The 72,089-nt window shown below is 33.9% G+C and overlaps 2 protein-coding genes across 2 annotated transcripts; one reads left to right on the top strand and one right to left on the bottom strand.

Annotated features, from left to right (window-relative positions):
• Positions 1-12,817: 12,817 nt before the first annotated feature.
• On the bottom strand, positions 12,818-62,985 carry LOC123535165 (potassium voltage-gated channel protein Shaw-like). Its single transcript, XM_045317721.2, has 2 exons — positions 61,949-62,985; positions 12,818-16,593 (listed from the first exon to the last, which is right to left on the bottom strand). Exons 1-2 carry the CDS (start codon positions 62,531-62,533, stop codon positions 15,238-15,240), a joined length of 1,941 nt encoding a protein of 646 aa, XP_045173656.2. The 5' UTR covers positions 62,534-62,985; the 3' UTR covers positions 12,818-15,237.
• A 6,875-nt stretch (positions 62,986-69,860) lies between these two features.
• Positions 69,861-71,336, top strand: LOC123535483 (uncharacterized). The gene has a single exon (XM_045318190.2). It carries the CDS (start codon positions 69,903-69,905, stop codon positions 71,082-71,084), a length of 1,182 nt encoding a protein of 393 aa, XP_045174125.1. The 5' UTR covers positions 69,861-69,902; the 3' UTR covers positions 71,085-71,336.
• Positions 71,337-72,089: the final 753 nt, after the last annotated feature.

Raw genomic sequence — 72,089 nt, 5'->3', positions numbered from 1 at the left:
TACCAGGTTATAATCAATGTAAAAAGGCGTAGAGAATCGAAGGGACAAAACAAACGAGTAAACGAACAAGCATTGAAGCGTCACCATTGAACAAACATTGGCAATGAGCTTAAACCGGTTTATTGGAGCGAACTTTGGCCTCACTCATAAACTGGCACGATGCTCCAATATTACAAGATGATATAAATAAAATTACTTTCCATTAGGTGGGTGTTTTTCATAATCATACATAACAGTTACGACATGGACACATTGTAAATAAGCTCAATTGAAAATATAATGATATACCTCTTAACCACGGAATTATAAGCATGTGTATAGAGACAACATTATTATATCAGTAGCTCGTCGAACATAATAACAGACGTAGTGCTAAATTGCCTTTTGTAAAACATTTGGGAAAGACAAACTGTGTGTGCCTTCGTATATTGCGTTATTTGAATTTTTTTAAAAACTGTTATTCCTGGTCAATATTTTAAAACATTTCAGATGAAAAGTTTACTAATCCGGCGGTATGTACTTCAGAAGGAATGTAAGTGAAGTAATAATGGCCTAAGTGGAATTCGTATTCCATCAATGGTCAATTATTAAACTTTGAAAACTTGCTATTCGCCTTATTTAATGGAACAACCGTAGTGTAGTCAGTTTTGACTCTATTTAAATCTCGTTTCCCAGAAAAAGTTTGTTCCAAGTAATTAATAGACATTTACGGATTAAGTCTACGTGGACTGTGAACACCTAGGACGATCGATTTTTCAAGGGGACCGTCTCAACATGATAATTTTAATTTGTGTTTGGTAGGAAAACATTTCTATAATGATGGTAAGGTCTGGCTTAATATGTCACTGCACAGGATAATATTTGGATTTGTCTGTCCGTCCGTCTGTTCGCCAGAGAAATGTTTTGTTATACATATCGCAAGAAGTATTTGATCTAGCGTCATAACACTTTCCTGAAATGTTCTTCAATATTATAAGTTGCGCGTAGATCTGCGACAAAGTTGAAAAGATGTGCTAGTCTGATCGTAATGTATCCGTATTCCATCGTCGTCGTCGTCCAACATGAAAAAATCTAAACTGGGTCAGTTGGGATCAAAATGTAGGTCAGCAGGTAAAACATTGTGAAAACTGTAGAAAACGTAATATCTTGCGTCTGACTCTCCATTCCTTTGTTGTTATTATACGCCCGAAGGGACGTATTTTGGGATACCACAGGTGTTCATCTGGCTGTCTATCCGTCTGTCTGTTTGTCTGTCTGTCCGTCTGTCCGTTAACAATTTCGTGTCGACTCCGCTCCTTGAAGGATTTTAAACAAACTTGAAACAAATGTTATCCACATCAAGAGGACGTGCAGAGTGCCTGTATCAGGTGGTTTGCTTTAAGGTCAAGGTCACACTTAGGGGTCAAGGTCATATGACTTTGTTTCGTGTCCGCTCTGTAACTCTTGATCTGTATGAGGGATTGCACAAATGTCCACCACATCGAGTCGCCGTGACGTGCAGAGCGCACGTTTTAGAAGGCTAGATACAAGGTCAAGGTCACATTAAGGGGTCAAAAGTCATATAACTTTGTTTCGAGTGCGATGTGTAACTGTTGAACTGCTTGAAGGATTTTAAAGAAACTTGGCACAAATGTTCACCACATTGAGGCGACGTGCAGAGCGCATGGCTCGCTTCAAGGTCAAGGTCACACTTAGGGGTCAATGGTCACATGACTTTGTTTTGTGTTTATGTTGCTTTGCATTGCGGTGCTCTTGGTTTTATTTGGCATACCCACTTTTTGTTCACTAACACTATTTTTTTATTGAATTACTTCCCTTTTTTTTGTTACTATAAATAGGTTATTTTGTAACATTTTTATTATTGGCCGTAGGGAAAAAACCGATACCACTTTTCTGTGGTACAACATTGATGGTACCTGCAAAGTTAAGGTGTATTTTGACATATCTGTACCTGGTAATGATTTTAGTGGACTTAGAGCTTTTCGGGGAATTTCTTCCCTTTGTCGTCCTTTTCGTTTGGGCTTCAACAGTAAAGTTCTTTAAATTTTACTCCCATCCCCTGATATAATCCTTCGGGCGTATATTGCCCCGCTTGGCGGAGCACTTGTTATTTCTGTATTATCCGCGTTAAAGACTTTGTATTCGTATAACTTTATTTTTTTAATTTGTCAGTAGTAGATGGACGAAGAGATGGACAGCTTTTTTACTAGATAAATGAACCGAAGATAGGAAAATAACCAAAATAAAAAATCTTCCGATTTATACTGTATTATGGCATAAAAATGAATTAAATGAAATTCATTTCTTGTTGACAGTTTTCAGTTTATACACTCAATCCGTTATGTTTTCTTCTACACACAAGGGATGCACAGACATGTACGTAGAAACTAGGCCTTCAGACTGTTGAAAAGGTATTTCTATGATATGACCTATCGACCGACTTTTATATCCCAGATAACTGTATTTTAATTTTTTATACATTTAAAAAGAGAAATGTTCTGTCTTTGGATTAAATTTCATAAAGAAAATGTGACATCTAGAGTAAGTATAAAGTTTTCAAAAAAGGTAGATAATTAAAAAATGGGACGACCTAGATTATGATTCCTTGTCCCTACACTCCTTCTCACTGACTTCTATCAGTTTGTAAAGTATGAAATCTATCTTGCATAGTATTCGAGTTATGCCCCAAAGAAGGTTTAAAAATGGAGATTATTAAAAATGGGACCAACTACAGTTATGGTTCCTTGTCACTGCACTTCCTTTCAATGAGGTCTAACATTGTATAAAGTTACGACTTGGTATCTTCAATACTTATTTAGTTTATCATCCGGTCAAGAAGTGTCAAAAGGGAGATAATTCAAAGGTGTGACCACATAGAGTTATAATTTCTTGCCAAATCAGAGTTATGGGGATTGATTTTCCTTGTGTAGACTTCGATAGTAAATAACTATTTTAAGTTTCAAGTCAATAGCTTTGATAATAACAGAGATATTTGACTTTATCACAAACTTTAATCAAAAATTCTAAGTTAAAAGGGGCATAATTCTATCAAAATTCAATCAGAGTTACGGAGATTATTTCTCTTGGTGTAGACTTCGATAGTAAATAAATATTATAAGTTTCAAGTCAATAGCTTTGATAGTAACAGAGATATTTGACTTTATCAAAAACTATAACCTAAAAATGCTAAATTAAAAAGGGGCATAATTCTGTAAAAATTCAATCAGAGTTACGGGGATTGTTCTTCCTTGTGTAGACTTTGATAGTAAATAAGTATTTTAAGTTTCAAGTCAATAGCTTTGACAGTAACAGAGATATTTGACTTTATCAAAAATTTTAACCCAACGGAGACACCGACGCCGACGCCGACGCCGGAGAGAGTGCAATAGCTCTACTTTTTCTTCGAAAAGTCGAGCTAAAATCAGGCACATCCAAATTTATATCACCTACCGCATAGTGATGATATAATAACTCAAACCCTATTACCTTTATAAACACTTTTTCATATCGCGCATAATATAATTAAGCTATGTTGAGACGGTCCCCTTGAAAAATCTATCGCCTTAGGTGTCCACAGTCCACGTAGACTTAATCCGTAAATGTCTAATATGTTTTAATAGATAGAAATTGATAGACATAGGTGAACAGCAGCTTAGCTGGAGGTAATTAATAATCAACGCTCTGGCGGTGCGTGCATTTATTGATCTCTTTACTTATAACAATTTAAATGTCAAAGGTACTATAATTGAATAGGATAAAGTAGAACCAGGTTAAACATGTCTTACTGCTTTACAAGAACAAGGCTTTGTACTCTGGTCCGTAGTATAAGGTTATATCATGTTGATGTTTTCCAAAGTAATTAAAATAACATTAATTGAACCTATTGACATTTTGTCATTATGTTCTACGAAGGTCCATGAAAAGTCTAGCCTAGATCTGATAATGAAAAGTTCATAATGAAATATGCAACGTTTTTTCAGGTCTGGTTACTACACTGTAATCGTGTAACTTCATGGCATTGTTAAATGTTAGCAGCGTGTAAACTACTTTTGTATCATTTTTCCCCAAACAGAGCGTCTTTGATATTCTTTTTCTCAGCACCAGACAGATATATCTAGTTTGCACTGAGGTATTAAATTCGGAGGATTTTAATAAAATTCTACGGCAGTACTTCATAAACAGAACAGTTGTACCCCGTGCCAACAATGTTTACATTCTTGATATTTGTTCATAAAGAGCAAACTGGTGCATTAGATGGAAATGATAGAACATTATAGGAAAATAACATCTATATCCAAGCACGTATTTGTATACCCTGATTTTTACAGTTAAGAATGGACCGTTTGCGTATCTAGCAGATACGTATTAAATGGTGAATATGTAACATGAAAGATATTTTTATTCTCGTTTAAACGATTGTAAAAGCATTAATTTTATTTTTAGAATCTAACAGCTCAAGTACCGGGTATTTTGTTGTCTGTATTTGAATGTGATCAAGTTAATACGTACATAAAGTACAGAGTATTTTTCCTTTCTCTCGTCAAGACAATGCAAAGTTTACATGTGTAAATTATATTAGATACCAATAATTAGATAACTTCATATTGATTACAGTAATTGACTAATAATAAGGTAACTCTACTTGAAAGCAATCAGTGTTTATATAATTCCCCAAACCCTCTCCTTTAACATTCAGTCATCGTCAGCAGTAAAACAATACAAAGTTTTAAATGACCATGGTCTGTGCAGTAGAAAGTTTTGTCAATATACAAACTGCTAGGGATAAAGAACTATCAGTAAATGGAGATGCACTTGAGTGTTTACATGTCTGCTTCATTAAAGAATGCAATTCACCACGCTTATATGGACTGGCAGTACTTGTTACTTGAATGTGGACAAAATGACATTTCTGACCATCTCAAATAATGTCAAAAAAGCACATTGCCATGGAAACATGTTTTGCCGTCTGATCGGTATGTTCCTTTTTCATGTTGTTCCAGTAAAGCTTTATAAAGCGCCTGTCAAACGTGTGCACAGCGTGTTAATTATAAAGAAAATATCAGAATACCACACTTTTAAGCGAGACAGGCTCTTACTATTCTTGTGAGAAACGCTAGACTTTACAAAACAACGTTTACTAAAACTCAAATTGGCATTGGCATCAACTAGCTTTGGTCAATCTCAAGTTCTATCAATCCTAATTCACGCAATGTAAATACCAATTTACCAGGAAAAACATGAGAATTCAACTCTGTACGTATATGCATCTCTTTATACAAGATAAAAAAATCACGCCAGCTATACTCTTCAACTTTAAATGTGTATCTGTAGGACTATGGTGCCCCCACTTCCTGTCACTATACGGTTATGTGTTACTTGTTGATAATGCAAGACTAATATCTTAGGGGTAGGGTGTGAGGCTTCAGTGTGGGTCTGATACTACTAAAGATAAAAGATAAGGGTAGATTTCCGGGAAGCACAGAGCACTCAAACACAACCATAGAGCCATGCATCGCAAAGTAGGCCAACAACAAAAAGGAAACGGAAAAATATAGTAGAAACCTGACTAAAAACCACAAGACAAAAGTAGCTGAGAGTATCATATAAATGTTTGTGGGTAGGAGGAGTTGGGATGGAGGTAGGAGGAGCGGGGAATAAGGGAATTCTTAGTAAAAACACCAGGTGCAAAACTTCACATGCTTAACAACTTTCATATATAATTTCGTAGCTCCTGGTCACATACTTTTCAAAATACATGCGACACAGATAGGCCTTTAATGTACTGTGAAATCATTAATATTCGTGGGGGACTAATTTTCGTGGATTTCGTGGTTGAGTCAATCCACGAAATTTAACCCCAACGAACAAGTAAAATCCCCATTCATTTTCAGTTCAAAAGTTGAAATCCAAGAATTTATATCCCTACGAAATTGCCATTTTAACAAAATCCAAGAAATTTCATGCCCACGAAATTAAATGACTTCACCGTATATTTTTAAAAAATTAAGGGTCATAACCATGGTCTTGCAGAATAAAATCACCAATTGAAGGTATTGAAAAAAATCCTATATGGTCTCATTACTCCAGGAAAAATATTTTTAGATACATGCGACAGAAACTTTTAAGCCATTTATGTATACATTTCATTAAATGAAAGGATATTATTGTGGTCTTGTCGAGTGAATCTCCATTGTGCATAACTTCACACGATGAACCACAATCCTGTAAAGTTTCATGACTCTAGGTAAAATGCTTTTGAAATACATGCGATTGCGACACAAACATTTAACCCATGAAGGCATATTTTTACTGTTATTGCCATAACTCTTGCAAAACGGAATAAAACACCAAACAAAACCCTAGTTGTCAACTTCACATGCTGAATAATGTTCCTGTAAGTTTTCATATCTCTTGCGACACAAACGTTTAGGCCCTGCATGCAGTTTTGTGAAGGTCAAATGTCTATGACCCCTGCCTTAGTGAATAAAGTCCTAAAAACTCCAGGTGCACAACTTCTCATACTGAATAAATATCCTATAAAGTGTCAAGACCCTAAGTCAAATACTTTTTTAGTTATGCACGATAAAAATTGGACGAACAAATGGACATCCGAATGGACGTTCCTACAAATGGGTATTTATGTGGTTACTCTTTTGTTCTCTCTATTGTTCTTTTAGCCATGTAAAAGAAAAATAGCCACATAAAAGCCTTACTGAATGAATGACATCAAAGGAAAAGTACAGTTACCTATTGTTCCCATAGCCACCTAAGTATGCAAATGTGGGATCGGACAGATGTACAGACAGGCATAAATCTAAGTGCCCCCTACCCTGCCTCTACTAAAATGTTGGGGCCATTCTGAAGCCATTATTTTCATGAATATAAAGAACTGTAATTGAAAGATGTAGCAGAAGGGTGACTTCAAAACTCAGATGACAAGTACATTTTAATTATATGCAATATTTAAATGGAAACGGGGTAGAGAGGGATGTCTGTAGGGTATGTTTGGGGAAGGGGGAAAGCAAGGATGAATATTTAATGGGGAAAGTCGCGTTCAAGAAACCCAGCCTCCCTAGACCACAGCATAGTGAACATGAACGCACACAATTCAAACACACACACACTCACGCACGCACACAAACACACACGCTCGCGCACGCACACACGCAAGGGCATGAACACACACGCGCGCTCGCGTGTGCCCACACGAACACACACACGCACAAAAACACACACGCGCGCGCACGCACACAAGCACACACACGGAGGCCAAAACAAACAAAGAAACAAAGGCATTAAGTGGGCCAAAGCTGAGGAATGGCCGGTGACAAAATTATCAGTTCAGAGCTTAAACCAGTATACGCTGGGTATCTACTAATCTAACTCACAGTAAAAAGGAGAAAAGGCGCAAAACTGAGGAAGGTAACACTGCCAACATACAAGAAATAAACAAGACATATACAAATTGAACACAGGAGCAGCGCTGTGGAACGGTCAGTAACATATGCAAAGGAAATGACCTTATTCTCAACACGTTAAACCATAAAGTGTAAATAAAACTCCAAGTTGAGATAGACTCAAACATAATTTAAGTGACAAAATACCAGATTTTATAAAATGTGTTAATAGGGTCAGTCTGGCATATTAGTAAACCAATGTACCCAGCAGTTTGTCTGAAATCAGAACTTTTAAGGGCACGACTAAGCAAGTTTCTATACAAAATTGTACTTTTTATATGAATTATGTGAAAGTATCACAGAGCCTTCACTTTTTATTAGTCATCATACCATCAAATAGAAATGCGTAGCGACTAATTGTAGAGGGGTCAATCAATAAAATTTAATCATTCTTTTTTATTAGATCAGTTAGACTGAAATGCCGATAACTCAGCCTGATTTAATTGATATCTGTAAAATAACCAATTATATTTTTCCAAAGGAATGACTAAAGTGAAGTATAATGATTGATGCTATTTAATTTACTGACTAAATTTTTTAAAACATTATGTTTTTTGGTGTAATTTTTTAATTTGTATATATACTTATACATTTTGGAAAGTTATCTTTAATCTCTAAACCGGAAAATACAAAAAGGGTAAAAGGTACCTAAAGAGAATATAATATTATACCCATCATAGTTTATTCGTGATCAGTACTTTACTAGGCTTTATTATTTACATCAATAAATCGTGAGAGCTAGTTAATTTACTTAGTGTGAGAAAAACAGAGACGAAAATAACCTTTAAATAATCGTTTAACCCGATGTCACTGGCGGACCTTTTATTATATTTTAAATATTCCAGCATTGGACGCCTGTTAATCTGTTGTTTTTACCACTCGAGCCACACTTTAAAGCTAATATGAAAGCCTCAAAGCAAACTTTTAAAAAATATTGCAAAGAAACTATTCACTACTCAAAAGAAATTAAAATTTCGCGGGAATCTATTCTATATAAAAGAGTAAGTTTACCTTTAGTGCCATCATATCTTTAACAGCGAATATCATAGTTTGCAAATTGTCCTGGAAGCCGGTGTGTCAACAACGGTGACGTTTTGATTTTCATTCAGTACCAGAGATGTAAGTTACAGACATTTTTATGTTGCAGCCATTGGAAGGTTTTAATATAGAATAAAGAAGAGCAATAGTATGCTTTAGGTTATGCTTTGTTCATGTACTTTGAAGTTTTATATTGTACCGGTAGGAACAGTCGAAAAGCTCCGTTATGCCCCGTTTGAAGAAAATATGGACTTTTTGACACTTTGCAAAAAATCGTTCCAGAAAAGAATTCCAAACTAGAAAGGACATTGTAATTTCGCTGCGAAAAACGTTCGCCGTTTAAAAAAAACGTACATGTGTCCTATTGGCACCAAATATAGCTCAATTCAAAGTGTGAAAAAACAAATTTGGAGCTTACTATTAATAAAACGCCTAAAAGAAGCTCGAACTAAATGAACTGGTAACAATCAAGAAATAGTTACATTTTGATTGCGCAGTCTGTGAGATGGATGATAATTGTGGAGCATGTGTGGTATATTGACTATTTTATCAATAGTTCAAAGGCTCACGAACAAAGTGCGACATGCGATTGAAAATACATGTACTTGTTTTTACGGCATAATAATTTTGATTCACAAAATTATGTGCTAATATTAAAAAACTACAGGTTCTTAACATGGCAACAGAACTTGACAGACAAGAAGATAGTTGACTCTAAAGCGCCCGCCTGTGTAAAAGTCTTCAAATGTGCTTGTATAACGTAATGGTAAAAGTACAGAGTTAGATGTGTATGCAATGATACATAATCTAATACAGCATCTGGAAAACATGTAGGAAATAATGATGTGAATTCATAGGGGCAATGTTTAATGACAAATCAAATTAATTTGAACAATTTTGGTAGAAAGTCACGCAAGGATCATTTGTGTAAAATTATTTAGAACATCGGGGCAGCAGTTTCATACAAGAAGCTCTTTTTAAGTTTCCACTAAATACGTATAGGGTAAGAGGTGACTATGCCATGTCTTTTTTTTTTTTTTTTTTTTTTTTTTTTTTTTTGACGAATCAGAATAATTTGAATAATCTGTGTAGAAGTTTACATAAAGACAATTTGCGTGGAATTATTTCAAACTCAGGAGGGACATGAGGGTTTTGACAGGTATATAGGTCTTTTTCGACTTTCTTTGCGACAAAAGTCGATTATTCGAGTGCAATTTGCAGGTAGTTTTCTGAAGTCAGGCAATTGAATCACTAATCGCAATATTAGTATCACTTTTCCTTTATTCTTGAAATCATGAAACAAAGACCATAAAGATTTCCCGTAACTTCTTATTATCAGGAAGTTTGTTTTTTTTTTCAATAGAACAGAACATGCTCATGATCAATAAAAATATAGAACTTATATGGAAAGTCATCAGTAATCATCGTTGGAAATGTCACGAATATCCGAATAGCAAAGCCGCATGCGCATCTATCTGTCTGAATGAATGTAAGTCTTCATATTTTTAAATAATTATATTCATAACAAACAACAAGTCTTTGTATGACATTCCAGCTTGGGTCATCGTATCTGCTTGTGCTTGCTTTTGAAGCAGCATTGTGGTATATAAATGTGTTTCTCGTTTAAACATTTATCCTAACTCAGTCCTCTATTTCTTACACTTTTCACTCTTTTCCAGTCACCACTGCAACCAGATTATGCCCCCGGGATCTTCCTTCACCATCAAAAAGTGGAAATGTTTTTTATTGTGACGCTGTGACTCTAAACGTAAACCAAACACCAGTTTCTGTAGCTCTACGTAGACGTCAACGAGCGGATAATGTAAGAAACAAGTAGTTCTACCACATGTTTAAAACCTGTCTCATTCTATCTGTGGCTGGACGATGACTGTCAAAAAACTTGGAAACTTGTAGACCATTGTATCTTTGCTATATATATAATAAACAACAAATACAGAAATGTGTATTTTTCTAATTTATCTATTTTGTTGTTTTTATACCTCTGGTGAGCAAAGTGGTTATTATACAATTCAGTTAACACATGATCTGTATGTACTTAACAATTACCCTTCAAAGATGGTGCGGACACGCAGGTACTTCAAAAAGTTAAAGCCATAGATAGTCCCATAAATTTTCAAAGTTAGAAAACATAACAAAAAGTATTTGCAATATGTCTGTAAATCTTCCGAAGGGAAGTATAGTACAAATCTGTGTTGAAATTTTACTCTTTATTTCGAATTTTCGGACACTTGTCCTTTTTCAAGAATATGGAAATATTTTTCTGACTAAGTAATATCCATGTAACATTTATATCACAGGAAATGAATAATGTTGACGTCCTGTCACTAAGACAACGTCACGTCACATCCTGTGTAAGACGTGACGTCGTTTCCCGCAAAAAGGGCAAGGTGTCAACATCATACATAACCAGAGAGCAAAACACAATACTAAGTGCAGCAAGATATACAAAATAATAATAATAATAAATAAATAAATAATAATAATAAAAAAAAAATATATATATATATAATAAATAAAAACAGCAAGATAACTGTCCAATTCATTTTAAACCCCTAAAAGTTAAAATATACAGGATGTCTATACGCAGTCAGTTTGAAAACACTAGAAATGCATGCATTGTCATTTAAGTGAAAGGACCCTCCATAGTTTTTAGAATTACACAAGTTAAGTTAAAGAATCCAAGGGTCACTACTGATGACTATTAACGACTTTACTGAATGCATTTTAAATATTAAGTTTTACGTTACATCCCTGGGGTGTCTTCGTGCCTAGCCTCTTTATCCATTCCTCTTCTACCATCTGTCTGTAAATGCGTCCTTCGTTAAACACCTTTTGAAGTACTGCAACCTTTACATCTTCTGCTGTATGACCCTCGAAATGCCTCATAATTGGTTTATCTGCTTGTTGACGGACATCTCTAAGATGTTCTTCTGTGCGTTCTTTCAGGGATCTTTCTGTCTCTCCTACATAAACTGTCATGTCACACCGTGAGCAGACCAGAGCATATATTAAGTTTCTGTCAGTACATTTTGGAACTGAGGCTGTATTGTAGCTGCTGTTTTTGTCAGTGGACCAGACTTCTCCATGTGGAGAGACAAACATATTCTACATTTACATAGGTTAACTGACTGCTTTAAAGCCTTGTTTGTTTTCCCGTGCACTAGGATGTCACATATATTTTTGTCTCTTCTGTAGGCAATAATGGGTGGAGATTGGAACACTTCCATCATCTTCTCAGATCTATATAAAATGTTCATATGTTTCCTAACAATTGAGTGGATATTAGGGAGCTGCTTGGTATATGTTAATACTAGTGGTACACGTTTGTCTTTTCCTTTTTTAGTCTGCTTTTGTAATAGGTCTTCTCTGTCTAAAGTATCTACTTTTGTCAGTTGCCGTTCTACTTCTTTACCACTATATCCTCTTCTGCGAAGTTGTTGTTTAAGTTCAGTTCTGTGTTTCTGGTAATCTTGCTCTTTTTCACAGATTCTCTTAAGCCTAAGACCTAAGCCATACGCCAACCCTGATTTTGTATTTGGTGGGTGATTGGAGCTTTTGTGCAAATATAATTGTTTATCAGTGGGCTTCTTATACAGGCTGGTGTAAACTTTTCCATTCTCAAGTATTACCCATGTATCTAGAAATTCTATTTTAGCTGGGCTATATCTCAGTTCAACTTGAATATCTTTGTGTATAATATTTGCATGCCTCGCAAAATTTCTCAGACTTTCCTCTCCGCCAGTCCATAAACCAAATCCATCGTCTATAAATCTCTTGTAGAAAAGGGGTTGCTGGTGAAAGTTCATAAGTTTCTCATCCCAGATTCTCATGTATGAACATGCAAAATTTTTTCCTAACTTGGATCCAATAGCAATACCTTTTTTCTGTATATAGTGTTTACCACCAAGGTTGAAATTATTGTTGTTGAGGACGACTTCTATCATTTTTACCACATCTTCAGTTGGGACAAGCATGTTTGATCTTTTGTTGAGACCTATCCTACATGCATCAATACCTTCTTTCTTGGGAACAGATGGATATAATTTACAGACATCAAAGCAGAATAGCAATGTACCTTAACGTGTTTAACGAAGGACGCATTTACAGACAGATGGTAGAAGAGGAATGGATAAAGAGGCTAGGCACGAAGACACCCCAGGGATGTAACGTAAAACTTAATATTTAAAATGCATTCAGTAAAGTCGTTAATAGTCATCAGTAGTGACCCTTGGATTCTTTAACTTAACTTGTGTAATTCTAAAAACTATGGAGGGTCCTTTCACTTAAATGACAATGCATGCATTTCTAGTGTTTTCAAACTGACTGCGTATAGACATCCTGTATATTTTAACTTTTAGGGGTTTAAAATGAATTGGACAGTTATCTTGCTGTTTTTATTTATTATATATATATATTTTTTTTTTATTATTATTTATTTATTTATTATTATTATTATTTTGTATATCTTGCTGCACTTAGTATTGTGTTTTGCTCTCTGGTTATGTATGATGTTGACACCTTGCCCTTTTTGCGGGAAACGACGTCACGTCTTACACAGGATGTGACGTGACGTTGTCTTAGTGACAGGACGTCAACATTATTCATTTCCTGTGATATAAATGTTACATGGATATTACTTAGTCAGAAAAATATTTCCATATTCTTGAAAAAGGACAAGTGTCCGAAAATTCAAAATAAAGAGTAAAATTTCAACACAGAAAAAGTATTTGATTATTTTGCCCTACAAGGTATACAAAAGATACAAACTTGTAATTTCTGTAGGTTCTGCTAATATTAATTTAGAACTTTGACATAATACGACAACAGCTCCTGTCTTAAGCAGTTATTAATGAGGTGCTTGATGATGGGTTTTAATATTCAGGGGAGATAATTTAGTAAATATTTCATAACTGGTGTTATTTTGGTCTTTCGTGCTCGTACAAAGTGTTCTCTGTGCATTATTGTAAATATTGTTACAGTTCGAAATCTGTTGCTGTGGCTTTAATTAAAAAATAATTTATAGCAAAAGAGTGCTTTAACACTATTTATGCACGATGGGTGTTATGCGTCGGGCGTAATAATTTCACGAGGGCGCAGTGAAATTATTTGAACGACGTATTACCACCCGAGTGTACAAATAGTGTTAAAGCACACTTGTGCTATAAAGTATTTCGATACTAATATGCCCTTAATCTCAAACACTGGATAAAATATAGAAGTGTTCTTTCTTTGCCGCAACAAAAACTTTGACGTCACCGCACGTTAACATGACGTCATTCTGGCGTAAGAGTGTTTTTACAGAGACGAGCATATTAGAACTGAATTTAACCAATTTTCCCGTACAAGTCACGCGCGACATTATGACATCACACTATTAATTTTAGAAATATATGGATTTGCAAAGACTTTTATTTTGTAGAGAAGTGACAGTAACCGGAGCACTGACAGACGGGTGTGTGGTGTGTATTTGCAGAAAGGGTTTGATCCCATCAGATCAGTAATTGATAAAAATGTCCCTTGATGTGTTCATTTAAAATGTGTTGATGAGCTGTTTTATCTACATGTATTTTTTAAGGTTTCAGACCACTATACTATGAATTTGATATGTTTTACTGTTTTATGAAATATATGTATTAATTGAATGAATAGATTTGAATGCATATGATATAGGAGGTTTGATAAAATGCCATATTTGTTCTAATTAATTACTATATTTGTTCAAATAAGATATTTGGTAATTGTATTAGGATATGTTTAATATGTTTATTTTCAGAGCTGAAGGTTTTGGTATCTGTCAGATTAGAAGTTAAAGAATTGTATTTGTTGAAAGAATGATGCTGACAATGTTTATTTGTATTTAACTGGTAATAACAGTATATAAAGATCGAAAAAAAAATCTTGGATGTGTTGATGACCTGTAGTTGTAATAGACATAGAACCAAGATTACATTTGGCCAAAATCAAAATTTGAAGGCAGATATATGAAAATTTATTTCTGATGTCACTTAATGTAACACTTACTGAATGACTTGCTGGTCACTACTTGTAGTTAAACCTATTGTTCTCAGTCCTTCGGACCTCAGGCAACAGATCTGACTACTGCCTGGCAAGCCATTCATAAAATGTATAATTTCAGATATTGTAAAATTGTTCTGTGCTATATCAGACAATATATGATTCATTCTGTGTTATACCCATTTCATTTATTACAGTAGTCCCCGTTTACAAACTAATTTTATTAACGATTAAAACCTTTCTGTTTCTGTTGTGCCATAAATTCTTTAACGATCCCGCTTTTTGAGGCCAGTGGTTCTAATGAATGGATATGGAGGACAAAATCTTGGTTATACCTTTTCATTCCATGTTACTTATGGCAAATAAATGACCGCAATTGTCAATACCAGCTCTGTATTAGATTCAATACAGCGGGACAGTCTTTCTTTGGCTTTGTCAACTTACACTGTTTTCATATGCACCAAGACAACCGTGTCATATAAATTAGAATGCTCTAATAGCTGTGAAATAAAATATTCATGAACTGAGAGTTTGCCACGCTTCAATCCGGAAATAACGCATGCTCATATCGCCGTCAAATGATCAGGAAATATCATGTAGCCATTAACACTGACATGCTCAAATGTATTCTAAACATTCAGTTTTTTCTTGTCACTGGTAACTTTTTATTTTGGCATGTGAGAATATATATATTTTTTTCGTTTCGTTATACTCTAAATGAAGGTTTCTTTGGCGCTTTGGAATTCGGAGTCAACATTTCTAAGTCTTTACTTTCGTCCTTTTTTAACCTATTGCCATTTCTTAAAAATTTTGGACCATTTATGGTACCACCAAAAAACTTTGATCGCACTTGAGTCTTTTGTGGAATTTTCAGTGTTTCCTTCCGATCGTTATTTAATGCAGTAGCATTACCATTTGGTATTACACTCTCAGTCTCTATCACAGATATTCCTTCATCAGAAGCACTTGAATTTCCAATCACAGTCTCGCTAACATCTTCCAGCACAATGTCTCGTACCGTACTGGGACAATGTTTATCTTCTTCTGAATCTGTCTTATTTGAAGGTTTTTCAGAATCGGATTTAGTACCGCCCCCTAATTTCAGAAGAGGAATTTTAGGCGGCGCCTTTGTATCCGTTGGCGTCACGGCACGTGCATTTCGTTTCTTGATTCCATTTAACATACCGTTCAATGCACCGCTTTTTAATTTGCTTTTCAATCCAGCCTTTAATCTTTGCCATTTTTCAGTCTGCTCAAATTTCTTCCGGCGCAGTTTCAATTTTTCTCTAGACTGCGCATGCGTGTAATAAACCGTAAAATTATTGACGATGACAGGTACAGATAAGGCAATAACTAGAACACCACTTATTGCACAAAATCCTCCAATGACGTATCCAAGCCCTGATTTTGGAACAACGTCACCATACCCTACGGTTGTCATGGTGATTAGAGCCCACCAGAATGCTAAAGGTATGTGCTCTAACTCTAGATCATCCGCGTTTGAAAATATTTCCATGTAATATTCAAGACATGCGAATATCACTACTCCTATTATAAGAACTATCAAAAGTAAAAATAATTCCTTTTTGCTGGCTCTTATTGTATATATGAGAATCTTTAGAGCTAGAAAATGTTTCATTAATACAAAAATTCGAAATATCCGTAAAACTCTAGTAGCGAAAAGCACCCGGATGAAATCGAAAACTCTGACTGGATCCGGATGAGCCACAACTATAAATATTCCAATATAATATGGAACCAAACATAACAATTCCGTTATCACTAAAGGACTTTTGAAAAATTTCCTTTTGTCAGGTGAGGCAAAAAGTTTAATAACGAATTCAATAAAGAAAAATATGTTGCAAGCGTTATCAATTATAAGAAGACAATCATTTGGCGAAACATTTGTGAAGATTTCCAGTTCTTTCCGAAGATCGTCGCTCGTGACATTCCGTGTGGAATCGGAAGCATGTACGAAAACAGAACCAAAGTATGGTAGAGTCTCTATTACGAATACGGTTATCGATACCAGGACCACAATCAATGAAATCACGGCATAAATCTGAAAGTAGAAACAAAACATATTGAGTTTGTGAATATGATATCGTTCCATTAGATAATTATTGTAATCATATAATTGTAAAGGAAAGGAAATAATGATATTGTTTTTTCAGTCGTGTTCGTGCAATAATATATAAACTGCAACTGCTGAAATGGAAGATTGAGATTGTTTATGCTACGCATCAACGTTTTCGACAACACATTTATTTCCGATTCAAGACCTTGAATAGTAATATTCTCTATTTAAACCCCACTAATTTAATTGCTTTTTTCGCTTCACGAGCAGTTAAATTTTGAATACAATAAAGCACTGGTGTTCGGGGTTTTATGAAGTAGCTTGACAATAGTAATAATAACTGCAATAAAATTTTGTGTTATGTATATTCATATTATGTTATTCATAAATTACAGTTACTTTACAAATACTTAAGTACTTTTCCAGCTAGACCCTTTTATATTTCAAATATCTCCTAGGTAATATACGTCAGATCATGAAGACATTTTGAAACTTTGTTACAATAAGCCGTCTGTACAAATGCTTTACATTCTCATGATATTTATTGAAACTATTGAGTGATCGATTGCACATGCGCAATGAGTTATTTTATGTGTGGTTTCACAGTAAGCAGACTGTTATCCTATACTGCCTTGATTTCTAACCCCGACCCACTACACATACTCTTTATATTAAAAAATATACAATTTCGTTTCAAAAGTGGGTGTGCAGTTAGAACGATCAAAGCCGGAATGATATACACAAGGCTCTGCTGTTACTTAATATCAACACATCTAACCATGAACCTGGCATGTGTCATTCTATTTTCTTGTTCAATAATTTTCAGGAACGTAAAATGAGAACCTTTTATTTTGCACAAATATTTGCCACCACACCGCCACTTTTTCTTTGCAAGACACATCATACCCTTATATAGGATAACAGTCTGCTTACTGATAAGATACTGTGGTAACATGAACTGGATGATTTAAATTGTGTAAATTAATTTGAGTATGAACAATTTTATCCCAAATACAAACATACAGTTGTTTGTAATAACTTATGGACATGTCACAACAACTCGCATCTACTTACTTACTAACAAAACAGCTTTCTTACTGTATCTTAATATTCTAATATTTTATTAATTTTATCTGATGCCTGATCTTTTGTTTAATACTTACTAAATAGTTTATTCACAATGATATTTATGCTCATTTATTTCATACATCTTTAAAATGTCTTAATTTTTAAACGTAATTTTTTATGTTTGTAAAACGCCATTGAATATGTTTTACGTAAAAATAGGCGTTTAATCAAATAAAACAGTTTCAAAGTTTCAAATAATAGACCAATACTGACCAAAGCAACTATTACTTAAACAGATCAGATGAAATATTGTCCATACCCACTTTGAAACGTCAAGTGAAATACAATGTACAGTTTTTACCACTATTTTGTAATTTACCTGCATTGGTTTGGTCTAAATAGCCGTTATAACTTTTTTCCAGATCGGACAGGTGCAAGTTTGTTTACTGACTCAGGCCCTGTTAACATGATTGTAAAAAAATGTCGATTCTACAGAAACGCGAAAGTGCCGAACTCATAAATGCGTATAAGGACGTTACATGTGCCTGAAGTATATGCAGTACAGTAAAAATTGTACAATAAAATGTTCTAGAACAAAGTTGTGTAACTTTAACAATGATCATGATATAATATTTTGCAATTATGAGATATAATTTTGATACCTTGATACGGCATTATACACCAAGGAATACCTCATGTTATGATTTTCAAGAGAAATAAAATTAATGTAAGCAAGAGATCACAGAGTGATCTTGGCGCCCGCCAATGAGCCATTTTTGAATGTTCCAAATTTCAAGACTAGCCCAAGGTCAAAATCAAGGTCAAATTTCATTTCAGTACACAACACTGTGCATGTGGTCCATGCATGTGATCCAAATTTGAAAGCTGTAGCTTGAGAAATGTGAAAGTAGGTCACTAGGTCAATCTCAAGATCAAAGTTCATTTCGGTACACAAAATTAAGCATGTGATCCAAATTTTAAGGCTGTAGCTTGAGAAATGTGAAAGTAGGTCACTAGGTCAAAATCAAGGTAAAATTTCATTTCGGAACACAAAACTATGCATGTGGTCCAAATTTGAAGCCTGTACCTTCAGAAATGTGAAAGTAGGTCACTAGGTCAATGTCAAGGTCAAAGTTTTTTCCGGTGCACAAAACTATGCATGTGGTCCAAATTTGAAGGCTGTAGCTACAGAAATGTGAAAGTATGTCACTAGGTCAAAATCAAGGTCAACTCATGTCAAGGTTCATCTTACCCCTCAAAACTATACAGGTGGTCCAAATTTGAATGTTGTAGGTTATTGACAAGAAGATTTTAAAAGCTTTTCCCTATATAAGTCTATATGAACCATGTAACCCCCGGGGCGGGGCCATATTTGACCCTAGGGGGATAATTTGAACAAACTTGGTAGAGAACCACTAGATGATGCTAGATTACAAATATCAAAGCATTAGGGTTTTGACAAGAAGATTTTCAAAGTTTTTCCCTATATAAGTCTATGTAAACCATGTGACCCCCAGGGGGGATAATTTGAACAATCTTAGTAGAAGACCACTAGATGATGTCACATACAAAATATCAAAGCCCTAAGCCCTGTGGTTTTTGACAAGAGGTTTTTCAAAGTTTTTCTCTATATAAGTCTATATGAACAATGTGACCCCCGGGACGGGGCCATATTTGACCCCAGGGAAATAGTTTGAATCATCTTGGTAGAGGACCACTAGATAATGCTTCATACCAAATATCAAAGCCCTAGGCTCTGTGGTTTTGCACAAGACGATTTTCAAAGTTTTTCCCTATATAAATCTATGTAAATTATAAAAAAAAAACAAAGGGCCATAACTCACTCAAAAATTGTTGAACCAGTCTGATTTTAAGGGGGACACAACTAGGGTACCAATACATTATTCTGACAAAGTTTGGTCAGAATCCCCCTCCACCCCAGTAGTTTCTGAGGAGATGCGATAATGAGAAATTGTTAACGGATGGACGGACGGACCACGGACGCAGAGTGATTTGAATAGCCCACCATCTGATGATGGTGGGCTAAAAAGTCATACATTTACATGCCTGGCTATGACCTAGAGAGTATACAGTATTTTTTTCAGATGTTTAAAACAAGTGCGTGACAGTAACATCGCAATAGGTGTTTTAGATGTTACGTTTATTCATTAGAGATTTTTAATTGATAATGAAAAACGTTAATTGAATATAAACTATCATAACACTGATATTTATAGGTAATTAGCTTTGTATCGGGAAATATGCACGAGTTCTTCAGTGGAAATATTGCGCGACTTCAGGAGCGCAATATTCTTCCGCTGAAGAACGAGTGCATATTTCCCGATGCAAAGATAATAACCTTTTTATTACATACGCATCTACATGTATAAATATTATGTAAATATCATAATTATGTTCAATAGCCTGAATAGGATTGACAATACTGAACTAGATAGAAAAAAATAGTGCAACAACACACACTGAATTACGTCACGCACCCGATATGAAAATCAGGCGTCAGTGTATGGAAAAATATTGACGTTTCCGGTACCAGTGTAACTTAACAGGAAATAGAAACGAGTATGTAATAAGGTGGTAATATTATATTTAGCAATAAGGGCCAGATAAATGAAGTTCTTAAGATATTATCATATCGGATATTTTATTCTGAAAGTCAGTTTATGGCCTAAGTTTAGCGTACACTGTGAGCACAATATGATCTAATTATGGTTTATTTGATATTTAAAGTAAGGACTTTGTTATGGCTTTCAAAAACGAAACTCCACTAAGCAGGTTTTTGTAGTGTTGGTCTCTGAAACGGTGGTTTATATTCGGCGATATTTTAATGACGTTTGTATAGAAGTAGCTCTTGTGACATTAGCAGAGGTTTAGCTTTCATTTTTCAAGCTTTTACGTGATTGTCAGTTGTCATTTGATTTGGTCTTAGATTACGAGACTAAGTCGAGTATTATAAGTTACTGTTACTAATAAATGTTAGAAGTTACAGCGACCACCAGAATATTCGAACTTTGAGATTGAAGTCATAAGTCACGGCTTGTTCCTTTGGCAACATGTTTTGCCATTGCATTACAATAAATATAAAGACATTTACTGTTAGCACAGATGGTCAGAGGACTCAGACTATGAATACTGTTATAACGTTGCCACGCTGCTTGTGTCCTTTCATGTGGGGTTGTAATATTTGATTTGAATGGAAGAGTTTTACACAGTTTTAGTTGGTGAAGTCTATATAGATGTAAATGAGTAATCAAAATGTCCTTTGACATGGATCCAATATTATACACCTTGGCCTCCCGGTCAATAGTTAAAACTATTGCCTAAGGTCCGAATGACGGACAGCGATATTGTTTTGACTTCTGACCGACAAGTAGTTTTATTATACGGCATCATAAATTAATATTCTTAAAACTAATTTTTTAATGTCTTATTAGTCCAGTAAACATGTGTTCTATATTGGTGAGGTACTGGCAGTGTATATGACAAAGGCTTGAGAAATGTACTTTATTATTTCTCGGCCGGAGTAAGGTAATGAATACTTAACGACGTTTGTAAGAAAAAGAATGAACAGAGCCACGATCGATAACCAGTGTGTGGTATGTCCAGTCTATATAACTGGCGGCGTTTCAAATGAAAATATTAAATTAATTATTCATGTAATTAAATTGTAATGACGTCAAAGGCTTAATGTGTTCAAGAATTCAATTAAGAACAGGGGTCGTGTAGATGTTCTGTTGATCTTGGTTGAATATATATCGTACAAGTTATTGTTAATTACCGGTGTATATGATCAAACTAAGGTGTCAGAAACATCGTCATTTATGATGTCATGATTTTCTACAACTGTCAATCTATCTAGGTGACTACTTTTTAGATAAACAACAACATCTGACAAACCATGGCATTTTTGCGCTAATGTAATTCTTGAACCCCTTGAAGGGTTTCAAAGAAACTTGACACAAATGTTCTCCAAATCGAGACGACGTGCAGATCGCATATTTTCGATGGATCGCTTCAAGGTCAATGTCACACTTAAGGGTCAAATGTCATATGACTTTGTTTCATGTCCGCTCAGTAACTCTTGAACTGCTTGAAGGATTTTAAAGAAACTTGGCACACATTTTCACCATATCAAGACAACATGCAGAGCGCATGTTTCGGATGGCTCGCTTTAACGTCAAGGTCACACTTAGGGGTCAAAGGTCATATGTTTGGACGTATATTGCTCCGCATTGCGGTGCTCTTTTTTAAATTGTAGATACTTTTAGTTTTGAAAATATATGTCCATACACAGCAAAAACAGTCTCGTCTATGTTCAATTATCGACACTTTTTTTCATATTTCTCCCATTGACGTATTATGTATAAGAGAATGAAATTTCGTAGTTGGGATACATCTAGATAGAAACCTAAAGCACGATTCAGCCTTAAATAAAAATGTATTTAATAATCAATTATTGCATACTGAAACGTTATACATCTGTAAGTTCATTCAACTCAGATCAGTATGGTCCATAGTGTATGCTTAGAGTCAGCTCTAAAAGCACTCTCTTGCCGCGTGCTTTCTTACTATCGCTTATGACAAATGTTGATTAAATTTCGAAACCTGTGATGAACAAATGTAGCGGATCTTTTCACTGAACGAAACTTTATCTAAATTTCCATTTGATGGTATTAGCAATGATAAAATGATTATTTAGCCAATGGCTTGAAAAGATCTTTATTCAAATTGGATGTCTTTGGTGGTCGTATGAAAGATAAGCAAAATACATTAAGCCTAGACTTTGCACAAATTTATGTGGCATGAGAAAAACACTGTTTCTGCGTTGGTCCTGCTAATGTCAACAGTTGTTTGATTTACAACATTTTAATCTAAAATGTAGACATGATTACTTAATTAATTACCGTTTATTTGTAGCATACAGATTTTGTTTGGTAATATTAATGAAAAAATATTTTCCCGGCATAGTTGAAACTGAAACTTAAACTGATTAATTTGATTTAACGCCTATTTCTGTACAATGACATATTCAATGGCGTTGTACATTTAATTTAACAAACCTTGAAATATTAATGATGAAATGTAAAACCTCACATAAATCAAACACTAACGCCTACTGTTATCGCATATAAAACAGTTATCAAACAAATTAAAACAATGTCATGAAGTCTCTAAAATACAGTCAGTGTCTTAAGATATTTTTTTTTGTATTAAGTGATTTACTTTTGCGTAATGCTTAACGGGAGTTGATTCCACAGTTTTGAACCAATAGTACAGAAACTTCTTACACTTTTTGTATGGAACAATATAACGACATTCAGAATTTTCTGACGATATCAAACATTGTCTACTAGGAACAGTCTCTGTAAGTAGTTCTGTTAAATACATAGGTGCTCTACCAATGTGACTTTACATGAAAGAAAGAATCTTAAACTCAGTCCTTGCTTTCACCGGCTACCAATGTAATAAAATCTGTAAAAAGATCCCTTGGAAGCATACAATGCAACAAAAAATGAATAACAGCTGAATCTGTTCATGAGAGGTAATAAAATGTGCAACACCACTCACGCCCCCTAGCACCGGCTTAAGCGGAACTCTATTACACATCTATTGAATGGACTCCATGATCCCAAAGGACCAGAAAATGTAACAACTCTGAATCTAAGTACGGGGGAGACTTTTTACAGCCGTCACATGGCACTTAAAGATTGCTGTTGTGATAGTTAATCAAATCTGTAAAATGATCCCATTGGAAGCATAGAATGCAACCAAAAAAGAATAATAACTGACTCGGCCATCCAATGCTTGTGTGGAACTGTCAAATTTCCTCCTGTTAAGCACAAGTTTTGCACACAAGTTTGAATACGTTGCATCTTATGCATTTCATTGTTGGTTACACCATACAGTATGACATTGCAATACTCCAGATGTGAAATTACTAGAGACAAACTAAAATTTCAGTGGCTGCTTTGGTTATATATTTTTATATGTTCTTAATCCGTAGGTAATTCAACATGGCTGTACGACATTTGCGATTTACATGATCTTTAAAGTTCGGGTTTTCATCAAGAAATGCACCAAGATAATTAGTTGTGCTTTCAGTTTGATTTCACCACCAGCAATGTTAATCGAATTTGTAAAACATTTGCTCAATTGAGGTCTGCTACCAAATATAATAAATTCAGTTTTCGAATCGTTCATTTTTAATTTGTTTCTATTCATCAAGCCATTGATTGTAACTGCGCATCGTTTGAGGTCCCCGTAGACTGATATGGCTTTGGGAATGACATCAAAAAGAGTTCCGGTATAGGTGAAATACAGCCAATGACAAAGGCAACTGCTTTGTAGCACAATTGCATTCAAGCTGGCGGTCTGGTGAATATGTATTGTTGACATTAACCTTACAAGCACGAGGCCTTAAGTAGTCTATCCATTGAATAGCTGTTTCACAGACACCATCTAGCAGAATGCCGTGGCCGACAGTGTCAAATGCCGCACTTAAGTCAATAAGGGTCGTGAAGCAGCGCTGATTCACAGGAGTGATGACTGATTCCTATTAGGCAAAAGTCTGTTTTGATTTACATGTTTCATGTTTTTTAATCTGTAAAGAACAGCTTTCCCAATAAGTTCTGACAGCTGAATTAACTTCTGACCTAAATTCTTTTCAGAAATCGTGACACGGAACGGGCGTGTCTTGAAAAGGTAATTAAAGTGTTGATTAAAGGGAAATTCTGAACAAGCACGAAACTATTTCAGAATCAACTCAGGACGTAGTTATCACTGACATGATACCAGTTGTTCATGCTTAGTTTAAATATTAGTAAATTTATCATGTTTACTGTCACAATAGAGCTGCTTCGTAACTGAACTTAATTTCACAATTACTGTGGCGTTACTGTCTTTAATTCTTGTAACTATTATAATTCTAAATTTCGTGCATTTTTTAACAGTATAGTAAAAACTTTCATTGATTTTTTTTAAATAACTTTAAAACGTTGCAGTAACAAATAAATACGCCTGAAAGCGTTAAGTGAAACAACTGAATTCATTGGCACTTGTGTGATATTGAAATAAAAAATTGTAAAGTCCCTAAAATACCATAGCTAGTCCCTAAAATACCATAGCTGTGTACAAAATTACCAAATAATGTACAGTAATACAGGATTTCATTCCATATGAGTCCACAAAACGTTAGTGTTCACAGTGAAAAAAGCATAGTTTGAGCAAAACAATAATTATAAAAGTTTATGAACTTCGACATTTAAATCGTTAGTGTAATAAAAAGTATCTTTAAATGTCATGATAACTGATTTAGCTAACATATTGTAACTACTAGAGAGTTTGATATTACTAAATGAACTAAGAACAAAGTATGCCAAAGTAATTTTAACAAAAGAAAGAAATAACCTTGAATTTCTAAATGAAGCAATGAATTGCCACTTAAAAGGACGCGACAAGATCATTTTATGCATTTACCATTTAAATTCTTTTCACTTACATTAATTGTGTCGCTAAAATTGTTTAAAATATTTTCATTGACAACAATTGAAATGTCCTTCGACTAATAATTGCATGCATAAAGTACATACGGTATTCAATGCTCAATTACAACTTAACCTTAGCTTAAAAATACTTCATGGCATCATAACAATAATTCTATTTTTATACTATAGAAAAATATAAAACAGCATGTAGAACATCTAATTGAATATTCCATTGAAAATTCATTAGCGCTTTCTTTCACGCATGTCGATGATAAAAGTAACACGGCTCAGTTGGTAGGATCATATGAATGTCAGTGTACACATTTCATACCATACAAATCAGTACGCTTTCTCTGTGAATTTCCGTTCTGAAGTTACGGAGAATTGATCTTTGAAGAAGCTAAGTTTCAATGTGTGTCGCATACATCCGGCAAGAAGATCGTCCACTGGGACGTTACAATGAAATTAAGATTGAATGTTGCAGTGACAATAACAATAAAAGATAAAAGGTAATGGTAGATTTCCTGGAAGCACAGAACACCCAAAGCACAGCCATAGAGCCATGCATCGCGAAGCAGGGCCACAACAAAAGAAGCTGTAACGGAAAAATATTGTAGACGGGTTGCTCCAAAAATCCAACAACAGGTACATTATAAATATATGCAAACTACAGAAAATGGGGGTTGGGTGGTAAGGGGTAGATAAAAGGGTCGGATGTTGAGGGAAGGTGGAGCAAGGATGAATATTAAAAAGAGAAAGCAATGGTCCTTAAACAAAGTATTCCTACAACATAGCAGACACGCACCTGCAAAAGACAAACACACACATACAACTAACATACACAGATAAAAAAATGACAAGCAAGAAAAAACATCACTGTGGGGCACCGCCCATGACAAACATGATTAAGTACCCAGATCAGATTGCTTAGAAAGACGAAATATCCACATTAGATATTATACAAAGACACTCTCACTAGATAAGACGATAAATTATTCAGATTAGAAAGGTTAAGAAATAGATAAATTAACCAGGTAAAACCGCTTTCAAAAACAAAAAGAAATATCCAGCTTATACAAAGTAAAAATACGTGACAACTAACTAAAGTCATTCATCAAAACAAAATGTCCAGATAAAATATCATATAGCTTGTCACATTTTCTGAATTAACCCGCTAACTGACAGTATAACTATCCACGTTAGGAACACTAAAGTGGAACTATGCCTATCAGACAGTTTTAAGTCAAAGTATTCCTACAAGACAGTTAAGAAATCTGTCAAAAGATCCTTTAAAAGCATAGAACGCAACCAAGCAACATAACAGCAGAAATAAAAGTCAAAGTATCCATATTAGACAGTTTAAAGTCAAAATACCCCCCTTTAAACAGTTAAACGTCAAAACATCCCTTTTCGACAGTTAAACGTCAAATATCCGTATGAGAAGATAAGAGTCAAATGGACCCTATTAGACAGGCAAGCGTCTATATAGGTCACACAACACTAAACAATAGTCCCTTTATATTCTATATAAAACTAACATTTTTAAAGAGCTACCAAACATAGCTAGACCCATTTCAGAGAACAAATCCTTAACTCATTTTAAAGAGTTATGATAAAACTTATATAAAATGAAGAGAAAAATAAGAGATTTCTCCTGTCACATTTGCTTACTATAAAATCACATCAAGATCACACTGCTTCAACCTGGAAGTACTACTCGTACTAGAATTGAGTTTCACTTCACCAAATACAACCTCCTCTCCCATTTTTCTTACAAGAATGTCAAAAATACATCCACTATGAAAATTAAACAGAAACTAGCTTTATCTAGACCTCTGTTGCCATGCCAAGTGAAAAATTAGTGTTCAAAAATCTATCCGCCATTACGCGATAGACCAGCTGGCTCCCACGCTGGTTCCTTTACCATAGTTAGGCCTATATCCTTATTAGAAATTAAAAGTCGACTTACTCCCTTTAGACAGTTAAAAGTCTCTAAATATTCAAACAAGTCAAAATGTTCAAAGTCGAAATGATGTTAATAGAAAGCAAAATACTGAAGTTTTCAAAGCATGTTAGACAAGTTTAGTCTTAATTAGACGTAAACGTTTATTTCACAATTAACGTGGCCTTTAATATTCTATTTTAAGCTCAACAGTTTTTAAAAAGGACAGCAGCGATCATGTTGTCTTCTGTGTAAATACTGAATTACATAGTAACAAATCAGCGCTGTTATCTTCAATATTTGAGCCGTACCATGAGAAAACCAACATTGTGCATTTGCGAACAGCATGAATCCTGACCAGACTGCGCAGATGCGCAGGCTGGTCTGGATCCATGCTAGTCCCAAACCCACTATGTTGGTTTTCTCAAGGTGCGGCTCATTTATAATGCATTATGCATGTTCCGAGTGAAATGTAACCAAACTGAAACATGAAACTGCAAACATGCTAAATCTGTATGTATAAAAGAACAATTGAATAAAACATGCTTAATCTGTCTGAAAACGCTTACAGTACATTAAAATGCGACGATAGCGCCCAACTGATTTCCTGGCGACACATGGTTTCTAATGTCTAAACCAACGAAAATAGTCGACGCTTATTCTGAACCAGTAAAGCCACTGGAGGAAAACAGTAAGTTGCTAAGAGAAGCTTTTATTTATATCAATTTTGAAACAGACTGTATTTTATTTCAACTGTGTCTGACTGAATGAGACTTATATGCCCTTTAATGTGCTCGAAAAAAAAGATTTTCAAAACTAACAGGGAAAAAAATTTCCTAATGTGATTGCCATCATTTCTACTTTACTCGTGTTTTCATTTTTGTGCAATGCACTCATTTGATAACACTTACTAACCATACTACAGTACATACGCTATCTTTGTCTTTTCTACCAAATTCATCGGCGAATTTATACATTTTGTGATTAAATTATTTGAATTATCAGTTGAATTTTTGTTGTTTTAGAGATAAAGCACGGTCACTTATCAAAAATAAGTTCCCTGACATAATGTTTGGAAATACACTAGCGTAATTACAATTTGATGTTGACGTCATTTTAGTAAAGGAGACGTTGGTCCATCTGACTTTGTCTGCAATAGGTAAAGAAAGATAAAGACAGACTTTATAGTACAGTAAAATGGTGTAAAAATACTTCAGAAAATGGGAAAAGCATGAAACTTGGTACATAACTACTTTAGGGCAAAATACTAAAAATGAGCATGAGACCCACTCCGGAAAATCCAATATGGCCGAAAAATCCAAGATGGCCGCCATATATGTATATATTTTCAAAAATACATTATTATATCATATATAAAATTTCTGTTGACACTTACAGTCATCAATATAATAAGCTAAAACCACCTGCCTGAATAAATCCAAACATATTATATTAACAAGAATACCGCTCTTCCAACAAAAATGAAAAAAGTTGTCTCCCTTGGATAAAATGTGCTATTAAGCAGAAGAAAAGTCATAATGCATTTATATGAATCAAAATTAAGTATATAATGGTAACTGGCATATCAAGAATTTTTTTAAAAATGGCAACAGTCTGTGCAGAACTTTACACAATTGTAAATTAATTAATTATAAATACATTCGAACTTCGGAAAACTGGAACCCACCCAGGCCCGGGACTAAATTTATTCGAATTATCGGTAGTATGTATTATTGAGTGATCGAAAAAAATATTATAAAGGAATTTGTTTGGACCTGACGATAGTTTAAATTTGGGAAGAATGGTGTTCGAATTATCAGAGTTTGAGCAAACGAGTTTTAGTCTGTAATGTGTTTTAATGAATAAATGACATGTGTTCACTTTGTCATTAGTTTTCGTGACTCAGAATTTGTAAGTGTTGCTTTATTCATTTCAATTTATTTACACTAAGAGAACTAATGACACTTATAAAACTATATAATTCATTAATTATGTTAGTGTGATAGACCATGTAAACATTCCTGGCCTGTCAGATCATCATGATTTTTTTGGGGAAAAAGTCATTGCCGGTTGATCAGGGTAATCAAATTTACTTTTGCATGTTCCGGGTAATATTCTTTTTTTTGTCAAATTGTAGCACATTGTGCCATAACAATGGTTTTATAGTTTAATGTCATAAGCATATAATGTACAGTCACTAATGCCCTGATCACTCTCAGGCAAAGACCATGAAGATTATATGCTTCTTGAAATTTTGACGCTGTGGGGACGGGGATCAAACTCGAAAAATGTGCAGTTCTAAAGTTCATACTGCGCGCTTTTAATATCCTTGCCAGGTTCTCAGGGCCCGTCTAACACGTTCACCTAATTTTCTTCCCACACGCTTCTTCTGTCCAGTGTTTTTACTACATTCTTAGTACGATCAGTCAGATTGCACCTCTCGCTTACCATGCTTTAACCATTGCTTATCCCCTTTTTCACTGCATTCGTCGACTACTTATAAATACTACGCCATGCGCCTCTTATTTTTTTTCATTCCTTCTGCAAGTTATATTGACATAATTGTGTCCGCATCTACACTCAACAATCATAAATTACAATAAACGACGACCCACACCCCCCCCCAACGCCCCAATAAAGAAAAAAGAGCAGTCTTATGGAGAGACTGCGGTGGAATAAGCAAAAGCAGTGTGAAGGATATACGGAGGTTTCCAAAGTCCACTACAAGCTGACAGTGCTGTGAGTCCATGATAATGTGGCAATTTCCCTGATGTTTGTTCGATACCCATTGCTGATTGAAAACAAAGTGATTGGAATTGGATCCAGTATTATACTCAATTTTAGAATCTGAACCAATCATGGTGAGAAGTGCTGCAAACGTGACATAGATGTGTTAAGAACCGAAAAAACGTATTAATAACTTATGCGGTATATACAATGTGGCATGCACGTTAGCATGGTCATAGCACACAAGCGTATATAAGTTGTAGTAAGAATCCATTGACGTAGCAAGAACGCAATGAAAAACCCAAGGGACAGCGCAGTGAGCGCACCATACACCCTTTCCCGTCCGCACCACGTTTGTACTATGTCTACTAGGTTTTAGTTACATCATTACTACGTCCTTCCAGCTTCCTGATTAGACAGCGTTCTCACTACATTTGTTTTGAACATGTCCAAAATTCGACCGCGTTCTCTACACTCATGGAGACCATAATTATCATGTTCTTATCGGAGTCTACTGAAATTTCTTTACATTGTACATTTCTTATTGCGTCCTGCTAGTTTTACGGACGTAGTGGGAATGGCGAGTGTAACGGGGGTATAAATTAAGAGCAGATCTATCTTTCTACAAGAAAAATGTGCTCTAATATCTATTTCGGACATTTTACTGAAATCAAATAAAATTAAAAGTGGTACTTGAGGATTTTTCTAATGAGCACGGTACATTCGAAACACCCAAATTTTTAAAACAATTTAAATTTTAGTTTAAGACGCAAATATATCTATTACCAGTTGTACTTCCAGTAAAGCAGTCTAATGTAAGAAAACACTGTCTTGTCAAACAAAACTAACCAGTACAGCTTTGCGCTTACTGGTGAATCAAGCTTTTAAATGCATTTTCTACATCTTCCCACAAACAAACTGTTCGTATTGTATTTTGGGGTATAAATGGAGGCTTTCGATAAATCTTTTTTACAGCAAAACATGTCAAGTAGCTTGATCAACCATTTGTTCACATATAGATTAGGGCTATAATGTGCATTCCTGCATCGTCTGCTACACCTCTTGAACATACTAAAAAAGGTTGCCCATTAGGTCGGGCACATATGGGTGTCGGGTGTTCCATCACTTTCCTAAAATTCTTAGTCAAGATAAATAAGGCTGACCAGAGAGATCTTTGATATATTGGAACCTTTTCAATAGTTTTTGTCTCAAGTACCCGAGTCTCGTACCAATAGCTCCTCAGGTGCATTTGCAACCTCGATAAAGTCTGTCGAGGAAGACGTAATTTGTCAAACGTGCTGAAATGCTCTGCACTGCCTTATGCAAGTTAAACTAAAGTTGTCGACAATCTCGTGTTGTGTGTACTGACAAGAGTAACTGACATGTACCTTATTTCAGATTTCAGCTCACTGTTCAGAGTAAAATTTTTTCACAGAAAGTTTCTAAGTGTTGTCCATGACAAAAAAACTTTTATATTTTTTCAGCCTTACTCTTCTTTGTTACACAGTTAGCAATTTATTACGCAGACATTGTGACTGCGGGTGCATAATAACGAACATTGTTTCATTTGATCCTACTAGCCCGTGGCTATAAATCATTCTTGCATTTTGAAGTCCCCAAATGAAAGGGGTAGTTTTCGTACTTGGTGTCAAAGAAACTACAATTTTATATAGCAACTAAGTTTAATTTACTTCACATTTTCCATATTACTTACCATCTATAAACAAGGTTTCATAAAGAAAATCTTTAGAATTTGCAATTTTTTAAAATTATTGAAGAATCCGCCATTTGCAAATGATGGACCGACATACAGACGGACAAAATGATGACAAGAGGAGAAAATAAGATAACAAGCATGTTCTCAATTTGTCCCTCTGTCTATGTAAAATTTCTCAAGAACAATCTCTCCTTGTTTTGAAGAAATGCAGGATGACACTTTGTGACTATTCGTGCACTATTTGTTGCCATAGCAACAACATTTGTTGCCATAGGAACAAAATTAAAGACATTGACATTCTCTGCATTGCCATCTATCATGTACCACAATCATGAAAAATTCTGCTGTGCTTTCAAAGTTATTTCAGTATCCCACTCTGCTGGCTGACGATTTACATGCATTTCAGGGGCAACCCATAAGCCCATGGCTAAATACTGGTAAGGGAATAACAATAATGTTTCAACATGCTGCTGTGGAGGGAATTCAAGTGAAATAATATAAATTACATATATTAAAACAAAATATTCTATTCTTAAAAATATGAAAACTACACAATGATAATATTAAACTAAGTTTTAAAGGTTAGATTTTTGCCGTTACCATGGAAACAGAAAGAAACTATTATCATTTGAATTGTTATTTTTGGATTTGATGCAAATTTAGGATTTATTTTATTATATACATTTATATTTAGTGCATTTTGGGGGTGAATGTAAATATAATGACCTTTCATTAGAGTCTTCTAACGTAAATATTGCGTTTTGGCGGCCATTTTGGAAAATGGCCGCCATATCGGCCATCTTGACAGATATCAAATGGGTCCCATGAAAAAAATGTTTTTAATGCTTTAATAAATAGCTGTGCCAATTTTGGTGCTTTTCCCATTTTCTGAAGTATTTTGGCATTTTCTGTTACGAATTGATCGCACTATTATCTTTAAATTTCCAATAGGAGAACCTAACATGTTATAAAACAAATATAACATTTGTACCTTTCCTCATTAAATGTATTAAACTTGTTGAATAAATTCATAATGATACACATTAAATACCCACTAGAGTTTTTGACAATTGCGATTATTATTGTGAGATCAAAGTTGTTTGCAATGACTTTGCTACGTTCCAATATTTAGCTAGTTCTACATTGAATTATGTACATATAGATTGAATCAATTTGATTCTGAATAATACATACAATTATACTTATTGTATTAAGCGAATAATCTGGTCAGTTTTATATGTTGTCATTCTGCGATGCAATTATCACCTCAGCGACAAACTTTAGGCCAGATCAATCTTTGTGTTTAAATGAAACCGAAAATGCCTAATTTATGAGCGTCCAAAAACTATGGCCTATGATTTTGCACGTGACATTTTACGAAAATGATTTTTAAAAAAATGTTTACTTCATAACCGCATAATGACCGTTTTATATACAATACAATACAATACAATACAATACAATACAAAAGTTTATTCAGCATAACACATATGCTTATAGCCTACACAAAATTAATGTTCAATGATAAACATATTTAATAGAAATATAATTGGGAGAGAACTGTAGCAGGTTACGGTAACAATTCTCGAAAATGCACAAATTAAATAAGTGAGATAAGTTTTACAAAAAAATAATATCGGAAGGGCGTTATAATTTTTATAACTAACAATTGTAGAATTGACAAATTAACAATAGCGTATATTGTACATCACATTACATATACTCTGCAAACTGAATGTAGATAGGGGATTAAGAAATACGGTTCTTTGCTGCAAAAATTAAATATATATACTTCGCTAAGTATAAGATAACATTTTTTTATTTTGATGACATCATTTTTTCAAATTTAATGATACTTGGCCAGTGGCAATAATATTTCTTAAAATATTTGCTTCTTAAGTCACGGAGCATCGTGCATACTAATAAAAAATGGTACTCGTTTTCTATGGTATTCATATTACACGATCTACAGAGTCTCTGTTCTCGCGGAGTATTATTGTATCTTCCAGTTTCTATCAAAAGATTATGGGATGAAGTTCTAATAATTATATACTAGTTAGTTAAGCCCGAAACCTGTGCAAAATATTCGTAAACGATTGTTTGAAGAACTAAAGTTCGTTACCATCATCAACAGAAAAATATTTCTACTATTGCATGTCGACAACAGATAGAGTATATATTAAGGACTTTATTTACAATTGTTGTACACAAAAATCTCTTTGAAAACTGTCGTTTGTAGAAAGTTTGTTCCAGATCAGCGCATTGTGTATGTGTTAAACATGTTATTGCAAGCATAATATCTGATACAAGTACCTTTTATTTCTGAAAAACAAGAAACAAATGAGACGGCAAAGACGTGTTTCCACGCGACACTGCTCTTATTCTTGGTCTACTTAAGAAGACCGGAAATGTCATCATGGCTACAGAGAGTCACCTGGCAACGACCAAGATCATAATGCATTACTTGTTGCAAGTTAATGAAAAACAGTGATGTTGATGATCATTTGAAATGACATCATTTCTCAGTAAACAAGCGACCTTAATTCTAATTACTGAGAATTGGTTTCCTTTAGAATATTTGCATTGCCTTTCCCAATCATTTACAAATAAATAAATATAAATACAAAAGTAATTTATGGTGTAAAAGTTAGTTAAATAAAGACAATACGGTAGGCCAACAAAACATTCATTTTTACGTCATTGACTTTAAAGGTAAACAGTAAAATATATTTACTAAATAAATATTATGTGCTTGTTTTAAAGATTTATTCAGAGCATTTTTAAGAAGATCAGTTTTAATTTGAAGCTTAATACATTAGTATACAACGCTTGAAGAAAACTAACAACAAACAATTCTGCAAGCTTAAATTCGACTTGAGCACACAGGTCTGTGTGTGCGCATAGTTTTAGTATTAGTAGCCGCAAACAGGAACGGTTCTAACTACCTGTCTGTCAGTCTGTCTATCTGTCTTCTGTAGCGATTATCCAAAGAACTAAAAATACATATTTTTATAGCTCTTTGGATTATCTAATGTTGACTTTCACTCAAACTGAAACACCATGATAATGTATAGTTTCTATTTAAACAAAATATTTTTTTCTAAACTGATAATAAAGAGCAAATTATTAACGACACAGTAAATATAAAGTACAATTGTGTTTACTTAACCATGTATTTATTTTCTCTCACCTGGTAACATGTCTGCTCTGAGTATTTCAAATATAGATTGCTTTCTCTAGTTCTGTCCTTTTATAAAGATCTTTTTAAAATCATTACAATCTTATTTATCTTATTTTTTTTACTATGACTGCTCATAATAACAACAATAACAAAAACATTTCGGATATAAGAAAAAGTGAATCCCTTAGATTTATTTTACGTTTGTCCCAGACGTATTACCACAGATACGGCGTCCTTAATGACGGAAGTGAGGTTAGCGTAACTGTGACGAAACAAAACATGATTTACAGCTTCTTATCTGATTTCAAAGGCAGTTGCTACGTGGCTAGTCAGTTTGCCTTCAGTAAAATATGCGGGAACTATACATCTGTATTTGCCTCCAATCCGTATGTTATTTGATATATGAACTGGAACTAAAACCGATTATTCCAGTTCGATATTTTTAAAAGGTTTCAAATCAATCAATTATAAAGGCGCTTCATTAACGTGGCAAATGAACTTCATAATATTGGCATAGGCGGACTTCGTATAAGATTATAAACAATCATGAACGGACAATTATTACCACTCGCCTTACTTGGTGACAGTTGTGACTCTATTAATAACTGGTATCCGAGTTATAGTTTCTATCAATAAATTAATAACATATTTTCAATAGCTTAGCTGAAAGCACTTGGGTATGCAATTATTTATAGAATTTTCCAATGTCATTTTTAAACGTGACCTCTTAAATTAATGTGACAATAGGCATAATTGAATTAGAAGCATGGATTTATTCAAAACCATATATTTTTGTTCTTTCAGAATGAAACAAAGCCATGAAAAATGAATAAGGTTAAACAATCTGTTAAAGCAACGCAGTAATCGGCAGCATCGACTTACAACATTTTTTAATATATGCCAATTTAATTCAAATATTTCAAGGTTGTTTGACCTTTGAGTTAAAAAATATAAGTAAACACTTTCCTAGACTAGCTCCTAGACTATGATATATCTTTTTTTTTACATTTTTATGATTAAATGTAGTGAACTAAGCCAGTCTATATTCTATGTCCAATATCTGATTTCAACATCAGTCCTCTGTGAAAATCTCTAAAATAGACTGGCTTTTGTCTCTATGAAATTAAAAAAATGAAAAATGTAGAAATATATTATTATCAGTCTAGTGGCTAGTCTAACACTTTCCCTCAGATTGGGGCATTTGTCATCATGGATATGACTGCCGGGAAGTCAAGATCATTTGCCTTAAAGTGTTTAGAATGATACCCATGAACAATGAAACCTGAATACTATTTCAATTAACTGGTATTTTTTGGATCTAGTTGATTACTGTTATCAACTGTTTTACTTCTTGATATCCTTTCCGCGGCCGTAACGTAATAAAAAGGTTGTGTCTACTAATATTTTATCAACCTGCACCATTGCCTTGCATAGCCAATGTTCAACAAAGTACCTTCATCATCAACTCTAAATATTCCGGTCTTTGTTAGCTATATGTACAATTTTTCTCTATATAAGGTAAACATGTGCGATCGGAACCAATTATCGAAATACAATTTATGCTATTTTTATTCAGAAAATTGATACCCTTTTGAGTGTTTACATCCGCTTTCTTAATAGATGTAATATATCATGTGCTAATAAGGTCTGGTTGTCGTGGCTACGTAGATGTCGACAGAATGACATTTCTCATCACCTGGAAATTGTCCAGGAATAAGTACAGTGTCACAAAAACAACTTTTTGCCGGTTGATCGGTTTTTGATCTATCCATGTACGCTCAGTTTTGCGCAAGCTCGCACATGCCAAACACGTGTGCCACTCTCTGGTCGAAAGACACTGCAATTTGCTTCGAGGCTTAACTGTTTCTATTTGTAGTTTTGTTCTAAGGTAATATTTATCTCTCAGACTATAAGAAACAAACGACAAACGTTTTTTACAACTTTAATTTGCAATGTTGTCAACAGTTACTAAGTCTTGTTTACGTCCCTGAAGAATTTCATCAATCCAAGCAACGACATGTAGAAAACTATTTACAGAATGTTCAGTAAAACCTGCCTGACATCTCAACCCCTGTTTCATGTAATCTTAATAATAATTTCCTTATTCATATTATTGCGCGCATTTTCGTTTATATATACATGTCAGTTTGCACGTGTATATGTCTTACACGTGCCCCTATATTTCCACATGGGGTGTTTTATAATCTTTGTTTCCTGTTGGGCTTTACTTCTTGTTGTTTTCAGTACTTCTTTGACCTATCATATATGCTGTTCTGAAAATGAACTATACTTTGTCTTTTTCGGTACACTGAATAAGCAACTTAAAGGAGTTCATCACAATATTTTGTGCGCATCTCAATCGCGCAGCAAGCGATAACCACTGTAAAGTTCAGGATTCGCCGCCGAAAGTGCATAATTGTCGGTTATACAGCGCACTCACGCAAAAAATATCGTATGTACTGACAATATAGGTCGTGCATGTTTTACTTTTAAAAGTGATAGTGTTTTATTGGAAGAGTAGCCGTTGGAAGTGCTCGAATCAAATACATTGTGGACATCCAAAGTAAAATATTTCGTCCAGTAATGATGCAGCCGACTCCAAGTCACATAAAATTCCAGAAAATCTTCACATGATCTATCTCCTTCAAGTTCAAATGTGACCTGCTAAAAATGTTGTTATACATTTTGTGCCCCATCCCGCATTTCACGTAGTAAGACCAGAGTTACGGCGCTTGACAGTCAAAATGTCATAAGAGTCTAAACATTTGTGTCGCATGTACCTCAAAAGTATATGCGCCAAGAGTCATGAAACCATACAAGAATTAAATTCAGCATGCGAAGTTGTGCACCAGTGCTTTTATTTGAGGTTTCACTCAGTAAAAACAGATTTATGTCCCTTGACGTGGTCAAATATATACGTAAATGGCATGTGAAAGCTTGTGTATCACGTATCTCAAAAAGTATTTGACCTAGAGACATGCGACCTTAAAGGTGCATTATTCCGCATGTGAGTAAGAAAACTGGTTATGAAACTGATTATAACATTGTGCAATTCGTTGTGTAAGAAAAAAAAAGTGTTCATAATTTTTAGGTGGGTGGGGTAATGAAAAAATACTTTTGTGGGTGGAGTGAATATTTTTTAATTTTTCTTGAAAACAAGCACGGGTTGATATCATTTTTTTTGGTTTAGAATTTTTTGTCTTAGTTCTAGCTTACATAATATAAAATTTGGCAAAATTCTGTCCGCTAGATTTTTCATATCATTAAGAAATACTTCGTGTTTTTCTCAGTTTCAGATACTTTCGACATCTGTCAAAAGTAATTTTTCTGAGTTAATATATCTATATGTTGACATTTTCTGCATAGTTATAATGGTTTCATTAATTGTGATGCATAAACAGTAACATCAGAGTAAAATTTTAAGTAAATAGTTGTTTGCAGTAGTTTTATTATGACATGTATGTATTGTTTCTTCAGACAAAAATACCGACTTGGTGTTCTTAGTAAACTTTGAATATTGAAAAAAGAAGCACGGGTACCTATCATTTTTATTTTTTATTTTAACTTGTCATACATCAATCTATAAATATGCAAAGTTATAGAAAATTCTGTCCGCTAGAAATAATTGTGAAAAACATCTTTAAGCCAATGAAACCAACAACTTATCATCTATGAAAAAAAAACGCGCGGGAAAGGCGGTAAAAAAAGTCACATGTTATGCCTGTACTGATTAGTCGAAACGTGGGATTCCAAGGGATTCCAGGTTCCTATTTTCATATGTAAAATATTGTTTGGTTCACATGCAAGCTATTTCCTCTTTTTTAAAGTTCTGAATTAACACAAGTTTACAACTCATACAGGGGATTAAAGGCGGGCGTGGCTTATTTATTATTAGAATTCCGCGAAAATATCTAAATACATATATTGTCGAATCGATAGAGCTAGGCAAAGAAGCAAAAACACAAATTTCTTGGTCTAGGTAGTGTTATGACTATTCAACTGCCTTTATGCTAAAGACACAACTGAAGAAGTGGGGCTCAAATACCCCGGGATAAATCCTGAGAGTAACTATCACAGTTTTATGCACAGGGTTGACAAGAAGAACATGTATTTATAAGTACCACTTTGTTTTCTGAATAATGTCTTTAATATAAACGCGCCGTTTTTCTGTTTTAAAGATATTTCTTGTTTTCGTATAAATCTTTGTCAGTTAAAATACCACTGAATATAAAGGCCGAAGAAACATATTGTTCTTGCAGTATTTAAATGGATTATGCTTTGACAGCATCGATTACAGATAGCTAGTAAAACAAGATTAAATTTAAGTCTTTACATCAAAGGTTTAATAATTTAGAGAGTATGTCCTTTCCACAAATGTATACTATTGTAAGTAGAGTTCTATTTCAGTAAAAAGACGAAATTAAAAGTTCCGGCTTGAACTAAACCTTTGTTGAAAATACTGTTCTATCATTATATGTCAAACAGCAATTGTATTCATATATGTGTTTTATATGGTTACATGCCTGAGTTGATATAGGGATGCGCTTTCCTGTTCTATCTTAAAACACACAAGACGGGACAAATTGATTCGCGAAATACTACACTTTTCACCAAGAGATGAATTTCTTAAAGCAATATTAAATTATTCACTCCGGTAAGGGGTATGTCATAACAATAGTAGTTGAGAAAAGATTCGGTGAAGTTACTTTGTATCCTAACTCATCAGAGCTTTAACATGGTTCCCTGGCTGAACTCGCGATTGAGACGAACCTCTAATGAATAAGAATAAACAGTATTTGTCACATTTTTCTTACAAAATAATTTTTTTTAAACAATGTTACAGGCATATAATTTTACAAATTCTTTACTGTTCATACTACCAACATAGTTCTTAGGTATCAGTCAATGATTATGTTTCTTGATATTATTGTTGTAACTCTATTACAAATTTGTGATAGACTTATCTTTTTACTCTCAAAAATTACCGCGGCTCTACTTTAGTCCGTGCCCGTTCTTTCTGGAATAATAAGGAAGTTGCTCAAGAACTAAGTTAATTTGCCTTTACCTTATATTGGAGAAACATACTTCTTTATTATCTAAGAAAAAATGTTGTTTGATTCTAATACCGATTATTCTAGATCGATAATTGTATTGGAATTTTATCAATAAATCTTGAATGCTGTCAATTAAGTTAATGCCTGATAAACATCACAAGAATATTGGCTGAAAATAATTTTGCGTGCTAAAGTGTGGCGCGTGGCCGTTAACTGTTACCTATTGTAATCATGGGTTGCATTAGAATTTGGATAGCCGCTGGGCAGGGCTTTAACAAGACCACGGACTGTGTATGTATATTAGGGTAAGTGCCAGATGGTAACTACATAACTAAATGTACAACTAATCTTTTTATACCAATTCATTTGACTAAGTGTCAAATAATTATATATCTCTACCTGATGCCAACTCGTCAACTAACGGTTGCTGAGAGGATCGCAAACGTTCCATTTCTCTGGGCAATTTGGGCATGGCGTATGTAAACAATAGTCAAATGGGCACTGTGACCTCTAGAAGGTATACGTTTACTGTAGATGACTTTATCCAAGGAAACGTAAATAAGTGTCTGTGCACTGTCTGTATGCGTGTGGGTGACTAGGTTCTTTTGAAGTGGTATTTTTCAATGACTTTTGTCGTTTTTTGGTTCATGTTACGACATGTATTTCAATCCTATTCTGACTTCAACTTCTATACATAAAAACCAAAGATGTCACAATCAGTGACGTCATTCTTCCCAAAATGTTTCCCTTTTTTCGTTCCGTTCTATAAATAAATTTGCTTCATGAGATCTTTGTTTATTTTCGTATGTTTAGTTATTTTACGTTTACTTAGCTTAAGTGATACGTTATAACATTGTAAATTGTTTTTTTGGACCATTCATAAAAGTCGATCAACGAAGAAATAGTATCACTGGCCTAGCCTATTAAAAAGCTTTTAATACAAAATCTTTGATGAAATGAACTTTGTTTATAGCTCTATTTTTAACCATGTAATGGATTTCAGAAATAAATTACAACAGACATGTCACCTGAATACTTACGTGAACTGAGATGAAAAAAACTCATTAATTTCAAGTTAACGTGATTTGCGATGTGACACTATTACATCGGGGGCATAAAAACGACACAAAACCCCGCTTAAAGAAGTCAGCATTTAGAAATCAACAGAGAGAGGCGCTTAGAAACCACATTAAAAGGAAAGTAAAAATAAAAAAAAAGATACTGTTTAAAATCATTCTTGAACGTTTATAATTTTATAGAATGTTAAATTTCAACAGCTTTTTTAATCAAAACATTAACGCTGTATGTACATCTTAATTTCTACGAGGTCTTTATACACACAAAACAAAACCTTACGTAGGTTATCATGCAATTCATTATTTCAAAACATCGATATTTCAGACACAATGTCATGCAATGATTTCTACGATTGTAACATAATGAAATTTTTACGTACTTCAAAATTGTGACATGTGAAATCATGAATACACCACAGATCCTTCGCAGATGTGTAAGTCATGACTGATGTGTGCCATTTCACCCCGTTACAAAATTTCATTAACGTTGATATTTTCCCATCCAAATCCACAGTTTACAGGCGGGTAAAGGTATTTAACAATGGAGAATCTACAGTCGTGCAGGGCGCCTCTAAACGCCAGTATCCTCAAATAACAGAGCTGTAGTAGCCTTTTCCCATATAGCTGCATCAGTGGGCATTTCATCGAAAAATGTGCATGAAATTCTGACAAAACACTTTAAGTTATTGTAGGCATGTGCAATGTGGGTACCCTACCTTTTGACCATAGAGCTAAAAGCCAAATAGGTGCAATGTTACACACAATTTCTAAATTGAACTTCTCACAGGTGACGATACTTCGAACCTAACAGGCGGGTAAACAAAAAGCAGTGACTTTGGATAGGGCAAGAAAGACCAGTTATCGCAAAACCAGAAAAGTGTAAAGATCTTTTATCTTTACACACTTTTCTTCAATTCCAAAGACTCTGTTTTGCAAATACCAGTGCACCCAGCACATCACTAGAAAGATTTACGGAGACACGTTTGTAATATAAGTTAGAAACACTACAACAAACTGGTTAACGGGGTATATGTCTCATTCATAACAATGCATCTGCACACAAGAGCAATATCTTACAGCAACAATTACAGGACAAGCGAGTCAAACAATGGCCGCATCCTCCATATTCACCCAACCTTAGTCCCTGTTAGTTTTTTTCGTTTCTTTGCTGTAAAAATGCTCGCTGGGAGCCGCTACAATTCCAACTTCTCTGCGACTTTCAGGTTATAAATAGCTCGTATGGCAAAGTGCATGAGGGACTAGACTAAGCAGGAAGCTTAACCTTTAGCCTGCTGCAGGCGAATTTTACAGCCTTTGCAAACAGCTTGGAACCAGATCAGACGCCGATTAAATCGGCGTCTGATCAGGTTCCAAGCTGTTTGCTACTCTGACAATATTTCTTCCAATTTTGGAGCAAATTGAATGAACTTAACAATTTTAGCAGACGACATTTGCAGCAGACGACAATTTACCTAGCATGCTAAAGGTTAAATAAACGTCTTCCTATATTTACAAGGACAGTCTCAAAATAGTTTTAATTTCCCTTTTAAAGGAAATGAACATACGTCTTTTATTTTAGCGGCAGTCTTATTAGATCAGATTTCTATAGAGTTCACTTATACCAAAAATAGACTTGATTATTTTTCTACATTATATATAACGGTGGATTAAAGATGTCTGATTGCACTTTGTGATATATTACATGATCCTATAGAATATAAATTGGGGTAAGCGTAAAATGAAAAAAAAAAGTGATCTTGATCGTGCCAATCTTTAAGGGGGACAATATTCTTTCAACGCGAATTTCAAATTAGATATGCAGAGAAACTTTTTATATTTCTTGTCAAATGGTTTTATTCTATTTGCACTATAAAATACGTCTGATCGGATATTTAATATGACACACTCGAACTTAAGCACGGATATTGTATACGGTTTCTATTAGCAGAAAAAGTAAGTAAATATGCCTTTGCTAAAGTAGCAATAAAGAGGGGAAATATTAAACGACAGAGTAAACACGAAACACATTAGTGTGTACATTGTTTAAATGTGTTTTTCCTCTCTAGATCTCCCCTGAGAATAATCTAAAAATATCTTTGTGTTTCTTTTGTTACAAATTTAAAAGCGATTGCTTCATATTTTCCGTCCATTATTGAAACACTTTGCCTGAAAATGGTAGAATATTCCAAAAGGAACCGATGTTAGAATTAATACATTCAAAGTGAATAGAATAGATATCAAATGAGCTACATTTCTGTATGCCTGTTAAATATATGCGTATACAAAGACCAAGTTTTTTGTAATAATTGTGTCAGCAACCGGCTTTTTGATGTTTATACTACTTCTGCTCTGTCAAATGAAGTTCTGATATATCACAAGAAAAAAGTTATTGCGCTGAAACTGACCTTTCTTATTTCTATTTAGCGCACTTATCGTTTGTCTCTTTAATGCTTTATTGGGGCATATTTCAAAATTTTACAAATTTTCTGTTAAATTAAAGATCACACTTACAAGTTACAACATCTCTAACTCGTAATGTCTACGTAACTCTGAAGACATAAGAAACATCTCCTGTAACAGTCAACTCTTCGCAAACTCCTTCTTACCATCTACAATTACCTCTTGGAATTCCCTATCTGACAATATAAAAAACTCACCATCAATATCAGCCTTCAAACATGCTATTAATAAAGACAATCCAAATGTTCATAACTTCTACTATTCTGGAAATAGAGAAGCCTCAATACAACATGCAAGATATCGCATGCACTGTAGCTCTCTTAAACAACTCCTTTTCTCTAAAAACATCATTGATAGCCCTTTATGCGATTGTGGAGTCATCGAGGATACAAACCACTTTCTTCTGTCCTGTCCTCTATATACAAATCAAAGAACTGCCCTTTTAAACAAACTAGCAAACATGACACCAATCACTACAAATATTCTACTTTTTGGAAATGACACTCTTGACAACAACACAAACACGATTATATTTCAACATGTACATGACTACATCACTCAAACCCAACGTTTCAATCACTGAACCCACACTTGCTTCTACCTGGAACTTGACCCTCCGTTCTCTTTCTCTACATCTTTCCTCTTCCACTCTTTTCTATTTAACTAACATTACATATGCGATACCTGATATCATTGCAACTATTATCATTGTACGTATGCTGCTCATGCTTGCTAAGCTATTCATTCCAAGTTTTCATTTATTTCTTATTATCAACCTTCACTTTACATATTTATATTTTGTTTCACGTAGGTTTAAACCTATATAACTGAAATGTTTGAACACCGTAAGTGCAGCATTATACGACCTTCAGAAGCGAGGCATTAGTATAAGCTCCAAGCTTTCTCCTCAATTCTGTGAGCAATCATTAACACCTTTTGAAATTTGTTATGTTATATTGTATAGCTATAACTTTGTAGTGTGTATATTGTATGAATTGCATGTAATTCATTTGAAAAATAAATATTATTTAAACCAACATCTCTAACTGTATTAGAACTAATTATGTGACTTCAATATTCGATATTATCTTCGTATACGCAATAAGAGGCTTTAATGAAATTAACATAGGAGAGATCAATTTATCAGCACTGTGATCTGAATACTGGATAACTTATCCGAACAAATATCATTAAAATGATACTTTACGTGTTTTTTGTAATGTGACCGCGGAACAATGTTCTGAGATCATGTGCAACTGCTATTTATGGCGACCTGTTTGTAAATATTAGCCTTGTATCTGTGAAACTCCACGTCTCAAATTTCCTTATTAGTTAACAACCATTGTTACATCTCGAACACTTTGTTTTCACAATAACAATGGTCATAGTTCTACATAAAATGAACAATTTTATTTGTCTATAACTTTCAAAGTGTGCCTAATTTTAAAACAGATTTCGTTGATAATTTGTACGAGCACTGCTCGAAGCATGCTAACAGAATCGTTAAATCAATTAAAACTGCCTTTTGAAATTGCAATTAAATTAATTAATTCTTTAGTAGTGTGGCATTTCAAATGCTATAATCGATAGAAAATTTACATTGTTACTTTTTACATCGTGTCCTGGCAGGAAACTGCTAGATCGAGGGTCATTCACTTTGTTTGCAAATTCTGATCAATGCTTGTCCATTTATTGACGTAAGAATGCTCCAATTGTAAGACTACATCTTAAATACCAGCAACGGTTTTCTGTTGCCTAGCCATTGTTTTCCATTTATATTCAATAAATTTTCCTGGAAAAAAATAAAATATTAATCTTTTCCGTCAAGCTCTTTTAATATCTTAGTTACTCCTGTTTTGGTAAACTTTTGCCTAATAACATCCAGTAAAATTGTCAGAGGCTAATAATTCGTGAATATTCGTGAACATTCTTGCAAAAGTATTTTTTACTAGATCTGGACATGTTTTACTAGATCTGGACATGTTAACAGTAGAAAATCATACATAAAGTTAAACAAGTAAATTTGCGTGCTGTTAATTCGTGAATCGTGATTTTTATTTTCAGTTTTTGCAAATGATGTGAACGAGCTGAATACAATTGAACATAGGTTATACGCCTAGTTTTTTTCCATAAAAGTCTCTTTTAACACCAATGTTTTTACACAAATCTGCAGCAACCGTTCGATATCGTGGCGTATAGCCTACTGAACGTTATAACCGTTACATGTATTATTGCACCTGGTTAGCTGCTAAACTCCACCCAAGGAGTTAGTGGATTGCTTTCTTAATACTCGGAATAAGAGTGACAGGATTGTTTAGGTGGTTTATCTGTTTACCTCCTTCTTTCACAACCTACATAGTCTTTACAGTAATGTAAGAATATCTATTTCGGTAAGGTGATAGCTCTTAACCAATTTCATATTATCGAATGATTAATAGCATGCAGTTGTGGAGGAAGTTTTGCTCATACTTTCAATTCTCTTCTTAGATATTATTTGTTCAAACCATTGCTGGTGAACTTAACTTTGGAAAACAATAATTATGAAGTATTTATTTTACTAAATTTAATTGAAGAATGACGTCAAAAATATTTTCATCGATTAGATATACAACAAATATTTATCTGTATTTGTCTTGAATATAAGGTGATGTTTGATAAGCCAATTATTCCAGATCGGTGCTTTAAATTGGTTTTAGATCAATACATCTTGAATGCCGCTCAATACAATTAACGAGATCTATATTCCTAAAAGTTAATATAATGTAGACTGCAAATAACAGCGAACTTCTTATAACATTTTTCCTACTGATTGTTGCCTTATTTCTGGATAGATACACACCCAAAATTAGTTCTGAAACTTCGGGTTAAGTTTTGTATCAATAAATTAAGTAAGTAAGTAAGTAAATTGTGCAAGATACAAAAGCGGTCATTGGTGGAAAAGTGAAAGACATCGGAGATAAGCTCTTGGAAATCCAACATTAACAATGCCGCAAGATTTGTCACTGAATTAGAATAATGCATTTGTTTTTACTATGAACAATAATATTATATTTTCCTGTACTAAATGCGTTAAAAATTAAGAGGGATAAAAATATAACCCTGCCTATAATTTATTGTTCATTTAAAATGTTCTAGCAATTGTATCCCGGAAGTACGTCATTACAAATTATTCATGATCATTTGACAAGTGTAAAACTAGTCCTTTAGGTTGTTTATTAATGCTCAATTTATGCATAAATTAAGTTCTCAGACACAAACCATTGACAGTGCACGCATTAAACTTATTTTCGTATAAATTGCATAGTATAATGTATGTACATTTGTTTCCGTAGAATTACAACAGATCGGAGACCTTTAAAGGTGCGCAGTTATATTCAATAATTGGATGAATAGAAACAAACTGAAAATGAACACTTCCAGAACTGAATTTATTATGTTTGGTAGCAGACCTCAGTTGAACAAATGTTTTATAAATATCATTAACATTGCTGGTGATGATGTCAAACGTGAAAGCACAATTAGATATCTCGGTGCATTTCTTGACGAAACCTTGAACTTTAAAAATCATGTAAATCGCAAATGTCGTACAGCCATGTTGAATTACCTACGAATTAAGAACATCAGAAAATACTTAACAAAAGCAGCCACTGAAATTTTAGTTTTGTCGCTAGTTTTTCACATATGGATTATTGCAATGTCATACTGTATGGTGTAGCTAACTGTGAGGTGCGTAAGATGCAACGTATTCAAAACATGTGCGCAAAACTTGTCCTTAACAGGAGGAAATTTGACAGTTCTAAACAAGCATTGTATCACTTACATTGATTGCCAGGTGAAAGCAAGAATTGAGTTCAAGATACTTTCTTTCATGTATAGCTGTCACACTGGCAGAGGACCTCTGTATTTAACAGGATTGCTTACAGAGTATATTCCTTGTAGACAATGTTTGAGATCGGCTGAAAATTCTGAATGTCGTTATGTTGTTCTATACAAGTGCAAAACATTTAATGATAGAAATTTCTGTACTATTGGCCCAAAACTTTGGAATGAACTGCCGTTAAAACTACGCAAAAGTAAATCACTTGACACATTAAAAAAAATCTTAAGACACTGTATTTCAGAGATTTCGCGGCATTGTTTTAAATTTTTGATAACTGTTTATCATGCGAAAACGGCAGGTGATAGTTCTTAAATTTTTGTAAAAGGTTTTACATTTCAACATTTCTATTTCCAATGTTTGTTTCATAAACGCACTTGTTGGTAAGGCTCTATGGGTAGGGTAGTGTGTAGTATTTCTTTCTTAAATAGTATATGATGGCACCATTAACCGGGGGGTTTGAACCTCTATATGCTGCTCGTCTGGGCGTACCAGATGCTTTAAGCACTGGTATTCGCAATAGGGGTAAAATGACCTCAAGGGCAGGTGTGCAGTCACGACTGTTTGTTACAACAAGGATGTTATTATCATTATTGTCATTATTGATATTGTTATAATTATTATTATTATTATTATTATTATTATTATTATGTACAACGGCATTGAATATATCATTGTATAAAAATAAGCGTTTAATCAAATTATTCAGTTTCAGTTTCAGTATGTCACAACATATAACGTTACCATGCGTATGTAACGTATAAAAGGACACTAAATTTTACATTCAAAAGGGAGCCTCTCATATAGATATATTAAAGAGAAACTTCACCTTATTAGTGTACATGCATTCAACTAACGTGTAAAAATACAAATTTGGTAAAGTTTTGAAAATCCCCTACAAACAAAATTATGATCCTTACACATTTCCTATGGTTTTTTATTCTTGCTACATACCTGTTATCACTTCTAAATTAGTAAACTTCCTTGATCTATAGTCTACGTGTGCGTCATTATGATCTAACCGCATTTTCTTATATTTTATGATGACCATGTGTCATACAGCAGTTTCTTTTTCAATATAACCCAAATGTCAGAAAACTGCAATGAAACCTTGGGTATACTCTGCTGCAAGGTACAGTTTCGGATCTCTGTTTTTCTACTGAACTTTAACCACTCTTAAGACTTTAAACTACAAGATATAATTCAAATTACCAGGGTCATTTAATAAATCATGCAACTGCCTAAATATACTGTATTAACCTTCCTGTACGTAACAAGATGTTTTCTAATGTAAGAGATGGAGCAGGTATGATCAAGTTCTACGATATGCCTTTTGCGTAACAGATACAACCGGACCGCTCTCCGCGATATTCTCACATTAAACAAACAAGTACCAATGGCCAAAATGTTTACTAACACAGTTGTGTATAATGTCTTCGTTTAAGGATATGATTTTTTTCCAAATGTTATTTGCTGGGCGTATTTTAAAATAAACGAAACAGCTTATTCAGCTTGCGTAAATGCATATCTGACATCGATTTGTTAAATTAGACTGCAGACACTTTACTGACATATTTGTGCAGTGTGCAAGAATAAGAGCAGTGGCATTGAAAAACGATTTTTTTTTGTCTGTGGATCGGTTTTCTTGTTCGGTAAACCACCTGCAAGCACAATTCTGTTTTGCAACGTGATCTGCTTATAAAACACTCATAATACAACCCGTTATATCGCGTACTTCCTGAAAAGATACAGTATTTTTGACAGTTATTATATTTTTATTCAAAATGATATCTTCAGTAACATTATTAGTTTTTCACTAGTCTTCGTTATTCGTTTGTCCCTAATCTTCGTTATTTGCATAACAGCGATCTTCATTATTCGTACTTTCTTTGATTTTCATTATTTGTGTTAGTGACTGCATGTCCACTTAGTTTTGTACATATTTTTATGTATACATCCACACATATGCTTATGTCGTTGTTGTTGTTTGTTTTTCTTTTTTTTTGTGTTTTTTTTTTTTTTGTGTTTTTTTTTTGCTTTGATTTTGTCTAATGATATATGGAACGATTGAGAGTGCATCATAATTTATATTGTATTGTTGACTACGTTTTTCACCGATACATAATTGTCCTGAAGAGAAGCTTCAGGGTTCAAGGCTCAGTTATCCAAAATCTTGTGATAAAACACAAGTTTTATCTCCCTTTAAAGGTATGGGAACAATAAATGACTGCGTTTACCATCTTATATTTCTGACAAATTACATAATCACTATAAACTGAATAGAGGGTTGCCGTTGAAAAGGGACACAGATAATTTCATAGGAAGTATAAAGAAATAGTTTAGATATCTGACATCCATTTTCAGAAGCGAATATTTAATATGGACGCACAGGAAATGTAACACCATCATTATGTACGGTTTTTATTAACAGAAGATATTAGTAAATATGTTTTCAGAAAGTCACAATAAACGACAAAGTAAACATAAAACACTTTAATGTGTACAATGAATAACCGTCTTTTCCTCGCTCCCGGTGAATAAAAAGGTATCCTCTGAAAACGGTCTGTAATATTTTTGTCGGTTGGAACACATATATATTTTATTCTAATATGAAATTAGGTGCTACCTAAAAGGCAGAGCTCCCTTGAAAAATCACCAGTGCCCTTAAAAATTAAAGGAATGTTGTTGGAATTATGTGGAATTATGGATTCGTTTTGGAAGTTTATGTTCTATTAGATCTATTAAAATTATAAGTATTAATGATAATTCATGATTTCTGAATGCATGTATTAGACTGCATCAAGATTAATTCTTGACATGGGAAAACTTGAAAGATATTCTATATATAATCAAAAGAAAGTTCGATATAGATTTAAATCGGCACCAAGATAAAGAAAAAAAACGTAATTGAATAATTTCTGCTATTCTTCTTAAAACGTACTGCATCAAAAAATTTACATAAATTATTATCATACTGGAAACCAGTCACAAATGATAACTCCTTCAAATTGAAAAGCTTGAATCTTGAAAATTTCAAACCTAACAGAATCTCATTACACCAACAGCCAAAGGAATTCTGTCTCTTTGCGTGTAAATGTTTGGCAATGAGGACTTAATGTAAAAAGTTAATGTTCCAGTTCCAAAGTTAATAGAAATTAGAATTTACGTAATCCTGGAAATGACTATTGTAATTCTTTTAAATGTCATTATTGTCAAATTTTGATTCTTTTTGGATGGAAGAATGTGTCCAACTTCTGGTAAAAAAAACTGCTATAAAAGACGCCTGGTATGGGAAAATTACAATAATTTACATGACTGCTTGTTTTAAACCCAAAAGACTAGCAATTTTTAAAAGTTAATGATCAGAATTTTACCTAGAGAAAAACAGTGTTTGCCGAAATTCTCGAAAACACCTACAGTTTATTTACAGAACTTTTAAGTTCACAATCTATGGCGTTTTTATGGTTAATCTTTTAGCACTAGAGAATAGGGATGGCAGTAAGAACCTTTTTGATGTTTATTGATAATTCATCGCCAATAGTTTTATTTTTATTTTTATAAACTCTGGTTAGTGATTTTAAAGCTAACGGACGAAATATATGTGAACGGGGAGAAGAGCATTATTTGCTTTTCACAGTTCAATGCCTGTATATTATGACTCAAAGCTATTTTTTTTAAAGTTATGTCAACTGACTACTGCACAAGCACTGCATTGGAACCTGACATCAAAACTAAACACTTGTTAAATTTCACATGAATGACTTTAGCTATACAATATTTTCAAAACTTATAATAATACAAAAAAGAACTGAAATAAAAAAGGAATTAAAAAAAGTCTGGTTCAGGTGAGATTCGAACTCACGACCTCTGCATTTCAACGCGAACGCGCTAACTACTACACCACTGTGGAGTTATGACGTCATTGGGACAAACATAAGTATATATAATGAAGTTCAGTAATGGCAGCGTGACGAAAGTCGTTTCAAAATGAAATTATTGTATTTTATTTCTTTTTTCTTCTTAGAAAATGTATTTAGCACTAATTTCTTATTATCAAACGCTCATTTACATTTTTATTCTATATTCAAAGCAGTAAGCGAGACGCTTTTGTCAACCGTAAACAGTAAGCGTCTACTGACGTCTTTACTGATTAATTACTATGTACATAGTACACATGAAAAAATCCGAACAACACCGATGCCAAAAAGTACCACGAATTTCAACTCGATAGTATAAACAGTTAAATCTCTCTATTCATTTTCTTTTTCACACGTCTAACCGTAATGCGACGCTGTCGGCGCCGCTTCGCGGCGCCGGTAGCTCTGCTATAATAAAATAAAAGATAAAGTATTCTAAAATAGAAAAAGGCTTAAAGATTAAACATTCCTTATAGAAACAAAATAAACCTATCAAAATATAGTTTGTATACCTGTAAAAAATGTCAAATTAATATGCTATGGGTCAGCAATATTTTTTTTAATTTATTTTTCTGTTACTTTATCTAAGAAACTTGTGATATCACTTAACACATTCAATGCGCAGAAAATGTTTATTTTCTTTTTTTCATTCAAATTTTATTTGTTTACGTTTGTTTCTACTTTGGTTAGTGTTCAGAGTTCGAATTGATACCGTATGTTTATGTTTCGTTCAAACATATTATTATGAAAGATTAGATTAAATTGAAACAGTCATATTTCTATTGATAATCTTCGCTTCAGAAGCTGAAAAAACAAATCCCCAGGACGTTCTTTGTGATTTTTTTTTTAATAAAAATTTCTTCTCATATCTGTTAAATGGCTCTTCAAACCCGTCTGTAGTACTTATGCATGTTTTTTCAACAATAAGAGGTAAAATTAGCGTGTCACCAAATCCTGCAATAAAGTTTTAGCTGTCTTCATTTTTTATTTCAAATAGTTTACCCAGGATCATTTTTTTCGGCTCAATTAACTCTGTTTTTCAGATGCTGCTGGTTTTCTCAGCTTGTGAACTTTGATGCAGTTAACTACATGAGGATCTAAGATAAGAAGAGCTAGTGGCAATTGGAAGTTTGTATGATCAGTTACATTTTAAATGTCACAGAACTCTCGTATAATACTTTGCTCAACTATTAACCTATTACACATGATTATGTCAACTTCAATATTTGATACAATCTTCGTGTACGCATTAAAACTTATGTAGATCTAGCGGAGTTCATGAAATAAAGATAGAACAGATCAATTTGCCAGTTATGTGACCTGAATTCTAGGGATAATTAAGAACAAAAATCGTAAAGTTGATGCCTGGTGTGATATTTGTAATGTGTCCATAACACATCTGTCCCAATCCGTAACTCTAGTTACCTCCCCTGACTGTCCGTCCATAGATAGTCAAGCAACGGCTATTAAGATGTAATTCATATGGTGTTCCATTTGGGCCATCGAAATTTTTATTTCTGAACCCTATACCTTGAAAGTCGAAATCACGAAACTACGATGATGAATGTCGAAACTACGGTGGTGAAAGTCGAAATCACGATGGTGAAGACACGAAACTAAGATAGTGAAAGTCAAAATCACGATTGTGAAGACACGAAACTAAGATGGTAAATGTCGAAATCACGATTGTGAAGACACGAAACTAAGATGGTGAAAGCCGAAATCATATCCCCGAATAGTCAGCGGACAAATCGAGCACGACTTTGCACTGCGCTAAATGCCGTTCATACATTTATTTTATAGCTGTTTTTTCTACAGTTTTTTTTTTTTGCGTAACAAGCTAAACATCTTATCTGTTGGCAAAAAAAAAACCTATTACCTACAACAAATTTAAAGACTTTACTCGTTTCTTTTAGTCTTGAGCATACAATTTATGTTGTGTTAGGAATCACTAATGATTACGCCGGTTTTCAGACGTGGCTGGGTTTCAAACTTTGACGTAATATCTGGAAGGGATAATTACGTCTCGAGTTGGACTAGGGAAAAGATAACCTTGTGTTTTCTTGCAAGCTGGGCAAAAACCTGTTTATAAACGTTATCAATACAGACAAAGATCATTGAGACTTGAAATAAACATAAGCAATCGGCATTTTGTGCATTTATAGGACTATATAAATCGTGATCTTTTATGGAAAAAAATGTATGATATTGGTATTAAAGGTTATATGTTGAGAGCAGTACAATCACTCTATTCATCTGTATATTCTTGTGTAAGAGTAAACTCTAGACACACAGACTGGTTCACTGTAAGTTCTGGTTTACGTCAGGGTTGTATTTTATCACCCCTAAATTTGCACATAAATAACTTGGTCATATATTTAAAATCTTTTGATCTTGGAATAGAAGTTGGTTCTGAGAAAGGTTGTGTAATGTTATATGCAGATGATATTGTTATGTTGGCTAAAAGTAAAACAGATTTACAGTGTCTTATAAACTCACTTAACGATTAGTGTAATACTAAGATTAAAAGATTGTTGCCCAGCGTGCAAGTCGAGCACTAAGTCTTCTCATTGCCAAATTTAAAGCTGTAGGTGGCCTTCCATATAATGTTTTACGCATCTGTTTGACACAACTGTTTGGCCGACCATAAGGTATGGCTCTGCTATCTGGGGTTATCGTTACCCCAGATGTAAGAAAGTGAAAATCCATTTCTCTTTATTTGGCAAGAATCACTTTGATGCCGGATACAAGGCTCAATAAACGAATAGCACTTTGGGCCTCAACCAGAGCAACAAGCTCTTGTTGAAATTGGTTCTATAACTTTTATGATATGCTTAATAAAATTGGTTTACATAAGTACTGTACTATCACAAATGTGATTCCAAAGCAAACTTTAGTAAACAGAATTGAATTACTGTTGATGGATAAATTTAAATCTTCTTGGATTGAGTCGGTAAATAGTGTAACAGGTCCTTCAGGTCGGGACGCAAATAAGTTGAATACATATCGGCTTTTTAAAACCGAATACGGGACAGAAATGTATCGTAGCTTTTGTCGCCTTATCATGTCTCCGCGTCACCGTGCCGCATTAGCAAGGAGCAGGACGTGAAGTGGTTGCACACTTGGTTCAAGTGAGCGAAATGGTCGCAAACTTACAAAATGGCGGATATTTTCTGAAATCATCGCGTGTTCGCTTGCTTTTTTATCAGGTAAGTGGGTTTCAACGGTACTTTGAACTCTATGAATATGTGCATGCATCAGTTCTATGTCTACGTCACACTCGGTTTTGCGTTTCAAGGTTGTAGATTTTAAATTCTCGAAGTTATTGAAGTTATAAAATGGTCATGTCCATGTTTTGAAATTTGAACTGTGTCGTTTCTTGCCATTTTTAACACTCTAATGATTAAACTAGCCTGTTTTTGGACCCTTAAACGAGACAAAACAACTAATTGTGAAAAATTCTGTAAACGTTTGGCTCTGCATGTTTTCGGGATAGTGCTATACCCAAATAAATCTTGTTCAAGCTCTTTTTTGTTGCAAACTTGTACTTCAAGCAATTTCTGTTGCAAACTTTTTTCTAAAAAAATGTCCAACTCTCAGTGAATGTTTATTGTGCAACTGGTTGAAGAGGCAAATCATAAATTTCCTCAAAGTTGCAACAGATAGCGCTAAATTTCAGATTCCTATTTCTAATCACGTATAACGACTTTTGGGCACAAAACAGAGACTTATTTATAGCTTTTTGTGATTTTGGAAGATCAGTGAAATAATACGATGTAGCCGGTTTTGCTATGGTGTGCACTTGCCAAAGAAATTACTTAATGCAAACCGGATAATCTGACAAGTTCTCGTCTCAATTCTTAGTCCAGATTCTAAGTTCCCATCTCCATTGACCTGTATTTATAATTGACAGCAAATTTGTTAAAGATATTTTACATAAAAGAAATATTATAATCGAACTAATATATAGCAAACTTATTTTTGATTTCAATCGATCTGAAATCTACAGTATTGTATTTACTTGTTCAATTTATTTTTCAGGTAAAAACGCAAGACTGCGACAGCGATGGGAATTCTCCTCTGGAATGTGGTATTTGCGAAAAGAAACCCCGTTCACGGTCTTTGATTCAACGCATTTGTCGTCACATGAAACAACAAACTACCAGGATATATGATTTGTTCATAAAAACTGTTTTTCGTTAAATATTAGTACAGGTAGTTTTGATAGAAAAAAAAAACACAACACATTTATATACAACAGTGATGTAATAACATAATGACATAAATGTCGTAACGCTTTATGTTACATTTTTAGATTAATTGTACAAAAATATATCCCAGTCTTAAGATATGATTATGATGCAAAATGTTTTGAGCTCATTAGAAGTTATAATAGTTGTTTATCCACCTGCGCAATCTTGTGTCGATATAACATGATCATAATACGAAACAAGGCTTTTGAGTATTGGTGATAAGATACATGTAAAATACCCCTTTACGGACATGCGGCATAGTTCATATTTTGTTTCTGAAACATAAATAGTCGTCTTTGAATATCTTATAAGTCATACTACTGTGTATCAAAACAATAAATAATTCGATACTAACACTAAAACACATGGACGATGTACGATGAGAGTAAAACTGAAATAAAATGTTTATCTCATCTATGTTACAGTGTAACATCTGCTGAAACATGAATGTAATTCTTATCATTTTGTCACGTGCTTAATTTTGTCGTTTATAGTTTCTGGTTGGAAAATTGAATGGTTTTAAACAGACAGACATACCACAAACAACTTCGGGAAAGGCAAAATCCAAGTTGCACGGTATCCAAAAAGATGTAATCTTGGACACAAGCAATTTTATTAAGACAAAATTGAAAACAGTAGATTTGGCATTTAAATTTGTGGTGGCAATCAACAGAAAACATCATAATTATGTTTGTTTATTTTCAGAGAAGACGGATTTAATCGCAGCCGAACATTTTCTTGTTATAGTTTATCAATGTATTTCAACCCACTGTATACAGCGTAACTGTTGCGCTGTATTTTAATTTGTGAGTTCGCTCAAAATATAGTCTTAGTGGACTCATCAACTCTGTAAAGTGACTTAACTGGCCGAACACCCCTTGGTATATCATTCAATTTTCTTAATGTTCCATACTTTGGTATGCTTCCTTTCCCTCGGTTAAACTCGTGATCTCTGCAATAAAAAGTAACACTGGTAATTTGTGTAATATATTGCAATGTAAATGCAAAATTAACAATATACAATATAAAGAACGGAAAATTCAACATTATACACTGTTTCACTTTTGTTTTGTTTCTAACAATTAAGATAAATTTTGCAAGTAAACGGCATTTATGTTGGTCCTTGCCATTCATTCTGTAGCAATACTTATATGTCTTCTGTATTATGGCACTGCAATTAATTTACTTTTCATTACTGATTGGTAACCAACATTGCTTGTGTGTACTATAATATTACGCAAAAATGTATCTGACTTCAGGTTGCTAAAATTGTTGGTTCAGAAAAGGAATAGAAAATAAAAATAGGCTTACAAAATTTCATAAATTGTCTTTGATACCAGTAACACTTACCTAACGGTCATTTCTGATATACGTGTTAGCGTAGTTTGTTCAACTAATGAAGATTCATGTTCATGCTCTCGGGTCATAATAGCGTCTGATGATCATAGCATTTAGACCTGAAAAGATCTGAAAGAAAACAACTGCATGTTAAAGTCGTTATCTGTATAGTGTGTATAGATGGACAAGATCCAAAAGACAAAATGCTTCTATACACAATAGTCTCCGAAAGTTTGTTTTCTGCTTGCAATCTAGACAGCTGAATCTACAAACAGGGAAGATGTTAAAATTATGTATGAACACTAATCCTAATCCTATCAGGTTTCATGAAAACATGATAAGGTTTTTTTCATCAACAGTTATATTAAAACATCAAAGGGCTATTTGATGCTATAAAAATGTAAAAAGAAAAGAAATGTACACGAGTTGCACAACAAACATTCTCTGATACAAATGAAGATGGACACTACCTTTTCAGAAAAAGTTTGCAACAGAAATTGCTTGAAGTACAAGTTTGCAACAAAAAAGAGCTTGAACAAGATTTATTTGGGTATAGCACTATCCCGAAAACATGCAGAACCAAACGTTTACAGAATTCTTCACAATTAGTTGTTTTGTCTCGTTTAAGGGTCCAAAAACAGGCTAGTTTAATCATTAGAGTGTTAAAAACGGCAAGAAACGACACAATTCAAATTTCAAAACATGGACATGACTATTTTATAACTTCAGTAACTTCGAGAATTTAAAATCTACAACCCTGAAACGCAAAACCGAGTGTGACGTAGACATAGAACTGATGCATGCACATATTCATAGAGTTCAAAGTACCGTAGAAACCCACTTACCTGATAAAAAAAGCAAGCGAACACGCGATGATTTCAGAAAATATCCGCCATTTTGTAAGTTTGCGACCATTTCGCTCGCTTGAACCAAGTGTGCAACCACGTCACGTCCTGCCCCTTGATTAGCAAGTTCCGTTGTGGTATGGCGCCGATCCATATAGAAACTGGGCGTTATGAAGACTTGGGAGTACATGACCGGAAGTGTCCTTTCTGTGACAGTATTGAAGACGAGAGCCATGTATTACTTGACTGTCATATCTATGAAGATATGAGACATACTGATCTGTCTGAGAAAGCAAGAAATGTGGATGATACTTTTGTAACACTATCAAAATTAGATAAACCGTTGTTTCTATTTTCCAAACCTGAAATGATTCGTTTTTGTGCCAAAACCTGCCACAATATTTTACAACGTAGACTTTTATTCATTTGTAAGTAATGCTAAAATGTTTTTGTTCGGATACAAATTCATTTTATCATCGTCTAAGACATAGTTGCTAATCAGTTCATATTCGATCTGATCGAAATGATAACAGATATTTTAGACCGTTTTATAGTTACGCGCAATTGTGCCAATACATATGTATTGACTTGTCACATTTTATATCTCTGATTCTTACGTAATGTTTTGTCAAGATTAGCGACTACGTCTTGGGTTTATCTTGTAATATACATACTTGTTCCATTCGTGTACAGTGTATGATTCAAAATGTACTGGAAATGTATATATTTGTGAATTTTAATTATATAATATAGTCTCATATACTTCTGATTAGAAGGGTCACATCCATTATATATAATTGTCGATTTGTATGTAATATTTTATGCATTATGTGAATGAGACTTAAATAAAGATGGAAACTTATCATGATTTCTTTTCATTGTCATCTGTTAATTTTTTTAATGTTCTAATGTTCATCTCGAACTCTTCTTCAACATCTCAGTTAGAATTTTAAAACGATGTCCCAGCTTGATTTGAAAATGGATTTGATTGTTATATTTGTGTAAACCACCGCCCTGAGGCATGTTCACTTAATCGTTAATCAATTAAAATTGCCATTGCTTTTCAACTGACAAATGCATAAATTAATTCTTCAATAGCGCTGCATTTTATAATCGATAGATTGTTTGTATTTGAGCTTATTTATAGTCGCCACCGGTAACCCATATGGGCGACTCCTCCAAAAGGCTGTTAGTAATGTTAGTCGGAGGATAGTGCAAGATACAGAAGACGCTCCAATTCCAGCAGCTTCCCTGGTTCTTTAGCGTGTCAGATGTAAAGCACCCATGCATAGGCCTCATATCCCAGTGTTAGTAATTTTTAGTTGGAGGACCGGGGCTCGAACTCACGAACCCTTGATTAGTAGTCAGGCAGTATTACCACCGCTCTTTTAATCGATAGAAAATCTACATTGTCTTTTAACAGCACGAAACTCTGCACAACGACATGATTATATTCCGCTTTACTGTGTATTCTATGAAGGTATGAGGGTAAATAGCCAAATGACGGATTCATAGTAAGTTCACAGGTTATTTTACACTGTAGAGCATTTTTCCATAACATCATTGCGGTATCTTCCTGAAATCCCATGGCAGATCTATGTTTGTGATCATTATGTTAAACAAAATTGGTCAAGGAAACTTGGTCCCTACACCAACACTACTATCCTTACTGTACTGACCGTGTACCTTTAAGAAAATGTTAGGACCAGTCGCTGTATCTGTTTGAAGTTTGTCATAGAAAGAATGCCATCTATACAGTGTTTTTATGCCAAATACATATCAATCTATCATATTTAGATTTCCTGAATGCATAATGAATTCTTAAATGTAATGTGAGTCCCATAAAACTGTTATATGCAATTCCTTGCAAATCTATGTAGAAACCTGTTTTACAAGCGGGTATAATGGCATCAATATTACAACAATAAAACTTTTACATTTCTGTGTTTATGTCCCGTAGAGTGTGAAAGTATACCCTAGAAGACATAATAGAATCCAAACTCCTATATACAACCCGTATCGGATTTATTCTGTATTCAGAATAACACCCGGTGAATATTTAATACCCAAGTAATGAATGTCGCTGCGTCTAATTCATCTCGAAAGGACTGATTAATTTAGTTCTTTTTCAGCTGCGAAATACATTACAATGTAAATGATTTTACATGACGCGTGGGTGAACGTTCTTATTTTTTCATAGCAACAAATAGTAACAAAAAGGTTTTGATTTTAAATTGTATTTTAATTTTGGCGATGAATGAAAATATTTACGGATTTCTAGTTTCCATAAAAAGTGAAAACTATTTCATGGGAACTGTTATAACTTGGTCTACGGCTTTGACAAGAATTGCCTTGCAACCTGATGCATTACATTAAGATGTATTCTGTATGGCCTTAAACCTGTTTTGGCATTTGCCTTATCTTAGTGAATGAAAGCTACAGCACTTCGCACTCCTGGGAAATCAGTTTAAACATTTTAGGTAACGTTGTTCTTTGATATTCAAGAAATACATATACATGTATTCCTAGAAAAGGTTGATAATGATTTTACATAATACCCTCCCGATAAACCATCTTTATATCTTATCTTACAACATGTATATCATTTTGGGTTGTCGGTGGGGTACTACGCACTTCTGTATGGAAATTTAGTAAAACCTTTCAGAGGTGTACGACAAGTCCACTAAATATGATACTAACTTTGATAAACGCTGTTTCATGGCTTCTATTGCACCTAGACAAAGTATAGTTTGTTCATAGCTTAAGTGTGAGCACTTTGCATGACACTACAAGAAACTAAGAAATTATCTTTACAAAATTGTTAATATTAGTGTTTCTCATTCTGTAGAACTATTTGATAAACTGATTTCAGCAATTTTGAACTGTGCACAAGAGGAAGGTTGTGTTGGCCTGTTAGAGCAGCATCACAACCGTGTATCAACGCTTGGGTTCGAGTCTCCATCCTGCTGCATATTCTGACAATAGTTAAAATTATTTTTTTTTTTTAAGAAAGTTCAAACATACATGAATATGCTATGCTGCGCACTTAATATAAGGTACATGAATAATTCCCTGTATTTTAAAATAGATTGACATTTAGAAATACTTTGCATCCTGTATTGAAGTAGTTGATAACAATAGTGACACAAATTGTTTACTTGAAATTGTTTGATGAAGATAGCAGTGTATCAGCCATATCGGACAAATATTTCTCTTTTCTGTGTAAAACGGCGTTTTACAGAGAAATTTTTAACGCATTAATGTTAAAACGTGTTGTACTGGCCCTTCATTCTAATAGATGTATAAATGTTTATGACAATGTACAGTATATAAGTCAAATATGTATACACTAGACAAACGTTTCACTTATGCTTAAATTATAAAAGATAATATATTTTTTGTAACAGAGCAATGTTTCTTAATTTTGAAGTTCTATTTTAAAAACGGCGTTCAGTATTCGTATATTATGATTTTTCATGTAAGATTAAAAGACGAATTTTTACTTGGTCATTTAAACACTCGTACTAAATTTTTTGTGTTTGGTTTGCTTTAGGAATAAACTATTTTATAAATAAGCATTTACTTATCTTTTTGTTTCCATGAAATTTTACGTAAATTGAATATGTTTAATTGATAACGAGTTGAATATACTTTCATTGGTAAAACCATGAACAAATTAAAAAAAAAAAACATAAACATAGAATCTTGAAAAAAACTTCTAGTTCTATAGTAGGTTTTCATCTTTTACTTTAATCAATTTAGTTTCTTAATACTAAATACTTATAATTACCTTAACTTAACGAGAGAATTCCAGCGATTCGTTTTCTTATAATTGTTGTTCTTTCTTTTTTTTGTTTTGTTTTGTTTTCGTGTTTATTTGGTTTTTTTATTCTTTTAGTTTTTTTTCTTTTTTAACTTGATATTTTTTAAATATTCCAGTTAATCGTGTAAAAGCAGCCGCATGTTTTCGCTTTCAAAAATATACCTGTTACCAACTGAGATATAAATTATAAAATATGCGATTACCAAACGCTCCGTGGCATTTTTATTCAAAATGAATTGAAAATTAATATAATTCTGACATTATAATTTGCCTAAACTTGCCTGATAAGTTATATGATCTAGTACTGAAATTCGGGTAAAGCCTATTTTAAAATCGTTCGAAAAGTGTGCAAATTCGGGTAAACCTTATATTGAAATCGTTCGAAAAGTGTGCAAAGTCGGATAAAGCTTATTTTTTTATTGGTTCGAAAAGTGTGCAAAGCTAGGTAAATCTAATCTTTAAATGTACAGTCGCGTAAAGCTTAAATTCAAATTACAGAAGTAAACAGAATTTTGTACGGGCGGATGTGCACAGTAAACCGAAAAGTTGTGAACACGTACCAGAGCCGGTTTTGAACTGTATGGGTCCTGAAGTCCACGCCAGAGTCTCGGCTTTACTTTGGCAAGAAAGGAAGCCTCTGGAGAGACATAAACAGGATGAAATTTGTCTCTTTCATCCGCCTGAAATTTCTCCAACATTTCCATAGTCTCCTCGTAACTGATGTAATTAACCCAACAACATTCCTCAATGTCCTTGTCCTCGAGCTCCCAGTAATCTAGTTCTGCTTTAGCCGCCGGACCGCATACATCCGTCGGCATGTGTAACTTTCCTATTCGGTAATAGTTTAAAATGCATGGAAATATTTGTGGATTTCTATCGAAATAAAACTCTTTTTTCCCGCTCGCTTTGGCAGTTTCTCCGACGGAATATAATCGAGTCTCTGGCTTTTTTAACAAGGTTGCTATACGGGTCTCGTGTCGAATCCCTCCGACGTTTAATATTATGACGTCATCGTCGTCCATGCGCTCTGCAGGTTTATTAACGGGACTTGATTTAACATGGCTCTGATCGGCTTTAACTAAATTGCCGACGATGTCGGTAATTTTCAGTTTAGGATCGTCCTTTTTGTCCATTTTGAGAATCATTTATAGTTGCAATTAACGGCCATTGTTCTTGGCTCCAACTGGTTTTAACATATTTATGTATACTTATATATATATTATTAATGACGCTGTTACATACCTTAATCAACATACTATTCCGTTTCAAATACTGTCACAGTTGGTATTTGACTACATAGCACTTAAAAAAATATATTCTTGATACAGAATATTCTAAATATAAACTTTACTTGAAAGCAATTTATTCTGTTATTTAGCAATTTATTTCTTAATTGTTTCGTATTCCTTTAGTAAGTCTGTCATTATAATTCCAGTATGATTCGCGATAGAAAAAACAGCAATAAGTATTATACACCTTACGTCGTAATCGTTCTGAACGATTTTAATTTGAACTAACTAATGAAAGAATCAATGGTATAGCACGTTCTATTCCAGTTTAACAGGTGCGCGTGTCTGTTGTTTTGACATCGATAAAAGCCGAGGTCCGTACCATTAATGGTCGCAACACGTCATTGTCAAATCATTAGATGTTATTTTTCGATAATTGCTGTGAAATAATATTTACCAATATTAGATTATACGGATCGTTACTAGCTCAGAGACCACAACATCCTTGTTAAAATTAATTGTTGATTTATTTTCGTTATGGTTTTAAGAACAAGCAAATAAAATCAGTCGAAAATATACAGTTGTATGTGATGTCTACTATAGTTCGTTTTTGAGGTCAGCGATGATTTTGTACGTTAAATAATGGAACGGCCCGTTATTTAGAAAAACATATATATGTATAAAATAGGTAATGTTATTCAGTGCGATAGTGGTTCTTACCTAGAAAAGGCAAAGTAAATCATGTCGATTTCCCTAATCGGCAGACGAGTTGATAAATTGAATTCTCAAATGTCGGAATCAAACTACAATAGAGATGTCTGTTGTTAGTTTGATAAAAATCAAAAAATGTCCAGGATATTTTAATCCCCCGCCACGAGTGGTGGGGGTTATAGGAATGGTCTCCGGCCGTCCGCCCGTCCTTCCGTCCGTAACACTGTCGTGTCCGCCCATTATCTCTTAAACCCTTTAAAGGATTTTCAAGAAACTTGGGTCAAATGATCACCTCATCAAAACGATGTGCAGAACTTATGAGACAGCCATGTCAGCCCAAGGTCAAGGTCACAACTCAAGGTTAAAGGTTTAAGCCTTCCATTTCGTTTCCGCTTTGTATCTCTTAAACCCCTAGAAGGAATTTTATAAAACTTGGGTCAAATGATCATCTCATCAAGACTTTGTGCTGAACTTGTATCCGCTCTGTATCTCCTAAACCCCTTGGAGGATTTTTATGAAACTTAGGCCAAATGATCACCTCATCGAATTTATAAGTCAGCCATGTTGGCTTAAGGTCAATGTCATAACTTCGGGTCAACGGTTTGAGTCTTCCATTTTGTGTCCGCTCTGTATCTCCTAATCCCTTTGAAGGATTCATATGAAACATGGGTCAAACGATCACCTCATCAAGACAATGTGCAGAACTTATAAGTCAGCCATGTCGGCTCAAGGTCAAGATCACAACTGAGGGTCAAAGATTTAAGCCTTCCATTTTGTTTCCACTCTTTATCTCCTAAACCCCTTGAAGGATTTTCATCAAACTTGGGGCAAATTTTCACCTAATCAAGAACTCATGAGTCAGCAATGTCAACTCAATCTCAAGGTCACAACTCAAGGTTAAATGTTTGAGCTCTGTATCATCTAAACCCCTTGAAGGATTTTCATGAAACTTGAGTCAAATAATCACCTCATCAAGACGATGTTCAGAATTCATGAGTCATCAATGTCAATTCAAGGTCAAGGTCACATATCAAGGTCAAAGGTTTACCCTTTCACTATCAGTAACAGTGGTGGGGTTTTAGCTGTTTTTCATACTGCCTTGTTCTCATTGCGTGCCTCGTTGCGTGTCATGTTTTCCTACCAACGTAGAACAGGTTGCATGGCGTGAGATAGAACTTCACATCTACACCGAAGTATAAAGATGAACAGAACAGAACAGAACAGAACAGAACATTTTATTTAGGATTTAAACTTTACAGTTTTTCATCCATAAACATAATTACTAATACAATACAAGGTCCAAATATATAGTTATTAATAATAGAGGATGATATACTAGTATAAACAAACTGAATCCATATTTTATATAAATATTCTCACTTACTACATTTGTATATATCTTAAACATTTTCACACACTACAAAAGTTTTTTCAACGTATGTACACAAATTGTATAACATCTTTCTCTTATTACATGTCAACATTTCAACGAATTTAAACATACTAGGTCTTCTTATAGAATATTGCGGTTAACGAGTCTTTCTTATACCTTTACACTTATCACAAATAAAAATAAAATGATACTCATCTTCTATACTACCATTTTCACATATCTGACAAATTCGTTCATTTCTTTCTAACCTATTTCGGCCATATCTCGCACTTTCTATTCTTCGACAATGTGCTGAAACTTTTATACCTGATCAAAAGTTCAGACCCTATAAGTTGCCTCTAAAAATCGTGCAATAGTACGGCAGTGGTTCCAAGTGTTTTCACAATTGTATTTTAAGAACATGTTATCTTACTTCTTTAAAAGACTGCGAAAATAACAAGAAGAATTGGGCGTCCAATGTAAAATCTTTACTGTATAAACATGGCTTTGGCTATGTTTGGGAAAATCCTAGTTTAGTTGAACATAAAGGTTTTCTAGCATATTTCAAACAACGTGTTATTGACTGTTTTGTTAGATTGGAGAAATAATTTGGAAAAAAACAGTGTATTGTTTTGTATAAAGTACCTTAAACAGTTTTTGGCTATGATTTATTTGATCAACTGTGCAAAAAGATCGAAAGATTTTACAAAGTTAAGACTCAGTGCACATAGCCTAAGAATTGAGAAGGAAGGTATGGTCAAACAGAATAAACGTAATCAAGATTGCCGTTATTTTATAAAGGTGATATAGAGGATGAATTCCTATGTTATTTGGTTATGCGATAAAATACAAAGTTATTCGAACTTTATTTGTCTAAATGTTTAAATTAGACCGATTTTCACAATTATTGTCATTAGTTAATTCACAAGATTACACTGTGCTAAAAAACAATGACATGTTTTCGTCCGATGTGCATTGAAAATTAGCTCAATACACTTACCCGTAGGAATGGAATTTGCAACTGTTGCTTTTATGAAATTTACATGCAGTGTTATTTGTTACTATACGACTAGTAAGTATATATGCATTTCACGAGTTTGTAATAATCGCTTTGTTGCTTTTCTTTGCGATTATGTTCGGATCGGACTTGTTCCAGGATGTAGCTGGGGCTGCAATGTATGATTTACTAAACACTAATCAGCTACATTTGATGCATAGTTCGATCGTGTAATACTGAGTTCGTAGTTGTCATGTTCTATCTATAATTATTATATACCCTCATTATAAGAGGCGTAACCACATAAATATCTATGTACTTATACATGTTTTATGCTTGAAAAAAAAACTGTATAATTGTTTAGTTCTGACCTTGACATTAGTTTATATGTTCATGTTATGGATGAGGAGCTGTAAAGTTCAAATCCTAAAAATAAAATATATGTTCTGTTCTGTTCTGTTCTGTTCTGTTCTGTTCTGTTTTCACACACTCGCTGTGCAAGAACCCGTCGCGACTCGCATGTCTCGTCACATGTTATCAATACTCAGAAGATCAGTTAAACGCCCATATTATTTATAAATGTAGCTCATGCGAAATTAACATGAATCATTTTACCCTATACATTGAAATCTGTTATCATCAATAAATCACAAAGAATGAAAATGTGCATTATTTAAAAAAAGTTTTTTTAATAACACATAAAGTGCCGTATTTCTATCTCTATTTGTTATATTTTTTACAGAAATAATTTTATAAGGACATTCTGATCAACTTTTTTGCCCTTTTGTATTTCGAAAATTATTTCCTTCTTATTTATTTTTTGTTTTCCTTTTTCCATTTTGTTTATCAAGTTAAATTTTAGTATACATTTTTTATTTATTTCATTAATCGTTTACATTTATTGTGCCAATGGTTCGTCTGACTTTATGGGATGGACATTTTGTTGTCAGAAGTAAAAACCGACTCATTATTTTTTTCTTCTTTTTTTCTTTTTTCTATTGCTGCTTGTGACGGTGTATGTATATTTTCGTCTTATGTGAACTAGTTATTGTGTCTAAGCAAAGAAGGTTTTAAATATTATCTTGAATTATGAAATATATATCAGAACTTTTATTTTCTTTTTTTAAAAATACTAAGCTCGATATTTCCGCACAGGCTCATTTTGTGCGCGAAGGGGAAGAATTCTATAAGACTTGTTTTCCATTCTTATCCTTTCCTGTGTTGCTTTGATCAAAGTATGACATATGCATTAGTGTTTGTACTTTATTTTCTGCGAATAAATATGTTTATACTAAAACTATCAGAACTAAGTTAAAATACATTTTAACAGGACGATGAACAGAAAATGTGAGAATAAGTTGTACTCTAAAACATCTTTGAAACTGTAAAATAAAAATGAAAATCAAAATATGGCCAATGTTAAGATAGAAGACACAAATATATCAAGTTTCAAAATTATAGGTTTATTATTAATAAAGGTAAACAAATATTGTAAACAAATTAAGGTTAAATATTGCGAATACAAATTAAGTAACATATATAGTGTTGTTGCGTGCAGACAGCATTAGACCTGAAGCAAATGTTTCAATCAGATTTGACCTAATTTAAACTTTTACGAACATTTTAAATTGAGTACGAGAGTTGAAGGTGTTAATTTAGTACAAATTGTCTACTTGTTATAACTAAATTAGCCCGCGGTTGAAAAAATGTCATTCTTTGCGGGATCTCTGGTTGTCCAGTCAAATTGTAACATTACATATGCGGTTACTTCCTTGAATGATTTTTGCGAAAAATAGACTGACTATCAAATTAGTCCTTTGGTGTGGAGTGTAGGACTCGGGGTACCGTCTGTGGGTAGGATAGGATTACCAGTGTCCGTGTCTAAAATGGATTAAAACGTGAGTATTTTAATAAAGATTTTAAAACGCCGTAAGTGGATAAACCTATGCAGCGCATATAACCACGCAGAACTATTGATTCTATCAAATATATACATTACAAGATATAAAAAAAATAAATATGTGGCAATTAAATGTAAAGAATAGGGTTTAGCTGTTCAAAAATATTGGAAAACTGCAGAATTTGATTTAAACACGCGCCAAAGAATAACTGTATTCTTTTGTATTTCCATGATGGTAATTATACACCAGTTGCATGAAAATAATTGAGACGCACAAGAATTTAGATACTAATTGACAGTGACATATATAAGGCCAAGACAATGTGTTTAATGTCTTAACATTTTATTGAATTTATGTAGCAATATGCACAGTTATCAGTGTCATTAGTTATATTTTGGTCACATTTCCCATCTACAGTGTAAGATATTCATCTATGTTTTTAAAACTATGATAAAAAACAAAGAGCTATAAAAAAAATATGTATTTTATACTTCTTTGTGAAAAGAGATTGGCTGAAGTTTAAAGACGAAGTTCTAAAAACACATTTATCAGGAAGGGCCTAAGTTGTCCACCTGATAATTTGAGGTATAGGTTATAACACACTAAATAGCCAGCATCGTATATATTCTATATAAAATGACAAGTTTTCACAATGCTGCAATACACACCTAGACCCATTTTAAATTTCTTTACCTTACATTTTCTTGTAGAGCAACATTTATACTGTAAAAATATTCAAAGAAAAGTAGGGGTCATGTTTGATGCAAGAAAAATATTTCTGGTCAAAGGCATACAGACACTAAATAGAAAAATGGCGCGAAAAAAAAGGGTATCGCATAATGGCGGATACAAATAGTCCTCATTTTTTTTTTTTTTTTGCTCTGTAGAGCTTTTTTCCTTATTTTCTTTGCAATTTTTTTGCTAAAATCACATGACAAATCTATGCTTGACATGTTATGTAGGTAGCATTTTCATAATGAAATAACAACATGACAAAATTGTTCATGGAAACCTAGATCATACACCACCAGTATAATTTGGGGTCTCATTTTTAGCTGATTTTGCAGTTTGTGTGCTTGACTGAAATTATTTTTCTTGCATCAAACATGACCCCCACTTTTCTTCTGATTTTTATTTAGCACTGACAATATTCTTCAAGAAAATGTAGGTTAAAGACATTTAAAATGGATCTTGATGTGTGCTGCGGCCATTGGAAATAGGTCAGTTTTATATAGAATAAAAAACAACAACTATTTAGTGTGTTGTAACCTCAAACGGACACACCGTAATTTTTACACTGAAATGACAATCACAATTTAGGGTAGGGGTGTATGAATAAATTTCACATGTTAAATCAGTCTGGAGTCTTTTTTCAACATGCAAATGCTACCAGTATGTCAAGTATAGGTATGCAATATGATTTCAACCAATATATAGCAATGATTTCAAGGAAAAATCCTTCTTACAGCAAAAAAAAAAACTGAGAACTATTTGAATCCGCCATTATGCGACTACCATTTTTTCATAGGTGCCCAGGTTATTTAGTGTCTGTATGCCTATAGCTGTATATTACCTGTATTATCAGAATAATTTTCATGAAGTTTTTGTAGGAGTAAACGTAGGTCACTAGGTTGTGGTGGGTCTTTAAGAATGAAAAGTTAAATGCGCAATTTAATGTTACATGTACAAGTTTCTTACATAATATGCCATTAGAATAATCGTTTCTTCAATATTCAGTTTTCATTACATAGAGTATCTTAAAACTTCATATCAGCCATAAACTAATGTCTGGTTGATGTTGATAAAGTACATTTACCTATAGTCTAAATATGTCTATAAATAAGTTATAGTTCGATTAAAGACCCACCACAGAAGGACTGTATTCTTTTGTGTTTCAAAAATAATTATGCATGATTTATATTAAAAAATTGAGAAACACAAGTAGCTACACTGCTTCAACCGTTACTAACTGCCAGGGACATAAGAGACCAAGACAATGTATGCAATGTCTAAAAGAAATTATGAATAAATGTGGCAAGGCACACAGTACTATATGTATATATATAGTTTAAACATGTTTTAAAGGCAGAAAGTTTATATAAGTGGCAGAGAAGTATGGGAATTTGACCAAGTATCGTCCTCCTTGTGCAAAAAGAAATGTCCTGATTTTTTCGGTTATCATTAATTTATAACACATAAGTGACGTGTAAACAAAGTTTTGCCAGTTCACTTGTAACCATAAAATAATATTTTCAGGAAAACAGCTGGCTTTTCGTTCAGAGGCAAGAGGAGGCCATAACCAGCATGAGATTTTCTACTTTCATTTTTGGACTTTTCGTAATCGTATCCTTAAAATGCCTACAGACAGATGCTCATTTCGACCAGTGCCCGGTTAGGAAGGTCATTACGTACAATGCAGCTCTTCTTGACCATCCGCTCTCAAGTGGACTTCCTAACAACAGATTACTGCGCCGGGAAGCCATAATAAATGAACTTAGACGCTTGGATGCTGATGTCGTCTGCTTGCAGGAAGTTTGGATCGGACAGGATGTTGAAAGAATCGTAACGGAACTTTCAGACCAGTATACCTTTTCACATAGCAAGCTTCATGTACCTGGAAAACTCAGTGGAAATCTACCTTGTCAAGATGGCCCTTCCATGCCACCGTGTAATTACCACGCTATCAACCAGTTTACAAATTGTGTAAGGAAGAATAAGTGTTTGAGAAGACGGTTAAGTCAGGCCCAAACATATACGTGTATCAATTTCAACTGTTATCATCTGTATGAAACGTTGTCGCAGGATTGTGTTGGATGCATGACAGCCAGCTGGCAAGACATTTCAACCGTGTTCCAAAAATGTGTTGGTACTGGGCTGCCTGCCATCAACATGCGAACAGTAAACGCTCCGGGGCTATTATTGCTGTCAAAGCGACCACTCCACAACGCGAAATATACGGACTTCCATCCATTCACGAAGGAGTTTATAGAAAGGGGATATATTGAAGCTGACACACAAGATCTTGGAAAAGTAGTCTGCACACATACGACTCATAGTTTTCCATTTTATTCGGAAATGGAATTGTCAAGAAAAGGTCACTTTTCTTCGTATTTAGAGCAAGGTCGATCTGAAAGAAATGAATTGATTAAACAATTTGGCAATTCGTACCCCATGGTTTTGGCAGGTGACTTTAACATCGGTGATACATTTGGTCCCTTAATTAATCAGGATCTACCCCAAGAATTCTGTCACTTGGCGAAATATTTTGACGTCACGCCGGTTAAACAATGTACAATATGTTGGCCACACGAAAACATTTACACGAAGTCATCACAGGGAGTTCTTCACACGGTAGTTGATCATATTTTCCACAGAGGCCACCAAGTCGTAAAAAGCTTGAGAGTGGTTACTCCAGACGACGCCACTTTAGACAATCTGCCGCTGTCCAATCATAACGGAGTAATGACAGTGTTATCTCTATGCTGATGACGTCATAAAAGGAGTGACCAACTACAAATATGCAAAATGGCTTTATGCTCAATGATCTCTTGAAAATCTTATGTATTCGTTTTTGAGAAAGAAATAGACTGGCGAGGACACGTTACAAATGGATTCAATGCTTTGCCATCAATATTTATAGGATTATGTAATTTATGTTTGTGCGTTATTTATTTTTAAACTTGGTTTTAATTTCTCTTCCTTTCTACATACAAAGTAGAAGAATGGCTACCACAAAGTTTTAACCACTATGCTGCATTAAGACTTTGTCAATCGAATTTAAAGTACATTCAAAATAAAATAAAAACTTGAAATATGTAACCTAATTTGTTCACATGTATTTGTTTACAATTTTATTGCAAGATTTGTTTACAACTGTGAAACAAGAGTATCAAAGAGTACGGCAAACTATTACTAAACACTAAAATCGATTGCGGCATGTTTTACTTAAAGAGTCACTTTGCTTGTAAGAAAATGTATAGCCAGCTTAAAGCTAGGTTCACAATAATGTGTCGGTTAAATGGCACTCGGGAGCCACAAAAAAAAACATCCTAGTCAAAGTTCCTTCGATGAGTTTTGTTGAAGTGAACAAACATCCTGCACATTTAATTAAGGATGTACGATCGAATTTTTTCTAACGTTAAGAATGTTTTCATACTCTGGGAGCTTGAAGAACCGTAGTTTTCAAGACAAACAAGAGAAGAAAAAACATAGGTCACCGAACTCGTTTTAATTTTATAGTGCATTTTCTACACCCACTGTTTAAGCATTTCTGAAATTTTGTAAAATTGAAAAAATGGTGGTACTTTATAAAACATATAATATTCCATCTAATGTTATAGGGATTTCCTGTCTTACAGGTTAATATGAATACAAGGTGATGTCAGTATTATATAAGCATAAATGTCACTAACAAATCTCTTTCATTTTTATATGTTGACATGATTACCCCACCCACTTTATTTTCAATGAAAAAAATGTATTTAGATCTAC

This window comes from Mercenaria mercenaria, chromosome 12, assembly GCF_021730395.1.
Source record: "Mercenaria mercenaria strain notata chromosome 12, MADL_Memer_1, whole genome shotgun sequence".
Taxonomy (NCBI): domain Eukaryota; kingdom Metazoa; phylum Mollusca; class Bivalvia; order Venerida; family Veneridae; genus Mercenaria; species Mercenaria mercenaria.
This window is presented reverse-complemented; position numbering and strand designations above follow the sequence as displayed.

Coding starts and splice junctions, on each gene's coding strand:
- LOC123535483 (XM_045318190.2), top strand. CDS start 69,903: ATGAGATTTTCTACTTTCATTTTTGGACTTTTCGTAATCGTATCCTTA.
- LOC123535165 (XM_045317721.2), bottom strand. CDS start 62,533: ATGATTCTCAAAATGGACAAAAAGGACGATCCTAAACTGAAAATTACC. Junction 16,594..61,948: donor ACAGTTCAAAACCGGCTCTG/GTACGTGTTCAC, acceptor TTCTACTTTCAG/ATTTATGCCGTGATTTCATT.